General features: G+C 35.3%; 1 protein-coding gene across 1 annotated transcript; it reads right to left on the bottom strand.

Annotated features, from left to right (window-relative positions):
- Positions 1-63,257: 63,257 nt before the first annotated feature.
- LOC136224435 (uncharacterized) lies at positions 63,258-67,333 on the bottom strand. The gene is made up of 8 exons (XM_066012766.1): positions 67,040-67,333; positions 66,664-66,951; positions 66,515-66,574; positions 66,220-66,429; positions 64,961-65,076; positions 64,783-64,859; positions 63,818-63,942; positions 63,258-63,730 (listed from the first exon to the last, which is right to left on the bottom strand). The coding sequence occupies exons 1-8, from the start codon at positions 67,262-67,264 to the stop codon at positions 63,608-63,610; spliced, it is 1,224 nt and encodes a 407-aa protein (XP_065868838.1). The 5' UTR covers positions 67,265-67,333; the 3' UTR covers positions 63,258-63,607.
- Positions 67,334-72,089: the final 4,756 nt, after the last annotated feature.

Genomic DNA, 72,089 nt, shown 5'->3' with positions numbered 1-72,089 from the left:
AACAAGTGTATAGAGATCACTCAGGGCGTTACCCATTTCATTTCTGAGTTGAGAGAGTGAGATTACCTCATTAGATTGCTCTTCATTATCTGACTCATCAGATTGGTCAGCATGCTCAGAAATGCATGGCTCAGCAAGTTCGTCAGCCATAAAGCATATCTTTACTGACTCGGTGGCCTCAGTTTCTGTTGATGAAGATTCATCACTGTCACTCTAAGTAGCCACCATTGCCTTCTTCCCACTTTTCTTGTCTTTCCTCAGCGTGGGGCAGTTTGACTTAATATGGCCATCTTGGTGGCACTCAAAGCATGTAATGGGCTTTGAGCTGTCCTTTCTGTATTTGCTGTCGCTTGAGTCAGCCTTATACTTATCAAACTTTTTGTAAGGCTTTTTGGAATATTTGTCGTTCTTCCTGAACAGCCTCTTCATCTTTCTTGTGAACATAGCCATCTCCTCATCATCAGTTGAACTCCCGTCAGTGGAGTCAGCCTTCATGACAAGTGACTTCTGCTTCTTGTCATCAGATTTTTCCTTCACCTCAAAGTTCTTCATTGATATCTCATGGGTCAGCAATGAACCGATGAGTTCGTCATATTTGTAGGTGGTTAAATCCTGAGCTTCCTCAACTGCTGTCTTCTTTGCTTGCCAGTCTTTTGGAAGACTCCTGAGTATCTTTTTGACTTGTTCTTCCTCAGTGAAGATTTTCCCAAGTCTCTTGAGCTCATTAATGATGTTGGTGAACCTTGCGTTCATGTCTGAAATGCCCTCATCATTGTTCATCTCGAACAGCTCGTACAGTCTCATCTGCTGATTCACCTTGGATTCTTTTACTTTGTTTGTTCCCTCGTAGGTGACTTCCAGCTTCTTCCAGATCTCTTGTGCCGACTCACAACCTGAGATTTTGTTATATTCTGCAGCATCGAGCGCACAGTGAAGCATATTGATAGCCTAAGCATGGTTTTGAAGCTTCTTGAGATCATCCTCTGTCCATTCAATCTCAGCTTTAACAACTGACTGGCCAGCAACAACTTTCACAGGTACAAACGGGCCTTGGACTATAGATAGCCAGGCACTCATGTTTGTAGCTTGAATGAAGTTCTTCATCCTATTCTTCCAAAAGGTATAGTTTGACCCGAAGAATAGGGGAGGCCTGGTAATGGACAGCCCCTCAGGTAATATCTGAGTTGTCTGGTTTTCAGGGAGAAACCGAGTGCTGTTTTCGCCCATGGTATGGATCAACTCAAGGTTGTTAGACCTTTAGTAATGAGCTTTTATGCTCTGATACCACTTGTTGGTCCCTTGTAAGGTTGCAAATATAGTTCCAAGGGGGGGTTAGGAACTATTTTACCTTTTTAAAATAATTTGGGCAGATTTCTTTTCTTTAAGAAAAGTTTATAAAACAGCGGCACTTAACACTCAGCAAGACACTGGCTTAGTCAACTAGTGACTAGGACAGCTTCGTTGCTTAGGTCAGGAAATAGCACTTAGAGTCTATTCCTGAACCTGCTCGTTTGTAGCGCACAACTCAGCTTGACCTCTTTTACTTGGTCAGTTTTAGTTTGTTTTAAGCAAGCAATATAAATAAGGAGTTAAGGTTTAAGAAAAACTTCACTCAGCAGATTTATCCAGGTTCGGCTTCTTCTAAGCCTACGTCCTATCCCCGGAACACCTCCGAGATTTCAAATCCTCTACTGAGCTCTTTAAAGGTAGAGCCTCAAACCTTTTACAATATCAGCAATTGAGTATGACAAGAGTACCTTCCTCTATACTTCTACTCAATCCTAATCTCTCCGCTGAGTACTTAAAACTGAGTACTCAGCCTCTCCTTTCTACTTCTAGAAATGATAAAGATTTTGTCCTAAACAACAATTGCTAGAACACATTAGATGATTGAAAAACAATCACTCTAGACTTTTACACAAATGAATAGACTTTGTAGTGTAAGAACTTTGCTTTGCTTTTGATGGAGAACTTTTGTATACGTTTGGTCAGCGTAGCGGCTCTTGCTCAAAGTTCTCTGAAGAATGTGGATTCTGAATGCTCTATTTATAGAGAGCTATGAGAGCTTCTGGTTATTTCGAATTTTGAAATAACCGTTGGAGGGAAACGGCTACAAGTCGCTTTCATTGAGTCTGCCAGCAGTTCTCTTTAGCCAATCAGATTCCAGCGTCTTCTGTTCTTCGGTCAGTGAGTCAGTATGTTCCACCATTTTGGGTAATGTCAACCAGACAGCTTGTTGTGTCTTCTGACCTTTACCTAATGAGGAAATACTTTGTCTGGAAGCTGTCTTATGGTCAGTAGCTGTCCTGCATGTTTTGTCGAGACAGCTCAGCAGCTTCATACCGAAGTTGTCTACGTGGATCTTCTCGATCCTTCTTTACTCAGCATGCGTTTCGTCACTTTAACGGCGACGTTTTGGAGATACGCGGGCTGAGTGATCTTTGGCTTGTTTGACTTGGGCCTTGATTTCCATATAGGGCTTGAGCCTTATGATCTTTATGTCTTATGATAAATTATAAACTCAACATTGAACAAACACATTAGTAACACTAAATCAAAGCATTTAAACTTAGTGTGTTATAGAATATTTACTTTCACTTAATTAATTTTGTCAAATCAAAATCCTGTGGAAAGGTGTTTCAACAGTTGGGTAAGGGTTTAAGCTCCAATTTTGGAGGTTCCTCTAACGAGGTTTTAGGCTTAGGTTTGATCTCACGATCAAGGTCCTCTTTTCTACCCTTAACCCAATAACATTTTTCAGGTGGGAGATCTTCAAATGGTTCATTCGAGTTTTCACATTCCTCACCACCTAGACCGAGTTCTAAAGAGGCATTTCTTATGTTAAGGTCAACTTCCTCAATACATTCATCTATTAGTGCATCCACAAAGTTACAACTTTTGGAGCGTTCTTGAGGAAATTTCATAGACTCATAAACGTTAAATGTTACCTCTTCGTCCTGCACCCTTAGGACCAATTTACCTCCATGGACGTCTATTAGTGTCCTACCGGTTGCAAGAAACGGTCTCCCAAGAAGAATGGGGACGGAGTCATCTTCTTCCATGTCGAGGACCACAAAATCGACCGGGAAGATCAGTTTGTCCACCTTTACCAACACATCTTCAACTATGCCTCTAGGCCGTGCAATTGACCTATCCGCTAGCTGCAGTGTCATGTTTGTTGGTTTAGGTTCTCCGAGCCCCAATTTCCTGAAAATTGATAGAGGCATAAGATTAATACTTGCTCCTAAATCGCATAATGCCCTATCTATGTGCATGTTGCCTATCCTACACGGGATGGTAAAGCTCCCTTGATCTTTAAGCTTGGGGGGTAATTTATGGGTGATTATGGCCGAGCATTGTTCTGTTAAAGCCACTATCTCATTTTCCCCAAACTTCTTCTTTTTCGACAACATGTCTTTAAGAAATTTTGCATAGTTCGACATCTCTTCTAGTGCTTCTATTAATGGAATGTTTATTTCTAATCTACTAAGGATTTCCGAGAACCGGGCAAATTTCTTATCTAGGTTGGCCTTTTTCTGCTTCTGAGGGAATGGCAGTTTTGGTGCATAAGGCCTAACCACTTTTTCTACAGCTATTTTAGAAGCTGAAGTTTCAGATGCGGGACCGGGGTTGCTTACCACTTTCGGTTCCCTACTTACCTGAGGTGACGGAGACATTTGCGATGGAGGTGCCACGAGTGTGTCCACTTCCTTGCCGCTCCTTCGGGCGATGGCTTGAACCGCCTCTTCTTGCAAGAGGAACGCCTCGTGACATTCCCTTTCTTCTTGTCTGATTATGGCGAGCTGGTTACTCAGGGTCCTACATGCCTCCTCGTTGGCTGCCAGTCGGACGGATATCTCTTTTAGGAGAGTCATTATTCCTTCTGAGTACCCTGTTTGCCTACCATAAAAATCAGAGTTGACGACATGGAAGGGTATCCATGGGTGCCATGTAGGGCGCCGGTGGATATCGTGTATGCTCCTGATCGTATTAGTTGTAAGTTGAGGGTTCAGAATTATACCTTTGATGATTGCCCAAATAACTTACATTCTCACCTCTAGGTACGTAATAGTTGATGTGGCATACCCTACCGGGGTGATTCTGGCCGCATCTCTCGCAGAATGGTATCCTTGGTTGGTTATTTTGGTTGTATGAAGCCACAAGGAAGTCCATTTTTGTGTTAAGATCGTTCATGGACGGGTTCGACGCTCTGTTGTCCATAGTTGCTGGAAGAACGATCGAATTTAAGTAATAGTATATCAACAAGTATTTATATATACAAGTATAAATGATATTAACTATTCACAAAGAATGCCTAAACTAACAAGTCGACCTTTGGTTCGATATTGCAGAAGAAATAAATCCCCGGCAACGGCGCCAAAAACTTGATGCGGTTTCTGGGAAACCTCACTAAAGGATAAGTGTACCCCGTCGTTATCAAGTAATAAATTTCTGGTTTAAGTCCAGGTTATCGTCCACAGGATTTATTTCTGCAAGTACCGAGCTACTCGATCTCGGATGTTATCTAGGCTTATGGGGTTTTGAGTTGGTTTGTTTATATTAATCTACTCCTAGGTTGAATTATACTAATTCTAGCTAAGTTATCTAATTCTAACTAAGTTATCTAATTCTAGCTAAGTTATTCTACGCCTAACTAAGTTACTCTACCCCTAATTGATCTTTTACCAATGCAATTAACCGAATGAACATGAAGGGATACGATGATAATGAAAATAGAATGTTTAAACAATTGAATTGAAACTAAGTCACTTGTGTCCAAGGCGATTAACCCGACCTATCCTCATAAAGTCCCTAGTTCGTGATTCCCTTGTAAGGCCGAAACTAGCTCTAAGGCTCAGTAATTTGGGCTTAATCTTCTATAGGGTTGTCAATCCTATAGGCACTGACTAGGTCAGATTCAGCTCGCAATATGTGCCAACCTAATTTTGGGATTATCGAATGAGTTAAACCAATCAGACAAAGCGTAAGACAAAGATTAAAACATCAAAACAATTGAATAAACAAGAACTATAATATATATCAAAGATGGAAATATTGTCACGAAGTTACAATAAACCTAGAATTCATAGCATGTATCAGAGGCTAGACATAATGTAAAAGAAGAAAAATCCCTTTCAGGGAACCTGTCTACCAATGCAGGCGTCTTTCTAGGACTTAAGGATGAAGCTTGAGTAATCCTCGGTGAATGGAGCTTCGGAGGTGTCTTCAATGGAGGTTTGAAGGATATGGAGGAGGTGGAGAGGATTTCTCAAGGTGAAAAGCTAAGAAAATTACAAAGGAAAAAGATCACTAAATTACAATGGAAAAATCCTATTTATAGACGCGTCTCGGGCCTCGTTTTGACCTATTTTCGTGTCCTTGTTGGTGTAGGAAGACGTGGGGCCGAATGTGGCTTCGTGGGGGCGGAATTGGTCTTTTTGACCAATTCCCGCAGGGCTGCTCGCCGAGCAGGGCTGCTCGCGCCGAGCAGCCCCCTGCTCGCCGAGCAGGCGCCTGGTGGCCTGCTCGGCGAGCAGGCTCCTGCTCGCCAAGCAGGCCACTAGGGGCCTGCTCGACGAGCAGAAATGGCCCGTGGGGCCCTGCTCGCCGAGCGTTTTCACCCGAAGCGTGCTCGATTCAAGCTTGATGAGTTCCATGCCCTTTTTCGTCCGAACTTACACCTGCACACGCATAAAAACTCCGAAAAATATTAGTCCAAAAGCCAAATTGATCCGTCAATCGCTTATTTTGAGCAAACGCTTCGTTTGGTGCGACTTTTGACGGACCAATTAGCTTCAAAAGATAACGGAATTCTATTATGCATGCTATCTCTGCCGTATTTGCCTAAATTGATCATAAAACGAGCCTAAACGACGAAAAGTAAATAGAACGTTTCCAATTCCTAACTAACTCACACAAAAGCATTTAAATACGAGAATTGCTCGCTTATTAACCAAATAACTCTAAAACCCGTCCTAAAACCGTACCCAAAGATAGGGGTTTTTGACCCCTATCAGAGGGTAACCGTGCTGCTGACTGGTTGGCGAACTTCGCAGGTTCTTGTCACATAGGTTTTCATGAATTTGATTTACCTCCTGCAGGCCTCCAGGGAATCCTCAATGAAGATTGTCAGGGTTCAACTCTTAGCAGAGTCATTCGTGATTGATTTTTAGTTTCCGTCTCTCCCTTCTCCCCCCTTCTCGGGCCTCGCGCCTTCCATGTAAACCAAAAAAAAGACTATATTTTGTAACATAGATAATCTATTGAATTAGTTGATGTAGAAAAACGGAAATTACGATCTCGTATTATTTGTCACAGTATTTCTACATCAAAGTTGTTGGAAAGACGAATTGATTAGTCCACAAACTAAGAGCACATATTCCTTATCTCGTCTTATTTATACTTATAAATAGTTCATGAGATACACAATACTAGTGTTATACACTCTTTGGGATATATAACGTCTCAATGGACATGTACCAAATCTAGTCCTATACATTTGTTGGATATTTTTAGCCTTTTGACTGAATGTGTATTGTACCAGATTGTATGTATTATCCTAAATTTCATATTCTTGAAATTTTTAAAACCGATTAAACGGGAGGGTCAGTCCTGAGAATTTACGGGACCTAGGCGAAATAACAAATAAAACCCCTTTAATAATAATAAATTAAATGTAGAAAAATTTAAGATATATTTCAACACATGATAAACAAAAAAAAAGTACTTCATTAATAGTTGTACGGCATGTATTATGATTCGGATCTGTGACCATAATGATGGTTTTGATCTTAAACCAACAAAAAAAATCTCTTCACTAGCTTAACAAGTAAGAAATAGTCTCATTCAAGGTTGAAAACTTTACTTCTAAGAAGAAAATGTATTTTCATCGATGAAAGTTGAGCATCCTTATAAAATATTGGGCTTAAATACTTACCCAACTCTATGTGAGTAAAGACCCAAGACCCCGCCTCATGCTAGCAATCTCAAATAATATAGGGGTAAAAAGGGGTTACAAGTATTGAAATACAATTTCCACATAGATTTTGATTATGACAAAAATATTAAATTAAAGTTATATCTCCATAATTAATAACACATTAAAAGATAAAAATGATTTATTTATACTGATGTGATTGTTGAAGTGTTTGATTAATTATAAGCACAAGTTCAAAGATGTTAAATTTGGCCTTAAGGCTTAATCCAAACCCGTCACCAAGAAGGCTTGCAAACCAAAAGCGTAAGCCCTGGAAAGTTTCTGAACCACAGACAGCTTGTTCCCTGGTCAACCTGAAAACTTTGTCTGATTTGGTTAGACCAAGAAGACTAACTCCGACCAACTCTAAACAACAGCGCAACAGACGAAACAACGGACAAAAGATAGAAGATGATTGGCTGTAGGCATTGGCCTTTGGAAAGTGAAAACGACAGCCGCACATTTTCCCTCTCAATGGTTATTTTGAAATTCGAAATAACCTCTGCCTCAGGTGTCAACTATAAATAACCTCTCATTTGCAACCTTGCAAGACACACACAAACATACGAGAGAAAGAACGATCTTCAAGCAAAAAGCTATAAGTGATTATCTCTTGAAGTTTCAAAGAGCAAAGCAAAAAGCAAGAACTGCTTTACACAAACACTTTCATAATTCTTGTGCAATACTTTCTTTCAGTTCATTCAATGTGTTCTTAGACTAGAACAAAAATCATCAATTCTCTAGAATAGTTCGGAAGCTCTGTTTGTTCGGTATTTAGTAAACAGAGGTAGATAGTTAGTCGGAGTGTAGAATTATAGAGGAAGGTACTCTGTAATTGGCTCAACAACTATTGTAAGGGTTTGTGCTCTACCAGAAAGATCTCAATAGTGGATTAAAGCTCGGAAGACGAATTTCGGGGACTAGATGTAGGCAGGAGGCCGAACCAGGATAAATCTGCTGAGTATCATTTTCTAACTCTTACTCTGTATATTTGCTTGCTCATTGTTTTGGAACTGTTAAACTAACCAGAGTATTATCTCTAATGTGTAAAGTTTCGAAAGCCTTTTAAGGGTTTCTCTCTTAATCAAGGACAGAAGTAATCTTAGTTACCAGTTAACTAATATTGCCTCTGAACCCCAATATATGCACTCTGATCTGTGTTGTGTGTTGTGAGAAACGTTTAAGAACGTACAAAAGTTTTAAATCCTTAATAGTTCTATTAACCCCCCCCCCCCCCCCCCCCCCCGAACTAATTCTCACATAACTAAGGGACCAACAACAAGTACAATAACAAAGTAGTAAGCAGATGCAAATGGCAAGACAGTAATTAAAGAAGGTTAAGAAAGTAAATAGATGGTGGCAGGCATGTGGTAGGCGACATCTTTCTTGGTAGTGAAGTTGAGCCACACGGCGTGTAGTCTATTTGACACGTCGTGTGGCTGAGTCTTGGGCGATTCCATATATTGGTGTTCAAAGGGTTGGGGCTGTCATTGTTTAAGTCACATGGTATGTGAAGTGACATGACACGTTGTGTAAATTTGTCCAAAAGAACTAGAGACTCTGGTGGTATCTCACACGAGTGTGGGTGTCGAGACGCCATGTGACCTATTTCCTCACGATCCTTCTTCCCTCTCAATCACTCACACGATATGGAATAGGTGACACGCCATGTGAGTCCAGTTTCAGCCTTCATTGGCTGATCGTTAAGATGCCTTCGTCATATTTGATAACTCGTGAAAAAACCTTTGATCGAAGCACTTCCCTGTGAGGTGTCGCTGGGATCGGCCGGTGACACTCTAATGCCACATTCAGTAATATTTCTGAGAATAAACTGTAAGCACAACAGTAGGGAATCAGTAAGTTTACCTTTGATCCCAAGAAGTTAGGATATTTATATAGATTTCTGTAACCTTCAAAATTAATCAATAAGTGTACCTTCAATATATTATTCCGCCTCCGAGCTTGTCCAAAGTTCAAGGTGTTTTGATAGCTCTCTTAATTTTCTTAAAATGTCTCGATAGTTCATCAATTTGTTTAAAATGTAGTCAATTAATCACTGAGCTGCATGTGGAAAGTGTATTGCATAAGCATTGAAATGTTATTACATAATTTATAAAATAGATTAAAACATATTAAAAATAAAGTTCTTATTTAATTAACTATTAAAACATTTTCTCTCTCATATTAGAATCACAAACTATTTTACTTTGTAACTCATCTTCCACATACAGTTTACTTCTTTGCAATCAAGTGATTAATTATCTGTAAACAAATTGAGAGGGTTATCAATACATTTGAAGTGAGTTTAGAAGATTATTAAAACACTTTAACATTAAGGAGGCAATGGAGTTTTTTTTTTCTTGGCTAACCTTTCCAACCTCTTTAAGTTGTCCCAATACTGCAAGTGACCCCTCGAACTTAGACTTTTGATAATTAATCCCCTCGACTTGCTTATTTGAATCAAATAACCCCTCAAATTGCTTAATTGGAACAAATAACTCCTCAAGTTGCTTATTTAGAACAAATAACCCCTAAACCCCAAAAAAATATTCAACATAATATTAAATCAGAAATAAAAGATTTCAAATTATCAGTTGCTACATCTAACTAATCTAGTGATACATTAAGTAAATGACAAAAAAAAAACTCCTCAAATAACCTATTTGAGAGGTTATTTGTTTGAAATAAGCAAGTTGAGGGGTTAGTTGTCAGAAGTTTAAGTTCAGCTGTTAGTTGCAGTATAGAGACAACTTGAGAGGGATGGGAATATATTAAGCCTGTTTTCTTTAACAAGGTAAGAGACGGACTATCAATAAATAATGAATAAAATCGGGAAATGGATTTAGACGAAGAAAAAATAGGTAATTGGCTTAACTATGACTTCTGTGTGGGATACCAATTAAATTAATGTAAATGACTAAACTATATATTGCTGATTTTTTTTTTTTTTTTTTGAGAGAACCCGTATCTTTTATGCCTAGACGGATGAATCTTCCGCCTGATCTATGGGCAGATGGGATTAATCTCATATTATGATCGAGATTCATGAAGTTATCGTTGAAGAATACAAACTCACAGAAATATTTAAAACAATAAAATATATAAAGTTTGTAATTTAAAGGTTCAAAGGCTAAACCTTTTTTTGTATTAGTTTTTTTTATGGTTAAATCTTATGTAAGTTGTGAATTGTGATTAAAAACGAATAATAATTAATAAAAAAATTAAACAATGAAATATGTATATATATAATAAAAAATTAATGACATGTATATAGTAATTAAAAAAATAATCGAGCTTGTTCATAAACTTTGGAGCCGAATCTAAGGAAGCTCAGACTTAGGCTCAGCTCGTTAGTGCTCGAGCGAATCTCAAACTCGAATCGAGCTCTATCTAGTCGAGCTCTGGCCTAGCTTTGACCGAATATTTTCTGAACTACTAAGTCTCATTAACGTCCCTACTTTCAGATATGAAATTTCTACATACGAAATGATTAACTTCAGAGCAAATTATTACAAACTACTAAATCGAAACAATAATTTGTAAATATTATGTTTGTATAAAGAAACTAGAAAATGTTTTTATAATATAACTAATAGAAAGTAGTAATTGATCATCTAATTAAATAAGAACTCAAAAGCCAACTTGGGTTGGTCCAGGTTTTGAGGTTTGATTCTCCATTCCATTAAAATTTACCCCTTATTGATAAGTAATATATAAATTTAATTTTAAATTTTCATCGAGATCTATGATTTACGGGTAAACCTACCCTTAAGGAACATGTCCCTTACTACAGAATAAGCACTAAAAGGCCTATTTGTGTCGTTCTTTTCATATTTCTGTTTTTTATTCTCCTCTTTATAAGTTGCTTTCATCTTTCTCTTTTTCATCTTCGCCGCTCCTTTTTCTGGATTGAGAGCAGCTCCGACAAATAGGATAATGTCGGAAACCTCTTCTTTGATCATAAAGAGAAAAGGATGATCGGCTACAAAAATTGGTCGTGGTGGAGGAGGCATCCGTACTCCCATAACACACGGTTGTGATGCAGTGATAGCTCTTGCAATTGTACCTTCCTCGTCTACTTCAATATAAGATTTTTGAATTACTTTTGATAAATAAACTTTCTTGTTTCGTGGAGTTTTTTTAACCATTCTTGTAATCTCGGCTTTCTTTTCATCAAAAGCCAAATCCAATCCCAATTCTTTCATGGTCTCATCAGCATTCAATGCATATTCATACTTCAGTTTTGGCAACCACAATTTTTGAAGTAAGACTTCTGAAACCTCGCGATTCTCTAGTAAAAATCTTGGATCAGAATGGAACTTATCTACGAGTTCTTTTAGTCCATCATTTTGATGGGGAAGAAAGATATACATGGCGTATTTTTTACTGTCAAGTTGACCGTTTTTATATTCCATCTTGAGTAACTTGAAACTCTCAAATAATCCATATATATGTTTACAACCATAATCTTTCATGAACGGAACGCTTATGGTCTGTCCATTGAGGAGATGAAAATCTTCATGATTTGTATTTGAGGCATTAAATTTGTGAACCCATTTTGCATTGAAGTAGATTGCAGTTGCAAGTAGAGCTATTGCATCTTTTTTAAAGAAATCAAGGGGAATAAGCGGATAGATGTGCCCTTTAGAGACGTCTCTCGCCCAAGAATTGATTTCATCCCTAACTTTCTCCCCCTACATAAAACAATGATTATGAATTAAATCGGTCTTTTATTATAGAACAAGCTTGATATGTGCGACAAGAACTTAGATATGTCATGGCGAGGACATAATTTCATTAGTAGTAAATCAATTACATCTAAAAACGCAAGCTCTAAAACTCTCTGACACAACAAGAATAAACAAATGTTAGCAGACCTCGATTCCCACACGAATATCCATTAATCAATCTTTAAAATTCAGAGAATTGTGGAAAATACTAAATAATATTATTGAATATCAAGCTCAACAATATATTTGTAAATGTTCTTAAACAAAAAAAAATGAAACTCTAAACTTATTCCTATGGAATATGAAAAGACTTACTGGATATAAAAAAATATATGGAAGGAAAATTGCCTAAAAAAACAGTGAATTGCAATTAATACTAAATTAATTACAGTTAATTATAAATTTTAATTGCAATTAATACTAAACTAATTTTAATTGCAATTAACACTAAATTAACTGTAATTAATACTAAAATTAATACACAATTACTTGTAAAGTTCTGAATTTGACCGAAACAACCGAAATTCCACAACTTGTCCGGAGTTACAAAGCATCAGAACCGACACTCCTTGCTAGAGTATGCTACATGATTCGTGGATGGACTAACAAAACTGATACTATGATATCCGCAAAAAGAGATTTTACAATCAAAGGTAAAAAAATCAAACACAGACTATATCTCATTTATACTATGAAAAGCATTAACAAATGTTGCAGAATTAGTTTCTTAATCCTTCAGTATCAGAACTGAATTCCAACTAAAAAAGAAGAGAAAATTAACACATACCTTATTCTCAAAATCAACAGATTCAGCTTTAGCCTTGTAAACATTTTCTGCTAACTGTTTGAAAGAATGTTTCATGGGAAAACGATGATGCACCCAAATACCATTAACCAACGATATGATCGGACCTCCGCCGCCACTGGTTGGGAGTTCCGTGAAAAGGGAAGACTGAGCATTGAGATCAGTAATGTTTTCGGATTCGAGAAAGTGCAGCAACTGCTGTAAAGTTCGGCCGGTTGAAGCAGAAGCCAACATATTCAAAGCAATATGCAACGACAATGGAGATATTACCAAATTATTTTGGCAGCCATTGTTGATTTCTTTGAGAATGGAATGGCTAGCAATTTTCATCCCAAAATCCATCTTAATATTCCTTTGATGTTCTTCGGTTTTCATGTTCATAAATGACTAAATTCTAAATTGATTGGGAAGAATTCTAATTACTGTAATTGGGAAAGTAACTATACAAAGCACCTCTATATATATATATATATATATATATATATATATATATAATTTCCGAAGCATAGAGTTACTTTAAAGGCTAAGCTTACTTTGAAGGACTAATTACGTTTTATTTTTCATTAAATAATTACACCAAGTGTATAACTCTTTTTATTAATTACTTAACATGTTATGTTTACCAAAATAATAATAATAATAATTAACATATTATGACTTTCCCTTTCCACCATTATTTTTGGGTTTTGCTATTCACTGCCCTCAAATTACTTATCACCGTTCCCTTTTGAACATTTTCACCTTTTTCGATTTTCCATTCAAAAACTCAATATCCTCTCTCTCCCGAGCCAGAAATTGGATTTCTGAAAAATGGACCCGAGAACGTCGAGGAAATCGAATAACTACAGTTCCTATTTACACTAATTGAAATCCGTCTCCAAAAACTAACCAATCCAATAAGTCTATAAAAAAACCCATCCAAATTGGCCTGGACGGGTGATTCACACCACCAACTGGCCTAGGTAGAAACGGATGAACTACCCGGTTCTGCTCATCCGTTTCTGCCTAGGCCAGGTGGTGTGAATCACCCGTTTAGCATATATTCAACGAGTTTTGTCTCCGAATCCGGAGACAAAAACTCGTGTTTTCGTTTCGATTTTCAAATAAAAATACTTATCCGAGGAATCATTAGTCTTTTTCCTCTACCGTCTTTAAATCCCATAAATGTTGTTCGAGTTTTTGAATTTCGAAGAAATTTGAGAGAATTTCAGTTTTTAAGTTTAAACAATGCAACTGGCAAAAGTGTCCAAGGGGGGGCGGTGATAAGTAATTTGGAGCGGTGAATAACAATCCACTTATTTTTTGTTGTTGATTTTTTTTTTTTTAGAAAAATGCTTGTATTTTCATTACATGATAGAAGAAGTACAACAAGCAAAATACAAAGAATAAAACTTCACACAAGTAAAGGCTAAAGCCAATACAAGATCCACGAATGCATAAAAAAGACTATAAAAAGCAAATAAAACCATAAAAAGGTATTTTCATTACATGATAGAAGAAGTACAACAAGCAAAATACAAAGAATAAAACTTCACACAAGTAAAGGCTAAACCCAATACAAGATCCACGAATGGATAAATAAGACTATAAAAAGACTATTACCTGCAAATTTGCTACTACCCTTTGGCACCATATTGCCCACCTCTTCGGCTGGCAACTTGATGTTTCAGGTACTCTTGGAAGCTTCTTTAACTCTCTCTTTGGTTTTAAAGCAGGTACTCGAGTGCTGTCTCTCTGGCGAACGGCAATAACCAATTGCATATGGATTATCTGGCATTCTAGAAACACTGCAATTTTCGACTCAAAGCTCCCTTCAATCCAAAGTTCAACCTTCAAGCTCTACCATTTAATTAGGGAAGCAGACCAGACTCCCAACGCTTTCTGCAAATCTCAGAGAGACGTCGCCATCATTCAGCGACTGTCCTTGCAAATCCGCCCTCCCCCGGCCCCCATAACAAACAACAATTCAGAAGAATTGTGAGGGAATTGATGTTCAACTATTGAGATGAATGAGTCTGATACAAGGAGAAAAGATAAAGAAGAATCGTATATAGAAAATCCCTAATCTGATGTTTATATAGAGCAGGTCAATAAGAAAGATAAAAAGACTATATTACCCTTACTAATCTAAGCTATAATCTTAAACTACCATTTACATATATTATTCTATTACCCCCCCCCCCCCCCCTCAAGCTGGAGTGCAAATACTCAAAACTCCAAGCTTGTTTAAGAAATAATGAAACAATTTTGTCGGCAAGGCCTTTGTCAATATATCTGCTACTTGATTGAGTGTAGTCACTGCCAATGGATGAACCAGACCTTGTTTGTGTTTTTCTCTAACAAAGTGACAGTCTAGCTCTATATGCTTTGTCCTCTCATGAAAAGTGGAGTTGTTAGTGAGATAGATGGCTGATAAATTATCACAAAACAGAGGTACTGGTAACTTATGATTAATCTGCAAAGCTTGTAGAATATAATGAAACCATTGAATCTCTGCAGAAAGGGAAGCCATTGATCGATACTCTACTTCAGTTGATGATCTTGAAACAGTTTGTTGCTTTTTACTCTTCCATGAAATCAAAGAATCACCCAAAAACACACAGAAACCTATTATTGATCTCCTTGTATCAATGCAGGTTGCCCAATCTGCATCTGAGAATGCTTTCAAAGCAATTGCAGAGTTGGCTGAATAAAACAACCCTTTCCCTGGATCCCCTTTAATGTAAGCTAAAACTCTTCTTGCTGCCTGAAGATGGATTGTAGTAGGAGCTGCCAAATATTGGCTTAATGTGTTGACAGCATAAGTAATGTCGGGTCTGGTGTTAGTCAAATACACTAGTCTGCCTATCATTCTTCTGTAAATAGTAGGGTCTGTCAAAGGAATGCCTTTTGTCTGAGAAAGTCTGAGTGTTGACTCCATAGGTGTTGCAGCAGGTTTTACTGCCAGCATCCTCAAGTAGCTCCAATGCATACTTCCTTTGTGTTATACTCAAACCTGCACTAGTTCTAGCAATTTCCAAACCCAAGAAATACTTCAAAGTACCTAAGTCTTTGATTTTAAATTCTGCATCCAACAAACATTTAATATTTTGTATCTCAACATTATCATTGCCAGTTAGTATTATATCGTCTACATAAACCAATAAAACAGTAATAGCAATACCTTGATGTTTAATGAAGAGGGAATGATCACATTCACACTGTTTGTAACCAAATTTATATAGAAAATCAGACAACCTAGAGAACCATTGTCTACTTGCTTGTTTCAAACCATAAAGAGATCTGGTTAATTTACAAACAAGATTGGGAGATGACAAATGTAACCCTTCAGGAGGTAACATGTATACCTCTTCATTTAATTCACCATGCAGAAATGCATTGTTAACATCACATTGAAAAAGAGGCCATTTGTTAATGACCGCAAGTGCTAAAATCAACCTAACAGTACTAAGCTTGACTACAGGAGAGAAAGTGTCTAGAAAATCAATGCCTTCAACTTGAGTGTACCCTTTTGCAACTAGTCTAGCTTTATACCGTTCAAGTGTTCCATCACTTCTAAGTTTTACTTTAAAAATCCATCTACGACCTATAGCTACTTTACCAGGTGGCAAAGGAGTTAATTTCCATGTATGATTAGCTTCTAAAGCTGTAAGTTCCGCTTTAATAGCCTCAATCCAACATGCATGTTTAATAGCTTCTTTATAAGACCTGGGTTCTGTAAGAATGCTTATGTTCAAAACATAATGTTTGTGCTCAGGAGATAACTTAGAATACCCTAAAACATCATGAATGGGATACTTAATGGGATAATGAACACTAGAAGAATCACTACAATTAGACATACTTAATTGATTGCAATGATAATCAACTAAATAACTAGGTTGAGTTCTAGTCCTAGTTGACCTTCTCTCAACCACAACAGGAGCAATTTGCTCAGGTGGTTGAACTTCAGTGTTAACAAGATCCCCTATATTATGCTGATTAACAATTTGTTCACTAGCATCATCCTCAAGTGGCAAACCTATATCAGTCTCATCCACAATATTTGCATGAACAGGAATGACCTGACTAGATTGACTAGGAACAATATTGGTATTAAGTGCAGGAAAATTATCATCAGCAGAGAAAATACTTCTCAAAAAATCAGTAGTTAAACCCTGCCTATTCTCTAAAGATTGCATTAAGACTTCTGATTGATAAGGAAAGATATGTTCAACAAACTTCACATCTCTAGACACTGTATAGGAGTGAGTGTCGAGATTATAAACCTTATAGCCCTTAACCTGAGGTTTATATCCCATAAAAATACAGGGAATAGCACTGGGATCAAACTTAGTTCTCCCGGTTTTGAGATTAGCTATAAACACTAAACTACCAAAAACCCTAAGATTACTATAATCAGGATCTTTCCCATACAAGACATGATAAGGCGTAGTATTAGCTAACACGGGAGTAGGACTCAAGTTAATTAAGTATGCAGCATGCAAAATACAATCAGCCCAAAAAGTAAGAGGCAAAGAAGATTGAAAACGCAAAGCTCTAGCAACATTTAATAAATGTTGATGCTTCCTCTCAACCAAACTATTCTGTTGAGGAGTATACGGACAAGAAAATTGATGAAGAATACCTTTATTCCTACACAAATCAACTAGTTGAAACTCAGGTGCATTGTCACTTCTAATAGTTTTAATACATATGTCAAAATGAACCTTTACATATTGGTAAAACCCCTCTATACATTTGGGTGCCTCAGACTTATGCTTAAGAAGAAATATCCAAGTATAACGACTGTAATCATCAATTACAGTCAAAAAATATCGATAGCCAGCATTAGAAGTAGTATTAAAAGGACCCCAAATGTCCAAATGAACCAACTCAAATAAAGAAATAGTTTTAGTAATACTAATAGGGAAAGAAGAACGCTTCATTTTAGCTAAAGGACATATTGTACAATCAACATGATCATTCTTATTATTCAAAATGGAAATAGGTAAACTGTCTATAAGACCAAGTTTGGATAAAGGAAAATGCCCTAGTCTATAATGCCACAATTCTTTTAGAGAAAAAGGTTTAGGCTTAGCAGAATTTAAAGAAATATTAGGAACATGTATATGCGATACATTTGAAACAGAATGCATACAAGTAGAAGAAGTTTTCTCATGAGGAAGCAAGTAGAGGCCGTTGCAGAGTTTAGCTGAACCAATCATCTGCCGCCGATGAATGTCCTGGATCAGACACAAACCAGCAGCAAAGACACATTCAGCATTACTATGTTGGGCCAACCTACTTACAGAAATAATATTGAACTTAAAACTAGGAATATAGAAAACATTTTGTAAGAGAAGTTTAGAATTAACAAGAACAGTCCCTATTTTAGTAACATGAATTTGTTGGTCATTAGGCAATCGAACAGTAATATTATTAACATCAACACAAGAACTAAAATAAGATAGATTGGTGACAATGTGATCAGTTGCCCCACTATCTAAAATCCAATTATCATTATCAACATTCAACTTATCATCTGTCAAACTACTATTAATAATATGCACAAATTGAGTATCAACAAGACAATTACTAAGAAAAGATATACAGGGTATAGAAGTACCTGTGATCACATTACCAACAACATGACCTGTGGAATGTTGAGAAGAATCAGGTGTATCCAAAAGCCCCAACAAGCGAGAATATTGTGCCTTGGATAAAGTTATGCCTATTCCACTTGTATCCATGTATGAATTATGCTCAGAATTATTGGTAGCACCAGAAACAGCAGCAATATCTTGCAATTGATTATCAGCAACCACATTACCAGTCACATTTTCTTTCTTGTTCTTGGTGAACTTGAAGGAAGGAGGAAAACCATGCTTGTGGTAGCACTGGTCTACAGTGTGCCCTGGCTTGTCACAGTGGCTGCATTTCTTCTTGCTCTTATTATCATAATGCCGAGTCTTGGCTAAATTAATAGAAGATTCAGTCTGTATAGAACTACTTTGGTTTTGACGTTCTTGTTGCAAAACTAAAGATAAAGCTGTCGTTATATCAGGAAGAGGCTTCATCAAGAAGATTTGAGACCTAGCTGCTGAATACTCAGAATTGAGACCTCTTAAGAAACGAATGACATAATCCTCCTCTTGATAAGACTTAGCTTTGAGTAAAAGAGTCGAACACTTGCAAGACGGATTACAAGTACAAACAGATAATGACCTATAATTGATTAATTCCTCCCATAAAGTCATTTGCCTAGTGTAATAGTCAGTGATTGTCAAAGATCCTTGGGTAAAACTATAGAGTTGTTCTTGCAATTCAGAAATCTTAATAAAATCTCCGTGACAAAAACGTTTTTGCAAATTCTCCCAAGCATCAGCACAATTGTCAAACCACTGTATGCTATTAGCAATAGAAGGAATCACTGACCTGCAGATCCATGAAAAGATCATAGTATTACATCTTTCCCAGGCAGCTCTATTCTCACCATTGATGGCTGGAATTCCAAAGGCAGTATCGATGAAAATTAACTTGTTCTTGGCTCGCAATGCACGGCGAAATTCTCGACTCCAGGAGTGGAAATTAGTTCCATCAAGTAATTGTGCAACTAACACCAAACCTGGATTTTCTCCTGCATGAAGATAAAAGTAACTTGAAGGATTCTGAGAGGCATCTGTTATGATGCTTGAATGCCCAGAAACAGGTGGATCTTGAGTTGTTGTCATGAAAGATTCAGCAAAACAAGATGAAAGAAGATATATGAAATCAACGAAGAAGTGAGATCTTGATTGGAATACAATCAAAAGAAAAAGAAAAATTAATGAAATCTGATTATAGGAAACAAATCAGAAGAAACAAGAAGAAATTGATATGAACGATGATGCACGGAAGTTCTCTGATACCATAACAAACAACAATTCAGAAGAATTGTGAGGGAATTGATGTTCAACTATTGAGATGAATGAGTCTGATACAAGGAGAAAAGATAAAGAAGAATCGTATATAGAAAATCCCTAATCTGCTGTTTATATAGAGCAGGTCAATAAGAAAGATAAAAAGACTATATTACCCTTACTAATCTAAGCTATAATCTTAAACTACCATTTACATATATTATTCTATTACCCCCCCTCAAGCTGGAGTGCAAATACTCAAAACTCCAAGCTTGTTTAAGAAATAATGAAACAATTTTGTCGGCAAGGCCTTTGTCAATATATCTGCAGATCACTTGTGTTCGACGATCTGTGCAATATTGCACATATTAGATTCCTATAGCTTTTCCGTTTTTTGTTTTTCTTACTTTCTTTCTCCTTATTCTTTGAACACTCTTCTTTTATTTATTCATTCTTTGGGTTTGGTGCGTTTAGGTGGCAAGGGGTGCCGACCTAGTCGGGATGTCTTGCGCCTGCTCCGCCTCGTCCCAATTCTTATTAAAAAAAAACCATAAAAAGGTATAAAAAAACATCAAACAATAATATAACGTATATTTTTCGTAATTTGAAATCTGTAGAAAAGCATTTGCAATCCAAATTTCATCCTTTAGGTCATTCCGAACATTCGGATCTGGGTCTTTTTTTGTGTTTTCAAAGTTACTAATTCTACTCTTTTTTTTAAGATAAGTTACTAATTCTACTTAATCAACTAATGGATAAATTACACCTATGGCCACTGAACTTTGCCCATTTTAACATTGTAGCCAGTGAACTTCAATTTTTAACGGTATGACCATTGAACTTTACACTTTTTTAACATCGGTGGCCACTCAACACGACAAAACAATAGTTGATGGTCTCAAAATAAAAATTCGGAGAGTTAATGATATTCTAAGGAACTTTAATTCTTGAAAATTTTTGTTTTGAGGTCATTTTGGTGTTGTTTGATTAGGAGAGAGAAAGTGAATTTTTGGAGAGAGATATCAAAAAATGGTGATTTTGGAAAATAAAAAAATTGGTTTCATTGTAAATGTCGTTATGAACAACTTGAATTCTTAAATATTTTCATTTTCAGGTCGTTAACAGTCATTTTGAAGAGTGAGTTAAAAATAAGTGGTCACCGATGTTAAAAAGTGTAAAGTTCAGTGGTCACACCATTAAGAATTGAAGTTCAGTGACCATAATGTCAAAATGGATAAAGTTCAGTGACCATGGATGTAATTTACCCATCAACTAATGGCCATAAACCTTAACCTTAACGTTTTCGTGGTAGATGTTATCCGATTTTGATCACATGGACCTTAATACCATGTAGTATTTGGACATTCACCGTTAGATCTAGGCTTATTAAATCTAAGCCTTACATTTATAAGTCTAGATCTAATGATGAATGAATAAATTCATTCGGTCATTAAGGTCCATATTCAATAACATAGATTACTCTATTTCATAATTAATTGGTAGGTCCACCTAGGCAATTAAGCGAGTCCTCAGAACCACGTATATGCGGTACTAAGTGTGGTACTAAAAGCTTGAAGGACTTGAAACCGGCTTTATGGCCTGGGAACTCCCATGGACTGTAACTCTCGAATTAGGATTCCCATTTGAGCCCGGTCAGTTTCATTAGATCTGTAACGAGACGCTCTGCGCCTATGTGATGACTTTTGAGGTAAAATTTATTTCTAAAAACAATTGACATCCCGATTAAGGCTCGGGCCTAATGCAAATTTTAGAGAAACTCAACTTGGTCGTTATAGCTCCAAATATAGCCTAGTCATTTATGTTGAAACGCTAATCATGAGAACTACATATCTCGTAGATCCTCAGGAGCTGACTAGCCCCTGATTGGAAAAGATTAACTGATCCCCTACACTTTCAGGACTTTTCTTCCCCAAATACTATCCTTAACTTCTATAGTGACTATTATAAGGTCTCCATCATTGGGACTTCGGCTCTAGTGTCTAGAATAGGCTTCATTAATGTTAAGAGATTAAGACCAACATATGTGAATTATTTGAACAATTAAAAAGAAAATTTAAAACAAGCAACAGAAAGTATTTACGTGGTTCGATCAATTTGAGCCTACGTCCATTGGATAGAACTAATATTTTATTGAAGCAATCAATGACAATATAAAATAGAATTTATGAAACTCATAAGTCCAAGAATTTGTTTAGAATTACTATACCCTGATCATAATTTTTGTGATATATCTCTCTCTAAGCTTTCTTGCTTTTTCTTTCTCTATAGATAAGTACTCACTCAAATAAAAAAAAAAAAAAAAGAGTCAGGATATTTCTTGCTATGTTATCACCGTGTAGATCTTGTCCGCTTTGATCCTAACAGATTCAAAATTCATCTACATGTATTAGAGATACACCTTATTAATAAGATATAATCACTCCCTCTCCATTTCTATTGAGAGATTCAATTAATTCATATCTCTATCGCCATTCATTAAAGCCGCTCCTTGCTCAAGTCTTCTACCTCAACAACACCCATTCCAGCTCGAGTAGTTACTTGCCCGCAAGATTCGGCCTAGTTTATTATTGAACCACACATAGTACATGGAGAGTCGACTGTGATATGAATTGTAATAAATTGGTCTAATAACATGTAGATATTATCCACTTTCGTCCAAATCCAATACTTTAGGACTTACAAATTTAAGATGCATATACATGTATTAGAAATCCACCTTACTAATAAACCTTAATCACTCTTTCTCTCTCCATTTCCAGTGTGGGATTCAGTTCATATTTGCCTCTATCGCCATCCCTCAAGGCTTCTCCTTGCCCGTGTCTTCTACTTTGGCGCCATGCATTCCGGATCGGTCGTTACAGTAATATTTCAAGAACTTAAGTTCAAATTCTTAGTAGTTTTTATTGTGGCCTTTTAAAATGCAAGGTTGTTTAAACTAAACGACTAAATGACTTTTCAACCATTCTGTCTATTACCTCCATCCTTTCATCACCTGATAGACACCTCAATAGAATTCCCGATAAGCCTCCTTACCATTTAAAGATTAATTTGAGTGGTAAGGGACTTTAATACTGGTTTATATAATAGACTTTAATTGGAACAGGGGTCACCTAAAAAGGTGTTTGAGTAACTTCAAACCGAGTAATCGAACCTAATTACTAAGAAAAAGCCTTTCCGGTTTCATTAATTTTAGGTCTAGGGGTATGTTTGATTCAACTGTTTAGATTTATTGTTTTCTATTGTTGTTTACTGTTGTTGATAGTTGTAATATATTAGCTAATTTTCAACAAAAATAAAAAAAAAGAAACTACGAAGAAAATGAGAACGAAAATAGCACTTAGTAATTTATATGTGATGAACCTTTTGAATACAATATAGATATTATCCACAAAGAAGAAGAGAGGTAAAAAAACTCTTATAAAACTCAAAATGGAGTAAGGTTCTATTCTTTTTAGCTGAATTTAAGTAAACTGAACTGAATAGTGAATAAATATAATTATAATAAATAATGATATAAATAATTATAATTATAATAAATAATGATAAATTACTGAATGCTGAAACTAAGTGATGAACTGAACTGAACTGAATACTACTGAACTGAACTGAACTAATATTACTGATACTGAAATTAAGTGACAAAGAACAGGACCTAAGTGCTAGAGTATATTCTTTGAACTATGAAGAGAAAACTGAATTTGCTACTAGATTTCTCATTAAAAAGAATAGTACAACATGTGTGAGCTTTATATAACTCTAAATACACGTATACAACAATCCAACTAAGCACATTTTCCTGTCTATAACTAATGAGAAATTACAACAAAAATTATCCTCGACAACGCATTCGACATATCTTACTGGGAATTCCAACACTCCCCTCTCAAGCTGCGAATGTCCATTGTACTAACCCGAGCATCAAACTGGGTTTCATTTGGTTGAAACTTAATGTCTTAGTAAAAAAATCATCGAATTCACTATTACTAGCAACATAAGGCGTTGAGATAAACCCTTCAAGCAAACACTCGTGAACAATATGACAATCTATTGATATGTGTTTTGTTTGTTCATGGAACACTGGATTGGATGTAATGTAAATTGCAGACTGATTATCATAGTGTAAAGGAATTGGTAAATATGGTTTAATGCCAAACTCATATATAATTGCACTAACCATTTGATCTCACAAACAGTAGTAGCCATCGAGCTATATTTTGCTTCTGCAGAAGACTTTGTCACAGTCCATTGTTTCTTTTGATTTCCATAAAATTAGAGAATTTTTTAACATCATGTAATACCCTGTAACAACCTCTTGGTGAATTTACACCGTCCCCAATCTAAATCATATAAACTGTAAAAATAAAAACTTATCACGTAATACCCTGTAACGTAAAAACTGTAAGAACATGATCTTTGCAAATTTGAAACTGGTCCGTCTAGGACCGGTTTCACCTAGTTAACATAAGCCCCACTATGAGAATTATGCTTAATCGGAGTCCTTATGTGGAATTATCCTCATAATGAGCTCCATTTTGAGGCAAAATCCTTAATTTGCTAAAAGCAAACATCAATAAAAAAAATTTATTTCATGAAATTAATTAAAAAGAATTATGTAAAAAGAATAAGTTTCTCATTTGTTCAATCTTTCTGTTTTTTCTTTATTCTCTTTAGTTACTTTCATGTTTCTTCTTCTCAAGTCCTTCTTCGTTCAATATTTATGTAATGGGATTAAAAACAGCTCCAAGAAATAAAATAATACCAGAAAATTCTTCCTTGATCATAAATAGGAATGGATGATCTGCTACAAAACTTGGTGGTGGTTCGGGAGATGGTGCTGCTGTACCAGTAAAGCGTCGAAAGACAGAAACTGCTATTGTACCTTGCTCATTTACTTCAATATAAGATTTCTGAATTGCTTTTGATAAATAAACTATCTCGGAAGTTTCAACCATCTCTGTAATCTCTGATTTCTTTTTATCGAAAGGCAAATCCAACCCCACTTCTTTCATGCTCTCCTCAGCATTCATTACATATTCATACTTCAATTTCGGCAACCACACTTTTTCAAGCTCGCGCTTTTCAACCTCACGATTCTCCAATAAAAATCTTGGATCAGCGTGAAACTTTTCTACCAGTTCTTGTAGTCCATCATTCTGATGGGGAAGAAATATATACATGGCATATTGTTTACTGTATAGTCCCTCATATTTATAATACATCTTGAGTAGTTTGAAACTCTCAAAAGATCCATAACCGCCATAGTTAGAATGTCGCTTCATGAAGGGAACTTTTATAGTTTGTCCATTAATGAGATGGAAATCCTCGTCCTGTGTATTTAAGGCATCAAATGTTTGAAACCATTCTCCCTTGAAGTAGATCGCACTTGCAAGTAAAGCTATTGCATATTCTTTAAAGAAATCATGGGGAAGAAGCGGATCGATGTGCCCTTTCGAGGCTTGTCTCGCCCAAGTATTGACTTCATCCCTAACCTGCTCCCCCTATACAAAACAATGGTTGGGAATTGGATCAGTTGTCAATATAGTAAGTTTTGCGGTTAATTATATTAATGGTCCTCTAAGGATCAGAAATTAAATACGATAAAATATTTTTTAATATTAAAACCACTGAACTTTATATTTGATTTCTCATATAGTCAGCGCATAGAAGACACATAAACGAGATAATAAAAAATACATGTCACCAAACCCAACTCAAACAATTTTATTCATCCTCTACCTTTCAAGTTTTAACCTAGCAATGTAAAACTTGTATTATTATTATTATTTTTTTAATCCACGTGCAATAATTTGACTTACATTGTCCTTTTCGGTAAACATGATTGCCAGAAATAGAAGAAATCAAACTTAAATTCTGATTTTGATGTTTCAATAGTACAAACCTATAACTATGTTCCATGGACATGGACATGGAAACAGGCACAGTAAACCTATGATGCACGAAAACTTTTCATGGCATGCGTTTCATTGTTTTTGGCAAATGTGGGAAACAAAAACTCTCAGAAACTGATACAAAACGTTTTGGAGCATGTTTCCATAATTACCCAAAATATGAAATAGCGTCTCTCAGTTTTTAAATGGTTTCATCTTCACAGTTTTTAAACTGTTTCATAAAATTCTGGAAATTTAAACTTTCTAGTTTGCAATTTCTATTCAGTTTAAGATTAGGAAAACTGAAACTTCCTATTTGACTCATAATTTCTTCCTTGTATACTTCAATTTAAAGAACTTACTTATATTTCTTTCTCCTATAATCTTTGTCTTGATTGACCTTGTAGTTTTTTCATCCTGTTCTTGTTCTTAGTTCTTGTTTTTGTAAAATATATTGTTATATTTTTTAACGTTTATATATATACCCCTATATTTTTAATATTTACATGTTTCCTCCACGTTTCCTTTTCCTATGTTTTTTAGAAATTACATTATCCGTTTCCTTTAACATAGCGGAAAATGTTATTTCTAAAAGATAACCTTCATAAAATAGCCTATAAACAAAAATAGATATGGACACAAAAACCCTACTAAGTAGAAGTGTCCGTACGACATAGCTATATAATCATCAAAGAGAAAATTAAAATTGATACCTGATTCACAAAATCAACAGAATCAGGTCGGACCCGGTAAACATTTTTCGCCAACTGTTTGAAAGAATGTTTCACCGGAAAACGATGATCCAACCAGATAACATTAAATACCGATACGATCGGTCCTTCGACGCCGGCACTGGACTCAAGTTCCATGAAAAGCGAAGACTGTTCATCGAGATCCGCAATGCTTTCCTTATCGAGAAAGTGCAGCAACTGCTGTAAAGTTCGGCCTGTCGAAGCAGAAGCCAACATATTCAAAGCCACATGCAACAAAAAAGGAGATATTACCAAATTATTTTGGCAGCCATTGTTGATTTCTTTGAGAATGCAATTGCTAGCAATTTTCATCCCAAACTCCATCTTGTTCTTCCTTCGGGTTTCTTCGATTTTTTATTCGATTTTCGCATACCGTAACGCTACGCTTGGAAGAAGTTGCATATTGATGAACGCTAAATTCTGATGTAATTGGGAAGAATTCTGATAATGTAATTGGGGTTTATATATATATATATATATATATATATATATATATATATATATAGATGTTTACGGGAGTCATCCTAGAAATACTAGGTTTGTTTGACTAAAATACATCTAAATGAAAAAGATAATCTTGAATTATCTAATTTTGTAGCACTAAATAATAAATATTAAGTGCAACAAAATAGGAAGCTTGAATAATTTAGGATCTTTAGATCTGAATCTGAACAATATCTTAGTACAATAATTTAGAATACAAATAACTTGAAAATATAAATTTTGAAATTAATTAAAAAAATTTAGGAAAAATTACAAAATTGGATAAAATGGAAGACCCATTTACATATTTAACCCATTTACTAAACCTACTACATATCTAGACTGTTTTTGTGTGACTTTGCCATAATACCCTCAGTATTTACACGCGGTTGTCTTCCTCCCGTCTGACTTCGCAGAATCTAGCATATGCGAAGCCTGCGAAGCTAATGTTTGGTTTAGTTGATGATTTTAATTAGCATATGCGAAGTCTGGTTGTGTTTTTAACAAAATTCGCTAAGTGTCATATAACAAAAAATGTCAAACAACAATGGATTCTAACATTATCAAAATTTGCAACAAGATTGTCACAATAAACTCCTAACAAATCACTTCATAATACATAGGCTCCTATTCACCACTGATGGATGGATGTGTATCACGGTACAAAACAAGATTTGTATAATAACTCTTAACTAATCACTTTAAAGTTGAATGTGACCAATCTTGAAATGGAAGTCCAGGCCTTTTGGGATGGATGTCTCTCATGGCACACAGTACGCCGCCTTCCAGAAATTAATGTTATGTATTCAACAACATTCAGAAAAATTTAATCGTGTTAGTCGAAAAAAAAAGAAGATTTGGCTTCGCGAAACGAGGATTCACTAAGTATGTGAACATAAATGTGCAAGGAAGAGAGTGATTTTACTTAGCGAAATGATGATTTCGCGACGTCTGCGAGGAGAAATGTGACGCTCTGACTTTAAAACGATGATTTCGCGGAGTCTATGGGAGAAATTTATTGAATTACCTCGCAAACTTCGCGTAATCATCGTTTCGTGAAGTGAAATCGATAAATTTCTCCCCTCAGACTTCGCGAAAACGGCATATGCTAAGTGAATTTATGGGAAAAACACAGAGAAAACAATATATACATACATTTTTCGACGAAAACAATATGATAAACTGGGAAAACGATGAAAATAACGTAGAATTACCATTTCTTCGATGGTCACAAGAAGAAAGAAACCAAGAAACGAGCAGGAAATGGAAGATGAAAAACCATGACTTTGTTTTCTAGGAATAGGAAGATGAAAAATCAAGAGATGAAGAGAGAAAGAAGAGAAATACATGGTGATTTGGAGAAATTGTGCAAATTTCGTGCAATTTAAAGGAAGATTGGAAGATCAAAAGTCTTGGAATCATTAATGGAAGAGCTGCCAACCGCTTCGCGTAACCAATGAGAAGGGGGAAGAGGAAGGGTTAGGGATATTATGGGAAAGTCACACAAAACCAGTCTAGATATGTATGTAGTAGGTTGGGTAAATGGATTAAATATGTAAATGGTCTCTCATTTTACCCAATTTTGTAATTTTCCCAAAAATTTATGGTTTCTACAATTTTAACTAACAGACTTTTTATGGTATTTTAATAACACATTTTTTTAACAAAATAATCACTTTATTGAAGAATAGAGGAAGCATCTTGTGTAGAATGCTTCGAATAAATTGGTCTATACAGACCAATGAATAAAAGAATTAACATAGGAACGTACATTTCGTGCCAAGACATATGCTCCACCGTTCGCTAACCAGTTTATTTCCTTAAATATTTGAATTACTAAATTATTTAGTCATTTTATAAGAGAATAAATTGTTCAATAAAATAAAATTAACAGACTAAATAAACAATATCTTTTAATATGTATATTAGAAATTAGGTAAAAACGTAGAAACGAATAAATTATTTATCCTCCAAAAAAATCATTACCATATATGTCCGATTTTTGTGATAGATAGAAAAGGAATATAAAAATTAAACATAAACAAATTATAATTCAAATAAATTAGTAGAATGAGTATCAGCTCAGTCAAAATAGAATTTTATGAACAAAATCGAAAGAATTTTTTTATTTTCAAGAATGCAATTTTTTTATAGAGAATTATAATGCAATTTGATTTAATATCAAACACAATTTAAGATTTAGTTTGGAGTTTGTTCAGTTAAACCAAACTTAATTTTTTTTTTTTCAATGGATAAGGTATAATCAGCTGTTTAATATTAAAATATTAATGTTAGCTGATTCGATATTAGTATTTAATAAAATTATGATTAACTGTTTATGTCAATGTACAAAATGACTAATACAAGTATGTTATAAATAAAGCTATAAAGTTTTTTTTTGACGAAAATAGGAACTTCATTATAAAAGGCAGTGGTTATAATATATCAGACAGCAAGAGGAGCTAATGAAACTGGGCCCCTCGTGCCAGACAGTCGGACTAGCGTAAGATTGTGCTGCCCGTGCAAGATGGTGAGCAACATAATTAGCTTGACGAAGAACAAACGAAAGGGTGAAATCTGAACCCGAACGAAGCAATTCCGAGCAACTAAGAACAAGTGATCCAAATTCAGTAAAAATTAGTCGCAGGCTTTCGGACAGCAGCAACAACAGCTTGGGCGTCCATTTCAATAATAACCCGACAGTAGCCATGGGTTTTCAGCAACGTAAGAGCCTCTTTAAGGCTAATAGTTTCTGCCATTTTCGGCTCAAGCATCCCAGGGATCAAGCTTGTACCACACCGAATAAAGGCGCCTTCGTGGTTCCTCAAGACAAAACCGCAACCAACCTATTGTGCATCCTTGAAAATTGCAGCATCAATATTCAGCTTTAAGAAGAGTGGCGGAGGAGCAGACCAGCAGCTGGTCGTCGCTAAGGGAGGCTGATTTTGGGACTGATTTGCAGTGGGGCTTCGAGAGGCTTCCTGAAATTGACGAAGCAGGTCAAGAGCAAGGCAAACGCAGCAGCTAGCAGGGCTCGACGCCAGGTTCCAAAGGTGGTCATTTCTGAACTTCCAAATGGCCCATAATAGCATACAGGCCTTTTCTGCAGCAGCACGATTGTTGAGGTTGATGATGTCGACAAACCATTGCTCAAAGCTATCAACAGGCTGGGAGGCAAGATGAAGATTCCCAGCATTCCAGCAGTCAACCGCAAAGGGGCAGTCTAGGAAAAGATGAGTAGCGTGTTCCCCGACCTCCCCGTAAGTAGCACAAACATTATCTACTTGGAGGCCTTTAAGATACATGTTGTATATGGCTCATAATATCAAAAGGGCTTATCCCGGAATGGAGCAAGAGGAGCGGAGCGCATATTTCGGTAATTTGTATTAGGCATTATAAATACATGTAAAAACTATATCTTTCTGTTACACGATCAATAAGAAAACCGCTCATCGCTCCCGGAGACGTGGGCAATTCAAAACTGCCGAACTTCGTTAACAAATCCTTATGTTCGATCTTTGCTTGATTATTTTCTATATTATTTAGCTTCATTTTCAACAATACAGTTGCTCTCTAAGGGGCAAAAAGGAGGTGAGCTTTCCATAGAAATACCTTAACCCGTGGGGGATATTAAATTGCCAGAAATCATACCATGGAACTTGTCTGGCGCTAGGAGAGTCCAAGAAGACCTGTTGTTCTGCTACAATGCGATAGCCAGATCGAACTGAATAAATACCTCTCGGACAATGGTGCCACCGGATATGATCAGGCTGAGACATGACACCCCCGGGAGCCTCAGAATCGCGTCCACCTCGTTAGATGAGAATAGGGACCTCAACAAATGCACATTCTAGAGGGTAGTGTTTGGGATCCAGAGATTTTGTACGGGCCAGTCAACGTGATTTAACGGATCTGGGGTCTGAATCTTGAAATTACCCGTTGGGATCGAAGGGTCGGACCAAATTCGGACAGAGTCACCCTTACCAATACACCAGCGATACCCACACTGCAGGGATAGAATACCATTCCAAATGCCACGCCATGTTTGGCTTGGGTTAGAACCCAAAGAAGCCGATAGCAAGTCCCCCTTAAGGAAATATTTAGCTTTGAGGAGCCGATTAGAGAGGGCATTAGAGTTCTTAATGAAATTCCATACATGCTTACCGAGCATAGCAATATTGAAGGAGAATAGGTGACGGAAGCCTAGCCCACTGTTTTCCTTGTGGTCACAGAGACGATTCCACGAACCCCAGTGAATACGACGGGGCCCGTCTTGCTTAGATCTCCATCAGAAAGAGTTCATAATCCGTTGTAGGTCGTCACCTAGAGAGCGGGGGAGCAGAAAGGCGCTCATACAGAATTATAATTAAATGTTTAGCAACTGTAGACAAAGAATATAATCAACCTAGAGATGCAAAAGAAAATACATTGATGACCCGCGAAGCCAAACCGGGCCGAATTCATTACACGGGCCCAGCCCATACTTAGATCCATGGTCTAGGATGGGATGGGACCCGAATAGAGGAAGCGGGTGAAGTGAGTAACCGCCCCGAATTCCCAAATGGAGCATTAAAACTCCCACTCAGGACAAACGATACCACGTTTGTTGCCACGAAAGCCACGAGAGGGGGCATGACCTAAAAAGGAGTAACCGCCCTCGGAACATGGCCTGGAAGGGGTAACCGCCCTCGGCGGTTACTTAAGAACACTTATAAAAAGCCCTAAGGCCAAAGGGGGAAAGGTACATTCACATTTTTCCCACAATACTATTGTCAATTTACCAACCCTCCTACAAAAACTGACTTGATCGTCGGAGAGTTTTCCCGGAGATCCTGTCTCCGGTTCTGTTTTGCAGGTAACTACGGCGGAGATCATCAAATCGGATCCAGCAAGTTATCATACATATTGAGCTAATTTTTAATATACAAACTAAATAAACAAATAATATTAATTATCAACCTTGCAGAAGCTGAATTCTTTCCATTATAATTCAAGCTATTGTGTTGGTTTATAAATTGAATTCATGAGTAAATATCAATTCATTAGGTAATTAATCTTAAGATCATTAATGTTATTTGTTTGTTTCTATAAGATATAAAAAGATAAAGGGCGGCCCGGTCGCATTATGCGTCCCCGCTGAGCGAGGGTCCGGGGAGGGGTTCCCACCACAAAGGTGTACTGGGGGCAAGCCTTCCCCTGCCAATTTATTTGGCAAGAGGCCACTCCTAAGACTCGAACCCGTGACCTCTTGGACACACGACAACAACGTTTACCGTTGCGCCAAGGCTCGCCCTCCATAAAAAAAGATAAAGAATTAGACAAAAAAAATATTCTTTTTATCTATTGGAGAAAAAGAGAGATACAAATCTTTTCTTTTGTTGGGGTGCAATCAACAATCAACATTTTGTAGATGGAGATTGAGGGGTTGTAAAAAAACAGAACCATCCCTTAAACAACCATATAAGAACTGGTTCCCGACAGCTGGTGCTTATCGGCACCCTATGCTCTAGGGTGTTCAAACTTGGGTTGGATGGGTTGTAATTGGATTTTTACTATTTAATGGATTGGATGGGTTATGTGGGTTCGAATAATTTTTTTAGATGGGTTGGGTTATAGTGGGTTAGAACTTATTTTGTTTTCTTCTATTCAAACCGTTGCCAAAGACTTATAGCAACGTTTGTTCTTATAAAAGCGTTGCCAAAAGTAGGATATTTGGCGACGGAACCGTTGGCAAAGATATAAGGCAACGATTTTTCTGTTAAAACCGCTGTCAATGATCAGATCATTGGCAACGGTTATTATCGTAAAACCGATACTAATATGAGTAATAAAACTGTTACCATTATAATATATTAGCCAATATTATTTATCTAAAATTATAACTGATATATAATTACCAAACTCAGTTAAATAATAGGGTTAATTACAAATAACTATCCTGTGGTTTGGCCGATTTGCAAACTTTTACCTGTGGGTTTTTTTTTTTTTTTTTTGCAAACGCAACCCTGTGGTTTGTAAAATTTTGCATTTGAGTTCACTTTGTCCGAATTTGATCGATAACGACTTCGAAATGAAAATTTTCAAGAGTTAAATGATATTTTAAGCAACTTTAATTCTTTAACTTTTTAAGTTAAAGGTCATTTAGACGTTGTTTTTTATGAGAGAGAAAGATAATGTTTAGAAAGAGAAAACTCCAAAAATGATTATTTTGACAAAATTAAGAATATGGTTCCATAGTAAATATGATACCAAACAAGTTTAATTCTTGAAAATTTTCATTTTGAGGTCTTTATCGACCAAATTTGGCCAAGTAAAAAAAACATGTAAAATTTTTCAACCATAGGATTGTGTTTGCAAAAAAAAAAAATACCACAGATAACACATCGCAAATCGGCCAAACCACATGGTAGTTATTTATATTTAACCCTAAATAATAATACAAATTAATTTCAATCACTTAATATCAACTTTTTTTTGTACAGTACTTGAAGCAAATTTTGCCAATGCATCAAATTAGATTGTATATTACATAGTATCAAAATTTTGTCTCTGAAATATACAAAAAAAAAAAAAAAAAAAAAAAATCTAACTCATGATTGTTCTTATATAATATATTTTTTTCATATATCTAAAACCTCGTGAATCTCGTCCTCGGTATATGGTTCAGTTCTTGCAAAGTCCTTAAAAAATAGAAAAAATAAAAATGTAAATTAAAAATATTCAAAAGTAAGAAACATAAATATTGTATTAAAATATAAAATTTAACTTACCAGTATTAGATTCACACTATCAAGATAATGCAAAAGTAGTTATGTGTGTGCACTATGCATTATCTCAATTTGTTGAATTTGAGATAAATAATATTATGGAACATATTAAGTAGTCTCCGACTTAGAAAGAAACTGATGAAGACCAAGCTTTCCTCCACTTAGGAAGAACTGCTGAAGTTATTCTCAGGGGAAGACGACTTCGTGAAATTCTCAAGTCGTTCTTATAGGGGAAGATGTTTTAGGAAGAACTGCTCAAGTCGTTCTTAGCAGAGAGGAAGACCACTTCGTGAAATGCCAAAGCAACTATCACTACAACAAAAATTGCCTACGGAGGCAGTTTTTTTTACGTGTAGAGGCGGTTTTAACCGCCCCTACAAGGTCTAGGGATGGTTTTACCGACCGCCCCAAATCTGTCGCCAAAGGGTACCGGAGCTACAGAATAGCGACGAAAATTATCACCCACGGGGTAGATAACATTTAGCGGCGGATGTGTAGGGGCGGTTTAAACCGCCCCTATTGTGGTGCTGGAATACTCCCTTCTCAACTGAAGGGGCGGTTTTAACCGCCCCTACTAGTGATTTTTGCTTTTTAATTATTTATATTATATTTTTTATATTCTAACTGGGCACCTAATACTAATTATAGACCAATTATTCAAATTTATATCCATAAAACTTTCAAATAGAGCATGTAACATCAAAAATTTTGAATTTTCATACATTGTTAAATTCAACACTAAATGGATCCAAAAGAATACATTACAAATGTCATTTCTAAAATTCTAAAAGAAACTAACTTCTGCAGCCTAATGCTGTCAGCCTCATCCCCAAATGTTAGACCCCTTGACATCATTTTCATGATCAGTCTGGAACCCATCCATGTCATCATTATCTTCAGCTTCTTCTTCCTTTGCAGCTTCTTCTTTCCAAAGCCTCTCCCAGTAATGAACCAGAGGACCTTCTTTCCATTTTCATGATTCAAATCACATCTTGACAGGCAGTGATAATAAACCTGAATAATTTATTGGCCAACATTAAACCCACAAGAATAAACACTACAACTTGTACAATATTGTCAATTTAATTGATTACCTGAGTGAAGTAGATCAGCTGCTCACATGCTAACCTTCTGTTTACTGATAATGAAGCCTTTTGATTTTCAACACTAAACCCAACTGAATTTCAGTTCCCTGAATTGCTATATAATGTCATTTTTCCACATCTAGATACTTGTTTAATTGAAATTTGGCTTTTATTACTTACCTGGCCTAATGCTTGAATGGATATAGCTTCAGGTAAACCATTTTGCAAATCATTAGAAAGCCCTTTCCTGATTAAGAAGAAAATATCAGAAACAAACAATAATTCGGATATCAACAAGAAGTATTGAATCCATCATCTGTTTTTATGTACTTGATGTATTCTGGAATGTGCATTAGTACTTCCCGGACACAGAATTCCAAGTATCCTGCTGCCTTAAGCAGTAAATCAACAGCATCCCTCTTACAATCTATCGCAATAAAAGATGATTAATGAGATATTATAAATGAGTTAGTTAGCATCAAGGATGTAAGAATATGAACCTGAAGATAAAAGTCTTATGCTGAACCAGAATGATCCTTGGGGATCATCAATGAGCTAGCCTCGGACAAAGTTAGAATCGCCCTCATATGAACAACGGATAATAATTCAAACCATGAATTTGCCACAGGATTTTCCTGATCATGAGAGTTAAATTCTTGTCACCAAACAAAAACATTAGGCCTATTTTGGTACTTTATCCCTTAAAAAATATGTTATATAATCCTAATATTATATATAAATGGATAATACACATGGATATATTCTATGATTAATATTGGTTAGCATGTAAGGCTCCTCTCGTCATCCTCTCTCTGATTTATAATTTGATCTTCATGCTGAAAAGCTTAATAGTCTAGAAGAAATTTGTTTTTCTTATAGCAATAAGCTTCCATGTGTGCACATTAATGTGTTGTTTCCATTAACAAGTTTCTTATCCTTAGTTTATGATTTAAGTGCGTAAGGAAGCAGCAGACCATAAACCCAAGTAGGAAAAGGTTGAAATGAGGTAGAAGGAACTCACCAAATATTTTGGAAATGAATGGCGAGAGACAATGCCTTGAAATAGAGAATTGCGTTTGCAGATAGTCCTCACAATTTCTTACGCTATGGCGGAGGAGGCATGACATCCACTCTGGATCATCCTTATGCAAATGTATGCTAAAAATTCATAATCTAGAACCAGAGAAATATTCAAAACAGAAAATCCAAAGCATCAAAACCAAACTTTTACTGTGACAGGATACTTATGCTACAACACTCTAGTAATAGAATTTTTTTTGGTGAGCATTCAAAGTATGGTCCAGAAACAGCAAGATCAAAGTAATATAAATTTATAGTAATTTAGAGCAGCACAAAAAATCAATTGTAAGCAGGTGTAATATATGAAAACGAGTCTTGTTGAATAAGTATAAAATTCTGAATGATGAAAAGATAAAATTGATAAATATATATTAGTTATTGGATATGCATCTGGGAGGGAGGAAGGGGGTGTAATCAATAGTTAGCACGATAGAGATCCAAAGGAGAAAATGTAAAAAGCAATCAAACCGAGTTATCTTTAAGTTGGGGGGTTGAACTGCTATTGGCACTAGCTACTGCACCTTAACAGATGCCCTTCCCTTATGATATTATACTTTATGTGGTTATTCTGTCTAATTCAAATCAAACTATCATTTCCACAAATTAAATACAACTAATGCACAATAATCATTATTAATTGCAACATATATATATATGTAACTATATCAGGCATCAACTTGCTCATTTGCATTGGATGCAGCAATGAGTAGTTAAACAAACTAAGGGCTTTTTTTAGGTTGAGCCCATGGGGCGGTTTTAGTTAGAGCCACAATAAAAAGGCTGCTAAAGCCCATCTTTTTTGTAGTGTATGTGAAATTCACTATGAAACGCCTTAGGCAAAATCGTGAACTGTTGGGGAAGATGACTGCGTGAACGTGAACTATTGGGGAAGATGACCGCGTGATAAAATTCTTTTACTAGGTTATATTACTAATGTAGATTTGGAGTCGGTTTTTGGAAAACGGTTGCCACATGAAAAATATTTGGGGTCGGTTGTTTTAAAACCGACTCTAATAATTTCATTAGGGTCGGTTTCTTAAAAAAATGACCCCAATAATAATATTACGGTTATTAAAAACCGATTCTAATGATCCCTTCCTAAAAAAATTAAAAGGTCTTTAGAGTTGGTAATTAAAAAACTGTTGCCAATGATAAAATATTGGGGTCGGTTTTCTGAAAAACCGTTGCCAATGATAATAGTATTGGCAACGGTTTCTATTAAAACCGGCCCCAAAGATCTTCGGCATCAGTTTTTTTAAAAACCGATGCCAATAAGTATTTTTTTGGGTCAGTTTTTTGAAAAACCCGACCCCAAAGACACTGGCATCGGTTTTGTTTACAAATCGTTGCTAATAAGGCGTCACCAAAGGCCATTTTTGTACTAGTGTTCTATTTGGATTGTACTCGTTGAAAAGTGAGCATGGTAATGGAGTTTATGATGTTGTCACCACAAGTTTAAAACTTGTGGTGATAGCATCATAAACCTATCACCATGCTGAATGCTTTTCTATAAGATAACAAGCCAAGTGGAAGGTACATAGTAAAGGAGATTTAGTTGACTATATGACTATATTTCATACATGCAAGCTTCATACACTTACCCAATTTAGTTGCAACATACTTATTCAAGTCAATGAAACCATATGTAAGTTCAGTTCTTACATACTTATGTTTGACTAAGGTATACAAACGAAATCAGTTCTTACATATAACAAATACACTAGCCATTTGATCTCACAAATAGTAGTAGCCAATGATCTATATTCTGCTTCTACAGAAGATTTTGTCACAGTCCCTTGTTTCTTTGATTTCCATAAAATTAGGGAATTTTCTAACATCATGCAATACTCTGTAACAGACCTCTTGGTGAATTTACACCATCCCTATAGTCTAAATCACATAAACTGTAAAAATAAAAACTTATCATGCAATACCCTATAACGGAGAAACGGTAAGAATGAGATCTTTGCAAATTTGAAATTGGTCCATCTTTGATCGGTTTCGCATAGTTAACATAAGCCCCACACTGGATATGAAGTTTAACCGGAGCCGTTAACCATTTTGAGGAAAAATCCCTAATTTGGCCCTTATCATGTTTGTTATGCTATTAGAAAGCGTAATAGCAAACATCAATAAAATGTTGATTTCATAAAATTAAAGGAAAAGTAAAAAAATAAATCTTGTGGTTACACCTGTTTTCGATCGGCACCCTTGTGGTTTAAAAATTTATAAACTGGTACCTTGATGTTTATTCCTTTAGCAAACACATATAAATTGACTAACGGTGTTAAAAGTCAAAGCGAAAACAGTTAATTTTATGCTTATATTTATTTATTTTATAAATTAACCCTCCTTATTATCTAATTATTACAAACAAATCCCAAAATAAAAAATAAAAATCAATTACACCATCTTCTCCATCTCTCTTTAATTTCTTAACTTTTTTTCTTCTTTCTCTCTCCACTCTCTCCATTTCAAATCAAAACCTTCTCTTCACTTTCGCCAACTTTCACCCACTTTCACCTAGTTTCTCATCACACAAAATGAAAGTAACTTTCCTCAGTAACCTCACATTCCTCCCACCCAAACCCACTCTAATTTCTCATCACAACTTACTAATCCCATCAATTAACACACTAGGAACTAATTCTGTGAAGAGATAGGAGGGCCGAAACCACCCCTGCTCAGGGTGGTTTCGGCGGCTGGCCCCCGGTCTCCGCCCCTGATTCCAAGTAAGATAACTAAAATCAAAACCCATCACTTAGCAAGAATTAGAACTAAAAGAAAAATAATAAAAATTGAATCTTTAGAATCAAACTGAACCCAAATTTGACGAGATTGATGTAAAGTTACCTTGTTTACGGTTTCTTGAATTAGAAGACGATTGAGAGGAGGTAGAACTCTCCTGATCTTTGGTAGGGTTCTTGCTACCATTATTGCTTAGCTAGTGTTTGATGAAATTCCCAAGTGGGTTTCTCAAAGATTAGAGCTTTTCTCTCTCTTTTTGTTTCTAGATATAGCCATTAAAACCAGAGGGACATAAGAGAATTATTAAAAATGGGTCTTCTTCTCTACATCTCTTTTGCGAACACTTACTTAGCTCTCAGTTTTGTCTTTGAAGTGGGAGCTAAGTAAGTCAAAGGCGAAACTGAAAAAGCTATTTTTGAGTGAATTTTGCTAACGGATCCATTTATGAAGAAGTGAATTTTGATGAACTAAGAAAAAGTAATAAAGATGAGAGAGAAAAGAGAGAAAGAAAAAAAATACGAAATTAAAGAGAGATGAAGAGTTTGTGTAATTGATTTTTATTTTTTATTTTGGAGTTTGTTTGTGATAATTAGATAATAAGAAGGTTAATTTATAAAATAAATAAATATGAGCATAAAATTAACTCTTTTTCTTTTAACTTTTAACATCGTTAGTCACTTTGGCATGTGTTTGCTAATGCAATGAACCTCAAGGTACGAGTTTGTAAATTTTTAAATCACAAGAGTGCCGATCGAAAACAGGTGTAACCACAAGCCTAAAATTAATTACAAAGAATTATGTAAAAGAAATAAGATTCTCATTTGTGCAATATTTCTGTTTTTTTCTTTATTCTCTTTAGTTACTTTCATGTTTCTTCTTCCTAAGTTCTTCTTCATTCAATATTTCTGGAATGGGATTAAAAACAGCTCCAAGAAATAAAATAATACCAGAAAATTCTTCCTTGATCATAAATAGGAATGGATGATCTGCTACAAAACTTGGTGGTGGTTCGGGAGATGGTGCTGCTGTACCAGTAAAGCGTCGAAAGACAGAAACTGCTATTGTACCTTGCTCATTTACTTCAATATAAGATTTCTGAATTGCTTTTGATAAATAAACTATCTCGGAAGTTTCAACCATCTCTGTAATCTCCGATTTCTTTTTATGGAAAGGCAAATCCAACCCCACTTCTTTCATGCTCTCCTCAGCATTCATTACATATTCATACTTCAGTTTCGGCAACCACACTTTTTCAAGCTCGCGCTTTTCAACCTCGCGATTCTCGAATAAAAATCTTGGATCAGCGTGAAACTTTTCTACCAGTTCTTGTAGTCCATCATTCTGATGGGGAAGAAATATATACATGGCATATTGTTTACTGTATAGTCCCTCGGTTTTATAATACATCTTGAGTAGTTTGAAATCCTCAAAAGATCTGTACCAGAAATTGCTAGAATGTCGAAGGGAACTTTTACAGTTTGTCCATTAATGAGATGGAAATCTTCTTCCTGTGTATTTAAGGCATCAAATTTTTGAAACCATTCTCCTTTGAAGTAGATCGCACTTGCAAGTAGAGCTATTGCATATTCTTTAAAGAAATCATGGGGAAGAAGTGGATCGATGTGCCCTTTCGAGGCTTGTCTCGCCCAAGTATTGACTTCATCCCTAACTTGCTCCCCCTGTAAAAAAAACAATGGTTGAGAATTGGATCAGTTGTTAATGTAGTAAGTTTTTGCGTTTAATTACATTAATGTCCTCTAAGTATCAGGAATTGAACACACATACCATAAAATTTAATTTTTTTACATTAAAACCACTCAACTTTATATTTGATTTCTCATATTATCCTTTTACACGGATACATGTACAATACTGGAAAAGACACATAAAAAGGAAAGGTATGAAAAACTTTATATTTGATTTCTCATATTATCCTTTTACACGGATACATGTACAATACTGGAAAAGACACATAAAAAGGAAAGGTATGAAAAAAATTCGTGTGGTTTTTCCTATTTGCAAACAAAGGTATAGTTTAAAAGTTTACAAATAAAGGTATGTGGTGTGTTTTATTTACAAAACAAAGTATCAAACCTACATAGTTAAATTCTGATTAGAGTCAAAGACATTTGTATTTTAAAAAAATTATTCTTACATATCAGCAAAACACAAAAAAAAAAAAAAAAAACTTCATAAATTGAAACAATGAATAATATGATGAAATTTTACGTTTTTTACTAATTTAACATTTTATAAACTGAATTGATATTTAATTTCATTTTACAAGTTGCAAGTTGATTTTGGGATCTGTGTTTTGTCAATATGTAAATATAATTGAAAAAAATATAAAATGTTTTTGATTGTCATCAATTACTTAAAAATTTAATACTGGATACTTTGTTTTGACATATTTACAAACTTTTAAACCACATACCTCTATTTATAAATAAGGCAAACCGCGAGCATTTTTTCGTTCTTTACCCATAAAAAAATACATGTCACCAAATCCAATTCAAACAATTTCATTTATCCTCTCCCTTTCAATTTTTAATCTAGCAATGTAAAACTAGGTATTTTTTATTATTTTTTAATCCACGTGCAAAATTTGATTTGTATATCATCTACGTGTCCTTCCTACCTAGTAACCGCTATTTCCAGAATCGGAAGAAATCAAACATAAAGTTGAATGATTTTGACATTAAAATTTAAGTTTTGTTATATTAGTGTTTCATTTCTATAATTAAACCTATTTTACCGATATCTGACATAGAAAAATCATCCTTTACCCAACTCCGTAACTCGAATCCACATGTGCATATATATGTTTCAATAGTACAAACTCTATAACTATGTTTCATGGATACGGATATGGAAACAGATATGAGAAACTGTTATTTCTAAAAGATAACCTTCATAAAATAGTCTATAAACAAAAATAGACACGGACACAAAACGTAAAAACATTACTAACTAGAAATGTCCCTACAACATAACTCTATAATCATCAAATAGAAAATTAACATGGATACCTGATTCACAAAATCAACAGAATCAGGCCGGACCCGGTAAACATTTTTCGCCAACTGTTTGAAAGAATGCTTCACCGGGAAACGATGATCCAACCAGATAACATTAAACACCAATAAGATCGGTCCTTCGACGCCAGCACTGGACTCAAGTTCCATGAAAAGCGAAGACTGATCATCGAGATCCGCAACGCTTTCCTTATCGAGAAAGTGCAGCAACTGCTGTAAAGTTCGACCTGTCGAAGCAGAAGCCAACATATTCAAAGCCATATGCAACAAAAAAGGAGATATTACCAAATTATTTTGGCAGCCATTATTGATTTCTTTGAGGATGGAATTACTAGCAATTTTCATCCCAAACTCCATCTTGTTCTTCCTTCGGGTTTCTTCGATTTTCATTACCCGTAACGCTTCACTTGGAATAAGTTGCATATTGATAAATTCTAAATTCTGATCTAATTGGGAAGAATTCTGATAATGTAATTGGGGTTTATATATATACAGGAGTCATCCTAGAAATACTAGGTTTGTTTGACTAAAATACATTTAAATGAAAATGATAATATTGAAATATCTAATTTTATAGTACTAAATAATAAATGTTAAGTGCAACAAAATAGGAAGGTTGAGTAATTTAGGATCTTTAGATCTGAATCTGAACAATATCTTAGTAAAATAATTTAGAGTAGAAATAACTTGAAAATATTGAAATTAATAAAAAAATTAATTAACGTATGTTCGATTTTTGTGAGAGATAGATAAAGAATATAAAAATAAACAAAATTATGATTCAAATAAATTAGAAGGATGAGTATCAGATCAGTTCATAATTTGAATTGAATTGCATATACTTTTATGAACAAAATGTTGTAAAATTAGAGGTTTAGATCATTTAAAAATGTTTGACTAGTTATTTTTTTTTTTCTTTTTAATAGTGTAGTTTTAGTGAAAACTGTTTTGGGTTCAATCCGCTAATTTAGAAAAAGCTAATTTTAGAATATGAGAGAATTTATTTTTTTATTTTTGGTTTCATAATTTGGATAAATTGAAATCAATTGATGAGTTCTACCGAAAATGAGGTTTTCGTATACTATTGGGAGATTTAATTCGAATAACATGAACCAATTATTCAATAATATTTTTATATTTTATAGTCTTTCTCCTATTGATTTTTTTTTAAGTATTAATATTTTTATGTATTAATAAAGATCTAAGAATACTTTTCATTGTTTTAAATATATTTTTATGCTTTAATAAAAATTAAGGTATATTGTGTATATATGAGTTTTTAGGATGTGATTAAGAATATGATATATTAAATTTAACACTAATTTATAGTAAGAAAATTGTTTGTAATCCTATTAATAAGCATAAATATTATTTAGTGGGCGACTATATACCGCCCCCTAATTCCGTTTCACCGCACCCTGTTGACCATATTGCCCTTCTCATTATTTCAAACGAGAAATTTGAAAATTCCAAATCCTCTCTACTTTCTTTCCGTTTTCAAAAAACCGACCTAAAACGAGATGGCACGAAAAGTAGGCATCGGCAAAGGATACATGGGTATTACGGTAAGTTTTTCCGTTCAAATAATTAACGAATTAGTGATTTTTGGGGCTGAAATTTGAGAAAAAAAATCCCAGAAATCGCACCAGGCGGGTGCGATTTTCTTGTTCCACCTAAGGTGGAACGCACGAACTATGCGTTCCACCCTAGGTGGAACAAGTGTGCGGCGAGCGATCCACCTTATGGTGGATCGCGCGGCGCACGCGCTCCACCGTAAGGTGGATCGCGCGGCGCACGCGTTCCACCTAAGGTGGAACGCATATAAGACGCGCGCTCCACCTTATGGTGGAGCGCACGACGCGCCCGTTTGGCCTACGGGCCAAACGTTTGCGGCACACTAGTCGGTCCTATGGCTGACTGGTGCGCCGCACCCGTTTGGGCCTTAGGCCAGGTGGTGTAAGCCACCCGCCCAGGCCAAAAAGGACCAAATTTTGTTTTTTTTAAAAAAAAATTTGTTCGGACCGGGCGTAGGCAGACTCGAACATATAAAAAATAAAAAATTTATGGTAAATTGAATATAATAAATAAATAATATTACAGGATGAGGAGGGATCTGACCCCAGACACACGTCTTCACGTCCTGTTACTGCATCTGCTCGGCGGGAGCGGATGGAGCAGCAGCGGTTCATGGCGGACGCCCGGCGGGCACATGCAGCACAAGCGGAGCGTGCTGAGGGACAGGATGAGGCGGCTGATATAGAGATGGACGGAGATGCCTCTATGCATCGTCCTAGTTCTGATACTATCCCCATACATCGTGGCGTCGTGACGAGGGGTCGAGACGAACGATTTTCTTCTACCGCAGGATCTTCTTCTGGTAAGAGAAATTTAAAAATCTACTTATTTTTATTTGTTTTAATCGTGATTATTGGAAAATATACCAAAAATTTAATGTAAACCGTTTACTGTAATTTCAGGTAGCAGCAAGCGATCGAGGAGTGTTATAGAGGATGACTGGGTTGTGAAGGACCCCGTACCCGGGGGTCCATTTGATGGTGCTGTGATCCCGAGCTTTCTGGGACATGTTGCATGTGCTATCTGGGCCGGTCAGGATAGGGGCGTCCTTAGGTGTCATACCAGATCAGGGTATTGCTCGAAGCTGAGATCATGGTACAGTGGTTCTTCCAGGACGATTCAGTCGCGTATCGAGTCATCTAGCATGTTCCATTTACCTGGTATTATGCACAGTCACATAGATGCTGCTCTGATCACGGCATTTGTAGAGCGGTGGCAGCCAGACACGTCATCATTTCACATGTCGTTTAGCGAGATGACCATTTTGATGCATGATGTGTGGGAGATATTGCGCATCCCCGTAGATGGTGCCATGGTGACTGCTGATGCGAGTATTGATGAGCTTAAGGAGTGCGTGATGGATTTGTTTGGGACTCACAAATGTCTCTCCATATACACGGATTGCATAGTATTGGTAATCAAGCATCTTCGCCGTGCAATCAGACTTACTCAAAGTTGACACTATGCTTTTCTCGGGAGGAAAGTTAGGGAACTCATTGGTAAAATCAGATGAAGCCATTGATAGTTGGGAGTTTTCGTTGAAATGAATTTAAAGAGTAAATGTGGATAACTGAAGTAGAAAAATTGTTTAATTTTATAGATGGAGAATATAGCCGTTGGAATATATCCGTTTGAATATAGCCGTTGGAATACCACCTGTTCGAATATATTAATCAGAATTGACCTGTAACATTACAGAACCACACAGAATTCATCACAATTCACCTGTAACATTACAGAACCACACAGAATTCATCACAATTCACCTGTAACATTACAGAACCACACAGAATTAATCAGAATTGACCTGTAACATTACAGAACCACACAGAATTCATCACAATTCACCTGTAACATTACAGAACCACACAGAATTCATCACAATTCACATGTAACATTACAGAACCACACAGAATTCATCAGAATTGACCTATAACATTACAAAACCACACAGAATTCATCACAATTCACCTGTAATATTACAGAACCACACAGAATTCATCAGAATTGACCTGTAACATTACAGAACCACACAAAATTCATCACAATTCACCTGTAACACTATAGAACCACACAGAATTAATCACAATTCACCTGTAACATTACAGAACCACACAGAATTTATCAGAATTGACCTGTAACATTACATAACCACACAGAATTCATCAGAATTGACCTGTAATATTACAGAACCACACAGAATTCATCACAATTCACCTGTAACATTACAGAACCACACAGAATTCATCACAATTCACCTGTAACATTACAAAACCACACAGAATTCATCACAATTCACCTGTAACATTACAGAACCATATAGAATTCATCACAATTCACCTGTAACATTACAGAACCACGCAGAATTCATCACAATTCACCTGTAACATTACAGAACCACACAGAATTCATCACAATTCACCTGTAACATTACAGAACCACACAGAATTCATCACAATTCACCTGTAACATTACAGAACCACGCAGAATTCATCACAATTCACCTGTAACATTACAGAACCACACAGAATTCATCACAATTCACCTGTAACATTACAGAACCATACAATATCAAATACTAATATCCCCTAAGTTTGGCCAATCTGGTCCACTGTGCCACCCTATCCTGATAGAAGCGCTCCCATCCTATAACGCTTTGACCTCGGTGCAGAAACCACCAGTGTATTATAGGGGGCACCGAAAAGTTAGGCGATAAATTTAAACGTATGTAGTGATGGCAGTGATTCCCTAAATGAGCTATACAAATCTCACGTGCTGGTCTTGTAGCGGTGGATGCGGCATACAATGGTAAGATAGTACCACACAACGCTAATGTGTCCCCACCCGAGAAGCCAAATAACATGATAGCAGAATTGTACATTGTAGCAACCGGCCACAAGTCATCCCAAACGAGCATCCAATAATCCGGCGTACAACCTGCACCGTCCCAACTTACCCTACGAAGAGCTGCATCAACAGTATCAACAAACACTCTTTGATACAGACAACGGTTAGCAATTACTTCATTTCGAATGTGATGCCTAACTGTCTGCCACGCTTCTTCGTCACCAAAAATGTAAGTTGCTACCGTATGGAAACCACAATTTCCATCACCTACAACGTCGTAGTATGATTCGACGTATGGTTTAATTATGCCAACTATTTTATCGGAATGTACGAAGTCAGAACCATAATACGTTTTTCCATCTGCATTCATGTATATTAGTGTAAATGAACTCTATATTGCAAAACATTTATAAAAAAAAAGTTAGGTTTATCAGATAAACATTACCTGATGAGGCAGCATTATATACCGAGGATGACGAGCTAATTCCGCCACTTCTACCACGACTCCTAGATGAACTAGTAGAACGAGCCCGTCCACGACGAGTTTCATTGTATTCCCAAGAACTCGGCATACGTTTTGTGGATTTTCTCACCTTAGGTCGCCCTCGCACGTGAATTTTGACATCGGGTTCGGTGTACTGAGCTTGATCAGGGTGTAGTTGATCATGGATAAACATTGAAATATTACGCATTAAGGATGGGTCGCCTTTAGAGACCTGGTCCACTAAGGACTGAAATATCGCTACTCCTCGTTCAGATCATTACGCCCGTCATTTTCATCAGTGTGACCATGATTGATTAAAAGTGTTCTCCAAAACACGTGAACACTCTCAGTACTGATCATTTGTTCCAAATCACAAGCTCGTTTCAGCTCGCATGCACATGGTATCTGATGCGATGTTCTCAATACACAACCGCAACGCACGTACACTTCATGGCTCAACCCTTTGAATACAAGTTGGCTTAATGGGCGTCCGACGAAAGTGACTGCTTGACGAAGCCGGGACTGCTCAAGCATGTACCTGATACGAAGACAAAATTATTATTAGTTAGTGAAATGATACAACCATAAATGCAAATTCCTAAATTGCAGTAGAAGAAATTGCAAATACCTTATATTGGTTGCTTGTGATTCAATCTGCTTGTGAACCTTCTGCCATACTGTGTCAAGGGAGCCAGTTGCCGTATTAAGCCATTACTTTAGACTAGCATGTTCGCTCTCCACTCGACAAGTAGTTGTGTTGCCAAAATGTAGGAACTCCTTTGTCCAAGCAACAAAAAACTTCTCCTTATGCACCAACCACGTCTCCTCAACATACGAGATAACTCCTTTGAACCTGCTCATCTTATCCTTCATCATCATAAGATTGGTCTCGTACTCCTCAATGGTTAATGATTCTAATATTGTTCTCCATCTGCCATTCTTGAATTTAGAGGCAAGGCCTTTATCTCCCATGAGTCTATACACACGATCTTCCACATCCTTATTTATATGCCAAGTGCATAGCAAGTGCGCTGCTTTTGGAAAAACTTCTTGGATCGGCTTTAATAACCCAAGCTCCCTGTCACTAACAACAACGGTCGGGTTAAGATCATCCCCAATCAAAATCTTCAGCCTTTGCAAAATCCAACGATAGCTCCCTTCGGTCTCGTCTTTAACAATAGCATACGCTATCTTGAAGTTATTATTGCATGGCGTCATCCCCACAATCTCAACAAACGACATTTTGTACTTGTTTGTTTTGTACGTTGAATCAATACCGATGTACCAGTGGTAAGTCCTGAACATATCAACTGACTCTGGATGTGCCATGAACATATGCGTTATCACACCTGAATCAGCCTGTGTGTAATTGACATATTTGTTCTCCACAGCAATATGGTAGAATTGACTAGCCAGGTCTCTACCTTCAAACCCGTCCCTCCTCATTTTGTCCCTGTAATTATATATGTGTTTAATTACTGAGTTGTCCTCTGGGTGTTTTTCTTTAACTGCTGCTAAAATAGCACAAGGCTTTGCTTGAGCTGAAGTCATATCACGCACAATTTGTTTAGATGCGATACTGAGTCCGCTCATTTGCCGACTTCCCTCTGGATACATACGCATTGTATGGTTATGCATTCCAGTTACCCAGCCGTAGCCTGTATCCCCCATCCAGAAAGGTCTGCATGTTGATAGGCTTTAATCTGAAATTTACAGCGGCACGCTTTAGTTTTACTTTTCCTAATTGCAGGATCTTCATCAATTTTCACAACACCTCTATATCGTTCACCCCGTGAACATCGCAACAGCTTCTGTTTTCCCACATGTTTGTGCGAAGATATTACAATCTCAAACCCATTCTAAATAGCTATATTTTTTGCCCAATCAATAGCATCCTGACTTGAGGGGAAAACAGTATCCGTTATGAAACGCGAACTATAATCAATGTTATTGGGGTTCCAATCTTCTATCGGTACCTGAATATACGAAAAATTGACATTAAAATTACAAAAAAAAAATACTTCGGGGCTATTTCTCCCGTGCAAAAATAATTCGGGGCAATTTCTGCCCATTTTTGCCTGAACGGGCAGGCTGCCCGTTTCACCATAGGTGGAAACGGGCAGCGCGTACTGCCCGTTCCAAGGGTGGAGCGGGTGGCGCGTACCACCCGTTCCATGGGTGGAGCGGGTGGCGCATACCACCCGTTCCGTAGGCCGAACGGGTAGTTCATCCGTTCGGCCTAGGGAAAGGGTGGTATGCGCCACCCGCCTAGGCAAAAACCAAAAAAAAAAAAAAAATCGAAAATACCTAAATAACGTTTTTAATAATCGTAATATTACCTCGTGTTCGAACTCATTGTCTTCGGGAATGCTTTGATCCATTTTTGTCAAATCCGGGATTTGTGCTCGGGAGAGAAAAGTAGAGAGAGTTTTTAAGGTTTTGGGAAAAAAATGAGAAGGGCAATATGGTCAAAAGGGTGCGGTGAACCGGAATTTAAGAGCGGTATATAGCAATACCCTATTATTTATTTGCACAAAGTTATATTTATATTTATCAATTTACCATTTAAATATAAATTATTAAAGAAGAAAAATATAGCCACAAAAACTAGATGTTCAGATTTGGGATTTTGATTTTTAGTCCTATATTATTTTGTTTACCTTTTCTTTTTAACTTTCATTAGATATATTCAGCTCATGTCATAGTCATAGCTAAATGGGCTTGAAAGCATGTTTAGCTAACCAAAAGTAGTCAAAAGGCCCATTAAAGCCCTATTGCGAGATAATCTAAAATTTTATTAGGCTTTTGACAAAATTAATTGGAACTATTTGTAGGTATAAATTTCTCTCTATCATTTTCGGGAAAATATAAATTTATGTTTCAAATACGAAATAGTAAAAATTTATCGGTAACATATATTATAAGAGCATTTTGAAAAGATTATTAGTTTATTTTTTAAAACTAATATAAATAATTGACTTCTAGTGATTTAAGAGTGAGGTGCTGTTTGATAAAACTGAAAATTAAGTACTGAAAAATTAAGTGCTGAATTTTAAGTGCTGAATATAATAAATGCTGAAAATATTTAGCTATAAAACTGTTTGGTTTTTACTGAAAATTAAGTGCTTAATGTAATTAATATGTTTGATAACTACAACGTAAAAAAACACAAAACAATAAATTAGACAATTTTACCCTTTTATATTTTTTATTAATTTTTATTCTTTTATATTAATTCAACTAATCTAAAGAATAAAATAAAATAAAATAAAATAGATATTATACAAATATTATAAATTCTCAAATGGAACTAGAAATAATTGAAGGAATACATATTAAATGATTCAAACAAATACATATTAAAAAAATAAATGTACCGAAAATCCATATAAAAAAATCACACTAAACTGATAAGACAAAGACAAAAAAAAAAAAAAAAATCAGAGAAAGATGTTGAGTTGCACTAAACTTTAAAGGTATAATAATATGATTTCTATAAAAAAAATAGTAATATGATTAAAATAATTAAAATTATGTAGTGAGCTATTCCAAAAAAAAATTATGTAGTGAGCAGCGTTTTTTTCCTCAAAGATGTGCTGAGCGTGTTAAGTGAGTTTTTTAAGTAGAAAATTTTAACTTACCATTTTAAGTGCATTTTAACTTAATTGAGAAATTTAAGTAGTTAATAAAAAGTGGTTATCAAACACACTTATTTAATTTAAGTGCTGAATATATTAATTTAAGATTTTTTTCTTAGTTATCAAACAAGGCCTAATACATATCATTTTCAATAATACCTTTCATATTCACTCTTTATTTATTATTTTATCATCAAAATTATTTATTATTATTATATTTACTAATAGTGAGAAGAGAAACTACTCAATAATAAATTGTTAATAAAAAATAAAATAACGAGGCACTAAGAGTTTAGAGAGACTTTCTATTGACAGCGAGAATTGAGAGACTCTTAGTGATTTGAGCAGCTACAAGCGTCTCCAACAGTCTCTTAGTTGGGCTTTTAAGTTAAAATTTGATAAGAGAAAGTTAAAAATCAGTTTCAACAGTCTCTTAGTGGCTCCTCGAATCACTACGAGTATCTATATTTTTTCTATTAATAGAGAACATCTCTCTACTTCTAGTGTTTTTTTATTTTATTTTTTATTAATAATTTATTATTGAGCAGTCTATCTCCATCCACTATTGGTAAAAACAAAAATAATTATTAATTTTAATGATAAAATAATAAGGAGTGAATATGAGTAGTATTGTTGGAGATGATATGTATTAGTCACTCTTAAATCACTAAGAGATTGTTTGGATGATGGTATTTGAAGGCATGTGAGGGTAAGTGTATTTAGATAACTTTATTTGTTTTAAGCTGTAATCGAAGAGTATAGTAAATGAATATAGGTGAGAGTGAACTTTGGGTAATTTTCTTTACACCCCAAATTGGAGAGAAATCATGATACATATCTTTTTCTTCCAAAATTACGCTTTTCCTTTTATTTTAGCTATACAAATTAAAGGATATAAGAGTAATTTTATATATAATTACATTATTAAACCAACACTTATCTTACATTCCATCCAAACGTAACAAGTTATTTCATACACCTCACATTACTTTACTTTAATTACACTTCATCCAAACAAGGCCTAAAAATCAATTATTTATATTATTTTTAGAGAGTGGACTAAGAGTCTCTTGAAAATGTTTTTTTTTTATGGAAATAGTTGTATTTTCAATAGATGAACAAACAACAAGTACAGCAAACAAACATAATGAATAAAAACCTTACAAGATCCATAAATGCACTAAAATGACTACAAAGAGCATAAATAACCATAAAATGTATTAAAAACATAAAAGAACAAGAAAAAATATACTTCTCATAAATCCAAATCCGTAGAATAACATCTGCAATCCACTCATCATCGTTTAAGCCATTATGAACAATCGGATGTAAATCCTTTCTTTTGTTGCAACCACGTAGATCCATTGATCCACGAACAAGATAAGTCGTTTCCGCTCGTGCTAAATTCAAAAAAGGTATAAACGGAAGAATAATAGAAAACTGATACAATTCAAGCGAATAAAGAGATCAGATAAAGTATATGGACACAAGCAAAAAAAAAACAACAATAATAATAAAAAAACACAGTAAATCTAACCGAGCCGGAGGAGGAAGAAGGAAGACAAACTTTCCTCTTCCTCTTCAAAGTAGATTCACAAAATAAAAAAAATTGTGTAATTGATAAATGAGGGGGTTTTGAGAAAAGAGGAAGAAAGAGAAGAGTATAATCACGTTGGGTTGAATAAGGTAATTAGTCTCTTGAAAATGTTTTAAGAATGCTCATAGAGACTCTTTATCTCGTTTATTTTTTATTTTTCCTCCTCAATTTTTAATTTAAAAATCAAATTAAGAGACTGTTAGAAGCTTCTGGTTGAGTCAGATAACCAAGAAGCGGTTAAAATGATTTCTGAGGGCAAGTCTGTTTGCCGGAATAGCTTGAATATTATTAAAGGCATTAAAAGGATTGGGTCCTCCTTTGAGTCTATTAAGTTTGTTCATATTTATAGGGAGCAGAACCGCGTCGCGGACCGTCTTGCAATGGAAGGACACTCTGGTTTGTTGGGTCTTTCTACCTTTTCTTCTCCACCGGGCTTCATTTCATCTTTGATCTTGGAGGATGTGGTGGGAGTCAGTTTTCCTAGCCTGATCTCGGGTTGAGTTGTTTTGTATGTTTTTTTTTTCTTTCCTTTCCTACCAAAAAAAACTCTAAGTAATTAATAAAAAATTTTAACAAACTATTTAATTAACTATTCAATTAACTGTAACATTAGAATTTCCAGTTTACGATCTATAATCAATTTCTAAATCTGAAACATATTTTCCACCAGTTAATAATTTGCTAAAAAAGCAAAGTCTTACCAAAAGAAAAGATCGAAGATTTGTGCCGACATAACGTGGAAAACAAAAATTTCCACATCTAGAACCAATCCATTCCATAATAATCCAAAACAACTATAATCTTTTTAGCCACGTGCTTGTATAGAAAATTGTTCTTTATATTTTAAAGGCAAAAAGCATCATTAGGTCTCTGTTCTTTTATTTTTTAATTTATTAAGTTTTTGATCTTTTATTTAAATACATTAAACTCTGATCATTTGTTTTTAGTCTTATTGAGCCTTTGATTACCAAATTAGTAAGTTGTGAACATCTAATTCTGTTAAAAATACGTTATTAACTTCATCAGTATTTGAAATTATTAAAAAAATATTTTTTACAATTTGAATTAAGGTTTGTACAATTTTCTATAGACACGTTACACATTCAAAACTGCTTTCAAATAGTTAAAAAATACAAATTTCGAATGTAGGTACAATGAATAACAGTCTGTTAACCGAATTTTATGTTCAAAAATACTTTTTTTGTCATCAATGGCTTAATGAGACCAAAAATAAATGACCAGTGGCTTAATGTATCCAAATAAAAGATCAAAGGCTTAATGAACCAAAATATGAAAGATCAGGGGCCTAATGATGCTTTTTGCCTATTTTAAAAAAGCTTAATACATCATTTACCTTGAACTTGTTCAAAAAGCTTGATTGGTCTTCTAAACTTTCAAAGTGTCCTGGTAGCTCCCTCAACTTATGTAAAATGTTCGGTTAGCTCCCTAAACTAGCACAAAATGTAATCAATTGATTACTCGATTGCAAAAAAAAAAAAAAGTTAAATGCAGAAGATGCATTATACGAGTCTTAAAAAAAAAGTAAAACGATCAAGATCGGGATACGTGGTTCTAATATTAGAGAAAACAAATTTTATAGTTGAACAAGTAATAACTTCTTTTTTAATCTATTTTTTAATTATGTAATAACATTTTATACATCTTCCGCATTTAACTTTTTTTTCCAACCGAGTGATCAATTGATTACATTTTACGCAAGTTCAGGGGCTAACTTAACATTTAATGCAAGTTAAGGGGCTATAAAAACACTTAAAAGTTCAGAAGACCAATCAAGTTTTTGGATAAGTTCATAAGACAAATGATGTATTAAAGCCTTTTAAAAATGTACTATTTTTACATAGTCAATTGGTCATTTAAGTAAGTTCAAAAAGTAAATACCATTTTTTTTTAAAAAAATCATCACGAGGCCCTAATCATTATGATTTTAAGGTATTGAGCCTCTTATCTTTTCAACATATTAAGTTTTTTATTTTTTGTCACATTAAATTACTGCTTAGCAAATTAATTAGTCGTGAATATAAAACTCGATTAACATAGCGTTATACATTTATTTGTGTCTGAAGTTGTCGGTTCTTAGCCAGAGAATGTGAGACGTTGCTCTAGAAGTCATGTCCAAGTACGTTTTTTCATCTGTTTTTTTTTCATCTATTTCCATCTAGAGTATAAGAGAAGCAAAGTTCGTGAATAAATAAATAAGGTTATATTATATATTTTTTTGGGACTGCTACATATCCAAAGGGTACCGAAAAAAATCAAATCTCCAAATCAAAGCTTATAAAGTCGAAGGCACCAAATCAATTGACTGGTTCTGTAACATCTCTACACTATCAACCATGCAAGAAATGGTGGAGGACTGATGCGTAATCTCGATACTATGGTTTGAACGGAATCGCATAGCGCACAAGGATAAACGGATAGGGAGACAAAAGCCATGAACTGTGTATCAGACATACTTGCTGGAGTGGAAAGGAATAAATATGGTAAGAGCAGTGATCAATGCCAACCTCCGAGGGAGCAGTCTTAAAAACCTCCATGGCAGCCACCTCCAGTTGGGATTCTCAAAATCAATTGCGATGCAGCCTTCGATCTAGTCAAGCATCACTCTTTCGGTTTCTTGATTCGCAACCATCAGGGCACTGTACACCTTGCAAAGGCGGTACAATCGGTCACTCTCTCAATGCTCTCCATGCTGAATTGCAGCAAGCAATAGAAAACAGCATCACCGCCGCACGTGATGCCGGTCTAAATCGTGTATTCATCGCATTAGACTGTGTAGAAGCGGTGAATCTCCTTCAAAGACAACTTGAATGTCCCAACTGGGTTGGAATTCTAGTGGGTGACATCCAGGAGAAAGATAAAAGTTTGGATAAAGTCAAGTGGATCCATGAAAAAAGAGAGGCTAATATCCCAGCTCATACTCTTGCTTCCACGGCCCAACAACCTCAAGGCACTTAAATTTGAAGATTTTCCTAGTTCTTATTTCTCTGTTATTTTAGCTGATGTAACTTACTTGCTTAATTAATGAAATCTAAGTTTCTTATAAAAAAACATAAAACTATATAATTTTCTACAAAACTAACATTTGTTCATAAATGTTCTAATCGAGTCTGCTCGCGAGCTTTCAGACCGAGCTTTGACATGCGCAAGTTTGGCTCGTTTATGAATTGAGCCAGTAAATCGTGCTTACAAACGACTCGTTTACAAATCGAACCGAGTCGAGTCGACCATCGAGACGCTCATGAGCGGCTCGACTCAATTACAGCCCTAGTAAAAGCAAACATTAAGAGTTGACTTAACATATAAAAAAACAAAATAATCCACCTAAACAAAAGAAAGCCTCAATTGCTTACTAAATGAAAAAAAAAAAGATGTGAAAGAAAATTGTACTACAAATTATAATTAGCTATACCTAACGCTTTGAACCCATTTAAAACATTTAATTGTACTACATATTATTAACATTAATTTTCAAAATGTTCAAAATCAAAGCCGCCTTGACCGCTTACATCCCGTCTAGACGTTTGAAATTGAGAATTCGCCCCAATTTTTTTTTATTAGTCCTTCTAAGCGTTTTTTTTCTCTTATGCGATTTTTAAGCGACTGGGCTCCGCTTAGACTGTCTCGACGCCGCCTAGACCGCGCGGGCGCTACCTAAGCGACGATGAATAAAAACATTTTTTTGTAAATTTATTTTTTACTTTATTATAATTCATTTTGATGATATTGTTTTTTAAATGTTGTTTGCATATTTTTAAGGGTAATTAATTTATTAGTCCCTATATTTTGATAAAATACACTGTTTAGTCCTTGTATTTTCAAAAACACATGATACGGTCCCTAACCTTTTTCTCAATGAACTGTTTAGTTTGTTAGATTTTTTACCGTTTATGACTTCGGAAATGACTAAATTACCCTTTACTATTTACCTTCAAACTTCAGAAGAGGAAATCCAATTTAGAAGAAAAAGTTATTTATATGGAGAACAAGAAAAATAACAGACCCAATGCTTACGAATTTGAACGATTAAGAAGAAAATCAAGAAGAACACTCAAAGTTGATTTCAGATGCATTAGAGTTTAAAAGAAATGAAAATAAAGGAAAAGAAGAACGCAAATCCAAATTGACTAACAGAATCTTCATGAGAGTCTAACGGCAGAGACTAAACAGTTAACTGAGAAAAACGTTAGGGACTAAACAGTTCACTGAGAAAAACGTTAGGAACTTTACCGTGTGTTTTTAAAAATATAGGGACTAAACAGTATGTTTTGTCAAAATATAGAGACTAATAAATTAATTACCCTATTTTTAAAGATATATATTACAAATATATGTCTTTTTCTATATTAAATAATTTTATATTATTATTTTTAGATAGTATAATATATATTTTAATTGAATTTGTATGAAAATTTATTAATTAACAAATAAAAAATATAAAAGTACAAATCTAATTACTAATTTCGATTAATTCTCAATTAATCTTTGAGAATCCTATCTATTGGACTACCACCTAGCAATTTTTAGGCGGTTTTTTACAACCTTGATTAATATTAGTCGCATTTTAGTGATAGCTAAATGGGGTTGAAAGCATGTTTACTTGAGTGCCTCACCTAACCAAAAGTAGTCAAAAGACCCATTAAAGCTATTGGAGAGAATCTACTAGAGAAATTTACATATTACATATGAATTTACATTTAAAAAACTATCTACAATTATTTATAATTTAATTTTTATTTATTTTAAATTAATAAAATTATTATTTTTAATCTATTTTAAAAATTAGAGTTTATAAATTAAAAGTCTAGGATATATTGTTTAGGATTTTGAATTTATAAATTGGAGTTTAGAATTTTTAATTAGGATGTAAAAACATACTTTATTTGTTATATATAGAAAATAATAACAGATTCAGAATTAAGTTTGATAATCTGATTTAGTTGTAATTTTATAGTTAATTATGATATTCCAGTAACTAACCCAATCTACAATTGTATTAGTCTTTTAACAAAATTAATTCGAACTATCTGTAGGGTATATTTGAGATTTTTACATGCATATCACAATTGATTATTAAATTACAATTAATTTGTATCATCAAAATTAATTTTCAATTTGTCACTATTTTCTAAGTGCTTGTTTGTTTTCATTTTTCGGAACTTCCTTTTGCCTTTCAATACTGAACAAGAGATAGAAAGTGTTTGGTAAAATTCCGAAACAGCTGGTTTTTGCAGAAAAAACAACTAATATCTACTGTCTATCAACAACTGCAAACCAGAACCACTGAAATAAAGTATGCTTTTATACTCGAATTAAAAAAATTCTAGACTCCAAATTATAAATTTTAAACCATAAAAAATATATCCTAAACCCTTGATTTATAAACTCTAATTTTTAAAATATATGTAAAATAATAATTTTATTAATTTGAAATTATCACTTGATATATTCATAGATAAGTTTTTAAAGATGAATTTCCAGGTAAATTTCCCTACAAATTTATCTGCATCATTTTGGGAAAATACAAGTGAAAAAATTTTAAAATTTTATCGGTAAGAGCATCCCTCCAACCATTAGATACATCATCATTTTACACTATTACAAAACACTCTCCATATTAAAACACTCTTTTTAAATATCTAGTCGAAATGGTTGGATCTTTTTATTTTAATGGACCTACACGTTATAATATTTTATTTTTTACTTTAATTTAATTTTTTGAATTATTAATATTTAATAAATTATTCAATAACATTAAATGTTATGAAATTAATTTTTAAAATGAGAGATGAAAAAAATTCATATATTTGAAAAAACTCCAAATAAAACTCCAAAAGTAAAATTTTAAACCAATCATTAAAATCATGCCGTATTATTATAGTATTTTTTATTTACATTTTAATTTACTGTTAAAATACCTGTGTAAAAATACCTGTGTAAAAAGAAAATATATACAGCAAAAATGTAAAAAGAAAATAAGATTTTCTTGTCATTTTATATGTAGGGTCCACCATTCTGATCAGTATTTAAGTTTGGATACCATCTAGAATTGGATAGAATACTTTCTTTATTTTCTTTTTTTTTTTGGTAAGAAGGGAAGAAAAAAAAACAAACAAACAAAAACCTAACCCGGGATGAGTCTAGGAAGACTGACCCCAATCCTATCCTCAAGAAGAGAAGGTAACAGAAAAGAAGGAGGAACGGAAAGGGTAGAAACACCTAACATCCCCCCATGCCCAGCAGCTGCCAAGCGATCCGCCACGCGGTTTTGCTCCCTATAAATATGGGAGAAGGTAAGAGAATCGAAGGCAGGACGAAGCCTCAAGATGGCTTTAATGAGATTCTGACTCTTAAGACAAACAGCATGTCTATCCGAAATCCTGTTGATAGCCTCCAAATTGTCAGACTCCACCGAAAGTCTTTTAACACTCATGCGAATGGCGAGTTTAATGCCAGACAAGATCCCCCAGAGCTCTGCAGTAAAGGAGGAGCCCGTACCTAAGTTATGGGTAAACCCAGCCAGCCAGGCGCCACCAGCATCCCGAAGAACTCCACCAGCAGCAATTCTGCCATTACTAAGGCAGGAGCCATCCGTATTCAACTTGACAACCCCTTCTCTGGGCTTCCTCCAACCAACTAACTGGACCTCTTTAACCGGGGAGGGGTGAACCAGGGGCTCTCCTTCAAAACTCTTTGTAATAACAGAGAGTTTTTTCGAGAAGTAAAACCGGAGGTCAGGAATAAAGACAGTCTTCTCAGCAAATAACTCTTCATTCCTCCATTTCCACATTTGGTGACAAATAATAGCGAAGAGAATAGCCCCGTGCTCCATACTGGCCAACAAATTCCCATTAACGCCTTCAGAGAACCAGTCAATATCAGAGAACCCCATAAAGGAAGGAAGGATGTGGTGAGGAAGGACCCCTTCCCAAACCTTTCTACTATTCGGGCAATCCCTCAAAGCATGGCACAAGGTTTCCACATGGCCGCTGCATCTGCTACAGGCACCAGATACAGCCAAGTGCCTTCTGTGTCTATCTGCATTCGTGAGGAGCCTGTCTTTGACTCCCAGCCATAGGAAACTCCTAATGCGGTAGGGGACTTTGAGGGCCCAAATGGACTTCCAAATTTCCAAAGGAGGATCAGCCCTATTAGGGGTAAAAGCTTCATAGGCCGATTTGCAATAATAAGAACCATTATTAGTCAAGGCCCAGCAGTGTCTGTCCTTATCCTCCTCCTGATTACTAATCTTCACACCTCTAATATTAAGGAGGGTCTCCAGGCTAAGAAAGGAGTCGAACTTAGACCAGATCCAGTCTCCCTCCGAGTCCACCACATCAGCAATTCTCCAGGAGAGGAGATCATTCGGCGGAGGGGCGATGCACACCTCAATCAACGGTTTGTCACCAATCCAGGTGTCATACCAGAAACTAATGGATCTCCCATTACCCACCTCCAAGCCAATCCCTGTACAGAACTCAGCAAAAACAGCACTAAGCCCTTTCCAGAGGAAGGAACAGCTGACAACCCTCTCCTTCGGGCCACCAAACATTCTATCTTTCCTATACTTGCCGCACAGAAGACGAACCCAAAGGGAGGAGGGGGATTGCCACATTCTCCAAAGAAGCTTCATTAACAGGACTTTATTATTGTCCTTAGCTTGCCTTATACCAAGACCCCCCCTGCTCTTAGGCTGGCAGGCTTCCTTCCAAGGGACCAGGTGAATCTTCCTCCCATCCCCAGACTCTCCCCACAGAAAACGCCGATTAATTTTATCAAGGTCGTTGAGGACCGGCTCAGGGAGCTTACAGGCTTGCATGATGTGATTTGGAGCAACGCAGTTGATAGACTGGATTAAAGTAAGGCGACCTGCAAGGGAAAGAGAATTAGCTTTCCAGGTAGCACACAAACCGTTAGATTTGTCCAAAATGTCTTTAAAAGAGGCTTTGGACACCCTGTCACTATGAAGAGGGACCCCAAGGTATTTCCCAAACGATTGAGTCAGGGGAATGCCAGACATCTCACTCAGTCTTCTACACAAGCTATTATCCATATTCTTGGAACAAAGCATACAGGATTTATGGATGTTAATCTTCTGGCCAGAAGCCTCACAAAAGCAGTCGAGGATATCCATCACAGCCTTAATTTGTTCCTCATTACCCTCCACAAAAAGCATGACATCATCAGCAAAGAGTAAATGGGTAACAGGGGGGCAATGTCTGTTGATGGAAACAGGGTGGAGAGTCCCTTTGCTCACCGCCTCTTGGATCAGGTGAGACAATCTTTCCATGGCAATAACAAAAAGGAAGGGGCTCATAGGATCCCCTTGACGAATACCCCTGGATGGAGAGAACTCATCCGACATATCCCCATTGATCATAACCTGGAAAACAGGAGAGGAGATACACTTTCCAATCAAATTCCTCCAGTTCTCCGGGATACCAGCTTTGGCTAAACTATCCAGAAGAAAGCTCCAGTTCAACCTATCATAGGCTTTCTCCAGATCCAGCTTGAGAGCCACGATCCCTTTCTTGCCTTTCTTAATCTTCATAGAATGGACAACCTCCTGGGCAATAACAACGTTATCCATCAATTGTCTTCCAGGAACAAAGCTCCCTTGATTTTGGCTGATAATATCCGGAAGGATCTTCCGGATTCTATTAGCCACAATCTTAGTAATAGCTTTATACAAGACATTACAAAGACTGATGGGTCTCATCTGGAGAAAGGAAGAAGGCTTGGCAACCTTAGGAATCAAGACAAGGAGGGTTTTATTAACCAAACTGATATCGTTCGAACCACCAAAGACACCTAACACAAAGCTGTATATACCCTCTTTAACAGTGTCCCAGTGTTTATGATAGAAACTAGCGGGGATACCATCAATACCAGGAGCCTTAGTGAAACCGATGCTGGAGAAGGCCAGATCAATCTCTTTAAGCTCAATGGGATGGAAAGCATTATTAATAGCATCCTCCCCCAAACGAGGAAAGGAAATGCCAGAGTGGGCACTCTCTAGGTCCACAGCTTCCTCTCTGAACAGGTCCTTGTAGAAATCAAGGGCAAGGCGCCGAATGTCCTCCTCCTCAAAAATCCACTCACCACTGGCGTCTTTAATAGCCTCGATCCTATTTCGCTGTCTCCTAATGATCATTGAGAGGTGGAAAAACCTGGTATTCCGGTCCCCGTCTTGAATCCAAGCTTTCCTAGATTTCTGGAACCACAGAAGCTCTTCCTGTCTAAGCACAGCTTCCAACTCGTTCTGAAGAGCTCTTAGGTGACCATTCAGGCTATGATCAAAACGAACCTCCAAGCAACGCTGAACACCTTCCATTCTCCTCAAGAGTTTGTTCTTCCTCCTGATAATATGACCAAAAGTATTTTGATTCCAAACAGCCACATTCCTCCTGAATTCCTCAGTAGCGAGGAGAACATCAGAGTGGGGATGCCAATTGCTTTTAACGAAATCCTTAAACTCGGGGTGAGACTCCCAAGCCACCAGATACCTAAAAGGTCTATTACCTTTCAGCCGATTTCCTTTGACCAAATTAATGAGGATAGGGCAATGGTCTGAGTGACGGAAATGGAGATTAAGTACCTTGACCTCAGAAAACCTATAAATCGGTGCAACATTAGCGTACACCTTATCCAACCTAACAAACACACTATTCCTTTTCCAGGTAAATTTGTGGCCAGCAGCACCCAGGTCCGAAAGCCCGCACATATCCATACTTTCTTTATTTTCTAATGGTTAGATACATATTTTATATTTTATATATTTGCAGATCAGTCATTTTCATAAACCACTAAAGTAAGTAACTAATTAAAAAAAAAATAAAAATGAATAAACTACTTATTTTTAACATCAGAATTTCCAACTTACTATCTATAATCTAAATCTGAAAAGTAATTTTCATCCAATTAATAATTTGATATGAAAGAAAAGTTTGAAGATATGTGCCCAAACAATGTCAAAGACAAAAATTTCCTATGCCACATCTAGAACCAATTCATTCCATAATAATCCAAAACAAATATAATTTTGAGCCGGTGTACTTGTATAGAAAATTCCTTTTTATACTTAAAAACGTCTTATTTATCTCTCAAACTTTATAGAGGGGCCTATTGACTTCTAAAATCTATGCAGCGGAGCAAAGAAATTTTGGATAAGTTAATGCAGTGGCGAATCCAGGATTTGAGGGAGCGGGGGTAAAACTCTACGTAAAAAAATTTTAGACAAAAATGTAAAATTGTTCAATTTTTTATAACAAAAAATGCAAAATTGTTCAATTTTTTGTGACGAAAAATGCAAAATCGTTCAATTATCATGCATTATTTTCATGATTTTTTGATAAAAAAAACATAAATTTTAATGTTTCCGACTCGTAGTCATCCATTTCCGGGATTCTCGGGTTGTTACGTATCAAATATCCCTAACGTTTTGGGTCAAGAGCAATTTTACTCCTAACATCTAAAATTGTGCAATTTTACCCCTAATGTTTGTAGCTAAGAGCAATTCTAAAAAAGATATAATGTTTTTTGTAATTTAATAATAAAATTGGAGATTAATATTTATAAATTCGGTGAATTTTTTGATTTTTTTTGTCTAATCCGTACGAAAGACAGTATGTTTTTAATATTTTTTTATTTTTTTCACATCCTAACATATGTTTGTGATTTGTTACTGATAAAATAACGCATGGTGTGAAGTGTAGATGACAAGATTCGTGACCGAGAAGACAATTTGATGAGTTATTTCTCAAATTGACCCAATTTATCAACGTTAGGGGTAAAACTGCTCTTGGCTTCCAACATTAGGGATAAAATTGTACCATTTTAGACGTTTGGGGTAAAATTGCTCCTGACCCAAAACATTTTAAAGAGTCAAAGTAAATACCATTTTTTTAAATCATCATGGCCCCCTAATCATTATGATTTTAAGGTACTAGAGCCCTTGATCTTTTCAATACATTAAGTTTTGGGTAAATTACAAAACTATGTCAAATGAGAGGCTATTTATATATTTAATCTATTTACTCAACATACTACATATCTAGACTGCTTTTTATGAGAAAGTCACACAAAAACAGTCTAGATATGTAGTAGGTTGAGTAAATGGATTAAATATGTAAATAGACCTCCCATTTGACCTAGTTTTGTAATTTACCCTTAAGTTTTTTGTTTTTTTGTTTTTTCTCACATTAAACCACTATTTTAGTTGTGAAAATAAAACTCGATTAATTTAATGTTATATATTTATCTATGTTCGAAGTTGTCCGTTCTTAGATAATGTGAGACTTAGATCTGACGACTACTATAAAAGAGTAGATTTAGTATTTTCAATGATTTGATGAGTAACTTGGTGTCTGGCTAAATTTGTTGGAATCCTAAAATATTGTGGCCGTAAGAAAGTGAGAGGAGAAGATAAATCACTCTAACTGTTTCACCTAATAAGTGTGTTTTTTTATCTTCGGCTCTAGTACTTATACTCTGTCATTGATCTTTTTAGCTAAAATGTAATTTTTATTTTATGTGTTGTCGATCATTTTAGTTTTGGGTTTTGAGTGTCTTTGTGAATGATTGATTCGAATGTACTTTTTGGATATATTTTCCTCAAGTTCCCAATGAAGTTTGGATACAAAGACCTGGTTTATAAACCCTTCTTAATTTATTATGGTAGGACCGAATATTTATTAGGCTTTTAACAAAATTAACTGGAAATGAAATAGTTAAAAAAAGAAATTAAATTAGAGAGCATCAAATTTTTTTTTTCTGACAAAAGAGTCGTTTGGAACCACCCCTCCCAAGGTGGATTTCATACACCTCTCCCACCCTCCCAAGGTGGATTTCATACACCTCTCCCACCGTCTCTAGTTGTACCTACATGTACTTTTTTTATAACGAGTCGTCTGAAACCACCTCCTGATTCCGTAGACCTCTTTCACCGTCGCTAGTTGTACCTACATGTATTTTTTTTACAACGAGTCGTTTAAACCCACCTCCCAAGTTGGATTCCATACCTCCTCTTTCACTGTCTCTCGTTATACCTGTATGTATATTTTTACAACGAGTCGTTTGAAACCACCCCTCCCAGGGTGGATTCCATCACCCTCTCTTGACGTCTCTAGTTGTAATTTTGTATTCTTTTTACGGAAGTTAGTCATCTTCTACAATGCCTCAAAGTTATTTGTGGAGTATTAAGGCTTTGTCCAACCATCCTCCATCGAAATAAGAATTAGTCGTGTCATCAATTTCTCGACAGCATCATCCTCCAGGTGATAATTTTTATTCAATGTTTGCCTTCGTATTGAAAAAGTTTGCTGCCAATAAATTATGTTGAAATTCTTAGAAATTAATGTAGAAGCTGTAACTAATGTATTATATTGGAATTTTTAGAGATGATTTACCTCTCTTTCCTTATACAACTTGAGATATTGTAATGATAGATCATAAAATCCACAATGGTAGAGAAGTATGCTGTAATCCCTTAATTCTTTTGGATCACATTCCACCATTATAAGACGTTCACACGCTGTCAAAATTAACACAAATTTCTGGGTCCGAATTAATAAAATATCGATTTGCTACTATAAAGTTCCAAGTAAAATATCAATTTAAGTTTGTGATTCAGTCTGTTTCTTAATAGGATATTAGAACCTCTTAGATTAAGTAATCGAGAGTTCGAATCCTAGCACGTACAATACAATGCCTATGTAGCTAAAGCAATTTCTTAGCAGTATCTACACTTTAGATATAGCTTTTAGAAAATGTTAATACAGTCCTAACCGAGAATGAAAATGAAAAATTCAAGCTCAAAACTAACCTGGCTATATATACATGGAAAGTTAGTAAAGAAATACGCTTTCGTGTCACACTCTGATACTTCAAAGACCGGAGATTCCGTGGTTTTTTTATGTTGCGAAAACAAAAATAGTAATACTTCGATATTAATGATGTGGCTTAGAGCATTTTTGTCCATTCACTTTTCTCTACATGCGTATTGGATTTCGTTTTTCTACAGATAGTTTAGATCATTTCAAGTCACCGTTTGCACGGAAGATTATTCCAATCTGTGAGGAGAGAATAGATTTCATCTTTAACTATTGTTTTAAATGCCTACTCTTGGAATGTTTAGGTGCAAAACTAAGACAGCCGATACTTATATAAAAAAATTTCACAGGACAACGACGTTGTTTTAGTCTAGGCTACTTGTAACTTTTTTTTTTTTTTTTTTTTTTTTGCTATACTCAAGCCAACGGACTAGGCACCCCATGGCCCCCTCTGACTCCGGTTATTGGAAACCAGCGAAAGGGACAAGGGAAAACAAGTTAACAAATGCAATTAAGTTTCATTTCAGGGTCTAGTTAAATACCAGATAGAGCGAGTCGCATATCCCCATTACTTACGTCCGTCGATGTACCATAATCTAGCCTATATCGCCCAAATCCGCTGAAATAGGAAGAAAGTTTCAATACACATTAATTCATAAACTCAACTCTGCAGGAAAAAGCTTCAGAAAAAGTTCTTCCACTGTGTGTGTATATATATACCTGTCTTCAGTAGTTGATCTAGGAATACAATTGACAGCATCTGCCGCCCTTAAGAATAAACTCTTCGAGTAGTCGTATTGAAATGGCCAGAATGTCTGCTTCATATTCCTTAAAATCTGCACAATATTGGCAATCATGTAAGAGCAAAATAAACGGGGATAAACGTCAATATTGGCAACTAATTTCCATCGGTATTTACTTAAAAAATGGTAAAGTTAAATTACGTTACCGTGAAAGTAAAATTGAGCTGAAATTTCTACTATGGGGTATAATTGGGTTATTTTATACGAAAAGAGTAAAACCATGCTTCCCGATAACTTCAGGGGCAAATCGGACCTTTATTCCAAAACAAACTAAGGCGGGAATGTATAATAGCATATTTCCTAAAAAAAATTGTCTTAACCACACGTATACTCATAGAGATAATCCTGAGCGGGACTTGGACACATTTAAGGCTCATCACCCCTCCGTACGAACGTATCTAACGGAAATACGGAAATCGAAACTGAGCTAATATCATATTTCCTAATTAGCTAGGATCAGTTTGGGAATTATGTTGTTTTTAGTGTTATCTTAAAGGAATATCCCATAATAGACCTGAATATAACATAATCCAAATTGCATCTATATATTAATTAAGTTGACTTTGGTTTCATTTTCTTATTAATTTATCTACTGTGTCATTACAATTAAGCTAATATTATATAATGAAAAACTTCTTTTCCGGATCTGCCTATTATTTTAATAAGCGAAGACTTTGTTAGAAATCACACTGACTAGCATTTCCATAGATTTTCGGCTCTGTGTAGAGGCGGAGGTAAGGGGGGCCGACCGCCGGATCCATTCTTACCATGGATGGTCTAGCTCCCAGTTATATAAAAGATGGTTTCGCCTCTCTATTTGTTTACAAATTAAGATTTGATGTAATTAATTAACTCATTGAATTTATATTTAATTATAAAATCTGATTTAATTTTGTTCAAAACGATTTAATTTTATTTTTGTAGTTCAGATAAAATTTAATTTTGAGAAGTTTCCACTGCTACGTAAAAATTGATTTAGATCATTCAGATCATAACATGTATATACACACAAAAAATTGAGCGAGTTTGGTTTGGCAAAAAAAAAAAAAAAAAAAAAAAAAATTTACACATAACCTTCGCTAAAATAGCCTAAACGAAAATGTCCAGCCTACAAAGGAAAATGGACAGGGAGGACATACACCGCAAAAACATAGTGAGTGATTGATTGGAAATTACCTCCTGCAGCAAAATTTGTGTTGTGACGATATGCGGTTGATCGGAGTTTTTCATTTTCCGTTTATTATATCCTCTAGGAAGACCAAAGCGATCCAGAGGGAAGAAAATCTCACAATCAAAATCCAAAAATGTCAACCTTCGAAGAACCTTCAAGGTTTCAGAGTATATCAGAGAGAGCATCGCAGCTGAACCTGATCCTTCCATCAAAACCTGTTCAATCAGTGGATTTATCATTTATCGAACCTGATCCTCATTTATCGAAGCTAAAAAGCACTACCAAATTAAACTTCCTTACAGAGTGAAGATATAAAGCCGGCGGATCAATTTGATTCTCTCGGCTGTTTCGTCTGAAACCCTAAAAATCCAATTGCATTTCTAATTAAAGCACAAAATAAGGAAATTATGTGTTTGGAGGAGGAATTGATCAAAACGGAGTATACATACCTTGTTGACATACAAGTATCTCTCCAAGCTATGGATAAATTCCTCAGGGGAAGACTGGATTAGGGAAGAGCTATATTTAGTACAGAAATTCATCGAAAACGGATGTAATTTAGCAGCGAAATAATCCACAGGAAACGGAACGGAAGACTGATAAACAAGTGAATCGTCTTCAGCCGCGATATAAAGCGCAGTTTTCCATAAATCCACACGGTTATTGATAGTAATGCTTGTTTCTCTTTCAAGCATAGTCAATTTCTCAATCTGTTCCTGAAATCCCTTCCTCCCATCCTAATCAATTAAGTAGTTCAATAATCAATTATCCATTATCAATTTAATCCAAACAAAGTAAAAATTTAGAATTAAGAAGTAGTAGTACTCTTGCATGTGTGGTGTCAATTCCGGCCGAGTCCAAAGCCTTGTGCAGAACGAATTTAAGGCCCGTCGGAGGCGGGGATCCTCCCAGGTAGGCTACACGGAAAGAGGAAGAACAAGATGATCGCGATTCAGAAAATTTAAACAGGAATGCAGTAGAAGATTCGAGCGACGATGATTTCGTATTAACCATCCATTGTGAACATGGCAATGGAAGGAGTGAAATCATTTTGGATTACAGAGGAAGAAAAAGGTGTGCTGAGTAGAAGAAAAATATCAGAGAGAAAGCGAGAGTGTGCTGAAACAGAAAAATATCAGAAACAATGAGAAAAGTTGGTGTTTTATGATCGTCATAAATAAGGATATAATGGATTTGATAAAGAAGCGAAAATAGAGACGTCCAAAGCCCTCTCATGTCCTCAGCAGCAAGCTGATCTGCCATCCGATTCTGCTCTCTGAAAACATGGTAAAAGTTGATAGAATCGAAAGATGAGCAAATTCTTCTAATTTATATAAAATATAATAAATTGATTACTCAATTGTAAAAAAGTAAGTTAAATATGGAAAATATATTTCACGTATCTTAGAATGTTATTAGATAATTCAAAAATATATTAAAAATGAAGTTATTAGTTATTCGACTATAGAATTTGCGTTCTCTAATATTAGAGTCGTATACCTCGATCTTGATCGTTTTACTTTTTTTAAAGCGCGTGTAGTATATCTTCCACATTTAACTTACTTTTTGCAACTAAGTAATCAATTGATTACATTTTGTATAAGTTTAAGAGCTAACTGGATATTTTATACAAGTTTAGAGCTATCCGGACATTTTAAAAGTTTAGAGATCAATCAATCTTTTTAGACAAACCCGAATGAGGTACTAAACCATAAAAAAATGTAAAAGTGGAGGTGGTTACACAAATTGACACAATCGGAAGAATCAGCATCAACACACTCACATTGCTCGAGAATGAAAAAGCTAAGAATTTATTACAACTGAACAGACAAAACATCAAATTTGAATTGTAACATTGTTGAAGAAATGTATATTTTAGCAATAACGTATCATATAGTATAAATTAATAATGCACCAAACAATTTAAATGTTTTTACATTTGTTTGCACTAAAAATAAAGTTTTGTTGATGTATTATTTGGTGTACACTTTTCTCTTAGAAAACTTTTTTTTTTAGGAAACGTTTTTTATGTTTTCTTGATGTATTATTCACTTAGAACTTCCTAAAGTATATCTTAAGAGGAAACCAACTCCCATGGTCTATCTCAGAAGAATCAACTTCCTATAGTGTACCTTGAGAGAAAGCAACTTCTAAAAATGAACCTCGAGGGAAACCAACTTCCTAAAATGTACTTCAGGGGAAATTAGTTTTCTATAGTGTATCTAATAAGAAACCAATTTTCTATAGTGTACTTCATGGTAAACCAACTTCTTGAGGTAAACATAGGGGATCGTGATACCATTTAATATGTTTAACGTATATTTTTTTAGCCAATAGGAAAGTTAGAAATTGTCAGTATCAATCTATTGTGGAATTTAAAGTTAATCAGTTACTCAATATGGTGGAGAACGTGGATTGGTGGAAACAACAGGAAGTTACTCCCAATATCTACAAAAGGCAGAAATCACGATGAAAATGACAACTCAACACACTCAAGCAAACTCTAGCAAATTACCTCTAGAATTCAGCAATTTAAATTTCTTAGTCATTATTAGTTTTAATTTTCATTTTAATTCAAGTTCAAGTTCACTCAAATTCTCCAGTATAATTGTAATTTGTTTGTTCTTCAATCATTTCTGTAAGGTCGGTATCGTTTTGAAAAAGCTTCCTAAAAAGTTCTTTTAAGATGAAGTTTTCTAAAAAAGAAAAGATTATCCAATGAAAAGTGTACACCAAGACATGCATCATGAAAACTTTATTTTTGGTGCAAACAATTGCCCCCCTCAAGCATGAATTTGAGGAACGTAAATTTCATGCTTGATTCTTCAACCGTAGTGTCAGCTTTTAAAGGTGTCACACAATAGTTCTTTAGGTGACACCAAAATATAGGTCGTGGAGCGGCCTTACGTCATTTTTATGCTAATAGCTCATTTCCTCATTTGGAGGATTGCTCAACTGCCTCTAAGATGGCCTAATGGATACATATTGGAGTTGAAATAATTTATTCAAACCTTCCACTTTGATTACTTTTACTTTGATGTTCTCTTTTGACTCAAGTTTCCCTCCAACTTCACCTCCTATTTCTTGTTCAACTTAGGATCTCATCACTGTTTTTTTTCTTGTGAAACTCAAAGTGGACAACTTAACGGAGGCCTAACTCGTATAGTTTTTGGACAGCTTCTCAGACAACCTCCATAGTAACTTGGGGAATCTGTTGAGGGATGTCAATCTGTTGGTGAAGATAAAGCACATGAGGAATTCTAGTGTTTCTCTCATTTCCTCTATAGTTGCCCCTCATCTCTAATGATATGGTGGCCTCTTGCCTCCTCGTGATATGAAGTTGTGTTAGAGGTAGGATTAGTGTTTTCAAAATATTGAAGAGCATGTGACTTACTAGAATTTTCTTGGCATGCTGAATTAATGGCCTTCTACAAGATGACCTCCTCCTTCAAGGGTAGAATCTGAGATTTCTCGTCACTGGCTACACAACGTCCTTCATTAGACTCCGAGGAGCCTTGAGGACCATGGTTTCCTCCATTCTTGACGACTCCTGTTTGCAATAGCTTCTGGAGTATCTTATCCATCTTTTGATCCATATTGCTCCTTAGAGCTTCTAGGTTCTTTTTAATGGAACTGGAATATCTTTCCAAGAATGGTGAATTTTGGATCTCTATAAAGATCCATTATTGTCCTTTGAGGCTAACATTCTTTTCCACTTCAATTCGCCCCACCATATGTGGAACATTGCCGGTTGCTATAATCTCTTCTTTTTTTGGAGCTGGCTGTTACAGGATCTTTGTTGTTCTTATTATTTTTCTTTAGTGCTATTGTGATTTGGTCCCATCGAGTGTGCCAATTTTTGTTTGACTCTTTTGTAGAAAATGCGGGCATGCCAGAGAATTATAGTATTCTCGAACTGTGAAATTGATTTGAGTGCAACTTTTGACTTCTGAGTAACAAACGATTGTAATGAATAAAGATACCTAAAATTCCAAAGGATTCAATTATCAAAACGATACCAACCTTACAGAAATGATTGAAGAACAACAAAAAATTAAAATTGTACTGGAGAATTTGAGTGAACTTGAACTTGAATTGAAATGAAATTAAAACTAAGGTAATAACCGAGAAATTTAAATTGCTGAAGTCTAAGAATAATGTGCTAGATTTTATTTGAGTGTGTTGAGTTGTCCCTTTTTATCGCGATTTCTCTTTTTTTGTAGATGTTGGGAGTAACTTCTTGTTGTTTCTACCAATCCACGTTCTCTATCCTATTCAATAACTGACTCGCTTTAACTTCAACGATAGATTGATACTGACACTTTCTAACTTTACTGCTTTTTAATTGGCTTATAAAATATACGTTAACATTATTAAATGGCTTCATGACCCTCTAGGTTTACCTCAATTATCACCTGTTGTTCACTTTAGAAAGTTGATTTCCCTCTGTTCTTCTTGAGGTACTATAGGAAATTGGTTTCTCCCAGTTTCTCTTAAAGTACATCATAAAAAGTTGTATTATTACTCGAAAAGTTTTAAATTAAATTTATACTATTTTATATATTGCCTATCCATCCTCGAAAATGTTAGGATGAAATTTAGCTATTATCCCATCATATACTAAAACTTTGCTTCTGGAAGCAAGAATGTGGGACCGATGTCAAAGTTGAATGCAAAATGTCTACCTGGACCTCACTAATATTATTATGTTTTAAAATAGGCCCCATTAAATAATTATTGTCAGAAGACACAACTGAAATTTTTGACAAGACTAGTCCATTCAAAGATCTTTTAGCATGTATCTAAATTACTTAGTGGTCCCTGAATTGTTATAAAAAGATCAGATTCACCTCTTTCTATCCTCGTGGATTTCGAAGACACAAGGTAAAGAAAAGGGGTAAATTACATTCATAACCCCTTAAAATTCGTCCTAGCATCGGTTTGTTCTATTTCTCGAAATTTCTTTTGCTTTTTAAATCTAAACGGAAGATAAAAAGTGTTTAGTAAAAATTCGAACCAACTACTTTTAATAGAAAAATCAATTAAACATATTTTTAAAGTTTATACGGCTGCTATTTTTTCTAACTGTACTTGAACCTTAACTATTATCTTAAATTTTTTGTTCAATCGGTTTTTCGACAATCTTAGTATGAAAAAGTCTAATAATTAAAATTGTTTAGAACTATATTTATTGATGGAAACACGTTTTTTTTATAAATCATCATTCTTAAAGCATTGTTTTAAAAGATTTGGAGCGGAAATATATTGGTATTTAGGAATCAGCTTCTAAAAAATTATCTCAACAAACAGTGTGATGAAATCAAATCTTTAATAAGGATCATTAAAAAAATTATAATTAAATTGATATTTTTATTTTTTTATAGAAATTGGGACGAGATAGAACTTGGACGGGGTGAGCACCCATGGCCCAAGAACTGTCAAACCCGCAATATATTAATAAAAGAAAAAAGTGAGTGTTTGAACAAGAGAAGAGGAAGGAGAACAAACAAAAGAAGGAGGGAAGAGAAAAGATAAGAAAAGTCAAGAAAAACGCAAATGTGAAATACTGCAAATGTCATCATTGATAAACTTATGACAAAAAGCAGGAGCTGAAGGCCACCAATTGATCACTGGGAAGAGACTCCAAACTTTGTCAATGCATCAGCAACTCAAAGCTGAGACAATGTTCATCCTAGAGCAAATGCTGAGACAATGCAACAATACTCCAAGGAACATCCATGAAACGATGTCTAAGCAGATTAACTACGTAAATTGAATCTGACTCAACCCAAAGCTGATGCAAATTTTTCTCCCAAGCAAGTTCAATTGCGAAAATAGCGGCTCTCAATTCAGCCATATAAGCAAAAGAATGACG

Source organism: Euphorbia lathyris, chromosome 3, assembly GCF_963576675.1.
Source record: "Euphorbia lathyris chromosome 3, ddEupLath1.1, whole genome shotgun sequence".
NCBI classification, from domain to species: Eukaryota; Viridiplantae; Streptophyta; class Magnoliopsida; order Malpighiales; family Euphorbiaceae; genus Euphorbia; species Euphorbia lathyris.
This window is presented reverse-complemented; position numbering and strand designations above follow the sequence as displayed.

Excerpts from the sequence above, each read along its gene's own strand:
- LOC136224435 (XM_066012766.1), bottom strand. The coding sequence starts at position 67,264 with ATGATTTCACTCCTTCCATTGCCATGTTCACAATGGATGGTTAATACG. Across the intron at positions 66,430-66,514 it reads CGGCTTTATATCTTCACTCT|GTTTTGATGGAAGGATCAGG; the intron begins GTAAGGAAGTTT and ends CTGATTGAACAG. Across the intron at positions 64,860-64,960 it reads AGATCAACTACTGAAGACAG|CGGATTTGGGCGATATAGGC; the intron begins GTATATATATAC and ends TTCCTATTTCAG.